We start from the raw sequence: 59392 nt of genomic DNA on the forward strand, positions 1-59392 counted from the left end.
ATGGGAAAAAGAAAACAGAAATAATAAACAGAGAGAACAAACAAAAACAAATAAAGGTTCAGGCTTAAGCCTTAATATGTCAATAATTACCTTAAGCTAAATGGTCTAAATACACTAATTAAAAGACAGAGGGGCTTCCCTGGTGGCGCAGTGGTTGGGAGTCTGCCTGCCGATGCAGGGGACACGGGTTCTTGCCCCAGTCCGGGAGGATCCCACATGCCGTGGAGCGGCTGGGCCCATGAGCCATGGCTGCTGAGCCTGCGTGTCCGGAGCCTGTGCTCTGCAATGGGAGAGGCCACAACAGTGAGAGGCCCGCATACCGCAAAAAAAAAAAAAAAAAGACAGAGATTGGCTTAGTGGAAAAAAACATAACCCAACTATATGATGTGTATAATAAACTCACTTTAAATGTAACAGTAAAGGCAGACTGAAAGTAAAAGGATGGAAAAAGATAAATCATGCAAAATTAATCAAAGGAAAGCAGGAGTGGCTAAAATAATATCAGATAAAGTAAACTTCAGAGCAAAAAATGTTATCAGAGACAATAAAATTATAAAATTACAAAGGGTCAATTCACCAAGAACACATAGCAAACATAAATGGATATGCACCAAGCAACAGAGCTGAAAAATATGTGAAGCAAAAACTGATAGAACTTAAGGGCAAAATAGGTAAGTCCACAATTATAGTTGGGAGACTTCAGTACTCATCTCTGAACAATTGGTAGAACAACTAGAGAGAAAATCAGCAAGGATATAGAACTCACCAGCACCATTGACCAACAGATTCTAATTAACATTTATAAAACACTGCACCCACCAACCACTGAATACACATTCTTTTAAAGTGCCCACAGAATATATACCAAGATAGACCACATGCTGGGCCATTAAAATTTTTTTTAAAGAATTGGAATCATACAGGGACTTCCCTAGTGGCACAGTGGATAAGACTCCACGCTCCCAATGCAGGGGATCCACTTCTATCCCTGGTCAGGGAACCAGATCCCACATGCACGCCACAACTAAAAGTTTCCATGCCACAACTGAGGATCTGGCAAGCCACAACTAAGGAGTCCTGGAGCTGCAACTAAGGAGGCTGCCTGCCACAACTAAGACCTGCTGCAACCAAATAAATAAAAAAATATTAAAAAGAAAAGAATTGGAATCATACAGAGTGTGTTCACTGTGCACAATGGAATAAAACTAGAAATCAGTAACAGAAGGATAACAGGAATACAACATACTTCAAAGTAATCCATGGGTCAAAGAGGAAATCTCAAGGGAAATTTTAAAAAATACATTGAACTGAATGAAAGTGAACATAGAACACACCAAACTTTGTTGGATACAGCTAAAGTCACAGTGAGAGGGAAAAATTTATCACTAAATTTAGCACTAAATCCATATACTAGAAAAGAGGAAAAATCTCAAATCAATTATTTAAGCTCCCATTGAGAAAACACAGGAAAAAAAGAACCAAACATATCCAAAGCAAGCAGAAGGAAGTAAATAATAAAGATAAAAACAGAAATAAATGAAACTGAAAACATAAAAATAATAGAAACAATAAAACAAAGGACTGATTCTTTGGAAAAAGTAATAAAATTAACAACCTTCTAGCAAGACTGACCAATGAGAGAGAAGATACAAATTATCAACATCAGGAATGACAAAAAGGACCTCACTATAGACCATGTAAACATAAAAAGGAAAATAAGTGAATACCACAAACAACTCTACACACATAAATTTGACAACTTAGATAAAATGGACTAATTCCTTAAAAAACACAAACTACTACAACTCACCCAATATGAAATAGATAATTTGAATATCTCTATATCATGAAGAGATTTGAATTTGTAATTTTAAAACTCCCCAAAAGAAATCTCCAGGCTCAGATGGTTTCACAGAGAATTGTACCAAATGTTTAAAGGAAATGAAGACAATCTACACAACATCTTCCAGAAAATAAAAGAGGACAGATACTTCCCAATTTATTTTATGAAGCTAGTATTACCCTAAAAACCAAAGAAGGACACACACACAAAAAAACTATAGACCAATATCTCTCATAAACTTAGTTGTAAAAATTCTCAACAAAATACTAGCAAACCAAATACAACAATGTAAAAAAAGAATTACAGCACAACCAAATAGGATTTATTCCAGCTATGCAAGGTTAGTCATCATTCAAGAGTCAGTCCAAAAAATCAATCAATGCAATCTACCACATTAACAGGCCAAAGAAGAAAAATAACAAGATCATAGCAATCATTGCAAAAAAAGCTTTTGACAAGATTCAACATCCTTCATAATAAAAACTCTCAGGAAAACAGGAATAGAGGAAAACTCCCTCAACTTGATAAAGATCATCTACAAAAAACCTACAATTAACTGTATACTTAACAGTGAAAGACTGAATGCTTTCCCCCTAAGATTAGAAAAAGGCAAGGATGTCTGCTCTTACTACTCTTATTCAACGTAGTACTGGAAGTTATATTCAGTGCAAAAAAGGCAAAACAAGGGAATTAAATGCATACCCATCAAAAAGGAAGAAAATAGAACTGTCCCTATTTGCAGATGACAAGATCGTCTAAGGAATCTACAAAAAACTCTTAGGACTAATAAGTGAATTCAGCAAGGATTGCAGGATGCAAGATAAACATACGAAAAATCACTTGCATTTCTTTATATTTGCAATGAACATATGGACACAGAAATTAAAAGTACAATACCATTTAGAATCACTCAAAAAAGGGAAATACTTAGGCAGAAATCTAACAAAACACATATAGATTTGTACGCTGAAAACTACAAAATACTGATGAAGGAATTTAAAGAAGATCTAAATAAATGGTGAGATGTACCATGTTCATGGACTGGAAGGCCCAATGTAGCAAATATGTCAATTTTCCCCAAATTGATATATAAGTTTAATGCAATTTTTATAAAAATCTCATCAAGATTGTTTTAGATATAGACCAGATTACTCTAAAATGTATATGAAAAGGCAAATAATGAAACCATTTTGCAATAACTAAAACAATTTTGGAAAGAGAAAGAATAAAGTAGGAAGAATCAGATTGATTTTAAGCCTTATTATATAGTTACAGCAATCAAGAATATGTGGTATTGGTGGAGGGAAAGACACACAAATCAATGGAAGAGAACCTTGAAATTGGCCCACAAAAGTATGCCCAACTGATTTTTGACAAAGCTGTAAAAGCAATTAAATTAGGAAACATAGCCTTTTGAACAAATAGTGCTGAAGCAATGGGACATCCATCTATAGGCAACACACACACACACACACAACCTGCAAAAAAACAAAACAAAACAAAAAACTCCAAAGTTTCAAAACTTAGGGAAAAAGAGGAGAAAATCTTCAGTACTTAGGGCTAGGCAAACACTTCTTAGACCAGTAAGATCCATAAAAGGAAAAGTGGATAAATTTGACTTTATCACAACTATAAACTTTTGCTCTGCAAAAGACCCTGTTAAGAGGATGAAAATACAGGCCATAGAGTGAGAGAAACTATTTACAAACCATGTATCTGATAAAGGACTAGTATTTAGAATATACAAAGAACTATCAAAACACAACAGTAAAAAACTGACAATCAGGGGGCTTCCCTGGTGGCGCAGTGGTTGAGAGTCCGCCTGCCGATGCAGGGGACACGGGTTCGTGCCCCTGTCCGGGAAGATCCCACATGCCACGGAGCAGCTAGGCACGTGAGCCATGGCTGCTGAGCCTGCGCGTCCGGAGCCTGTGCTCCGCAACCTGAGAGGCCCGCGTACCGCAAAAAAAAAAAAAAAAAAAAAGAATGACAATCAGTTAGAAAATGGGCATAAAGCATGAACAGATATTTCATTGAAGAGGATATACAGATGGAAAACAAGCATATAAGATGTTCGACACCAGTAGCCTTCAGGGAAATACAAATTAAAATCACAATGAAATACAACTATACACCTATCAGAATGTCTAAAATAAGAAATAGTGGTAATGCAAATGTTGGCAAGGATGCAGAGAAACTACATCATTCATATATATATTGCTGGTGGGAATGTAAAATGGTACAGCTACTCCGGAGAGCAGTTTGGGAGTTTCTTGAAAAACTAAACATGCAGCTACCATGTGATCCAGTAATTACATTCTTAGGCACTTATTCCAGAGAAATGAAAACTTATGTTCACATTAAAAACTTTTACATGAATATTTGTAGCAACTTTATTCAGAATATCTGAAAACTGGAAATAGCCTAGCTATTCTTCAATGGATGAGTGGTTAAACAAGCTATGGTATATCCATATCATGGAATACTACTCATTAATAAAAAGAAATGAATATTGATACATGCAACAACCCACGAGTCTCTAGAAAATTATGCTGAGTGGAAAAAAAAAGCCAGTTCCCAAAGTTTACATACCGTATGATGCTATTTATATAACACAGATAATTGTTTGCTGGGAGTTAAGTAGTGGTGTAGATATAAGAGAGCAACAGGAGAGATCCTTATGGTGATCGAAATGTTCTGTATCTTGACTGTATCGATTTCCATATCCCAACTGTGACATTGGCAAGACATTATCTTTGAGGGAATCTGGGTAAAGGGTACACAGGATCTCTCTGTATTATTCTTTACAATTGCATATGAATCTACCATTTTCTCAAAATAAAAAATTTAATTAAAATATTACCTGTGTGGGGCTTCCCTGGTGGCGCAGTGGTTGAGAGTCCGCCTGCCGATGCAGACGACACGGGTTTGTGCCCCAGTCCGGGAAGATACCACATGCCGCACAGTGGCTGGGCCCGTGAGCCATGGCCGCTGAGCCTGCGCGTCCGGAGCCTGTCCTCCGCAACGGGAGAGGCCACAACAGTGAGAGGCCCAAGTACCGCAAAAATAAAATAAAATAAAATAAAATATTACCTGTGTGGTTTCTCTGTCATCTAAATCCTGATTGATGTAATACACTTCATCAGATTGGAGAATTTCTCTTCTCTTCCTAGTTTGATGAGAATTTTAGAGTAGGTGTTGATTTTTACCAACTGCTTCTTATGCATTTATTGAAAATAATCTCATGGTTTTTCTCCTTTTCGGTGAAAATTATATTGTTTGATTTTAGAATGTTAAGACAATTTTGCATTCCTGGATAAACAATACTTTATTGCTGGATAAATTTGCTAATATTTGCTTAGGATTTTATGTCTACATTTATGAAATGTCTTTCAGGTACCTATGGGAGTGATCAATGTTATTAGTTTCTAAAATTAAAAAAGACCTGAGCAAAAGTAATAAAATATTAAAATTTGATAAGCCTGGATGGTGGGTAAACGGTAATTTGTTACATTATTCTCTATACTTCTCTGCTTTCTTCTTTTCAATTAAACAATCCTTGGTTGCAGCTTAGAAGACACATTCAGAGGATAGATTGAGGACATAAAAACTGGGTTCTGTGTGCTATTAGGAATACAGGGGTAGGATAGTCGTATGTAACCTCTTCACATAGCAATGGGTCAAACACATAGTTGGTACTCAGTAAAAGTTTATTAAATGAACTTAGATTTGTTTAAATCACACTCCAATACAACCTAATGGATGCTGTGATCCAGATCCATCCTCAGGATCTAATCAGTCATTCCCCCAGCTTCTGGGAGTAGGTTGCTCATGGCTCAATTTCTCTCTGGGAATTGCCCTCCTCCAAAGGAAGCAGCCTTGCCAAAAGTTACAGGACCTGTCCACATACAGCCTCCATCACTGGTCAATGCAAGGACATAAATTTCTGGCCCCCTTCTTTAATTTGGAATAATTCTGAAAGGTCATCCCAGGCTCAGAGCATTCTTTGGGATTGGCTGAGGCTTCTGCTTAGATAGTTTCACAATTCAACCTCTCCTTCTGCCTAATCCTGCTTCCATCACTCCCTTACAGGCTTGGCCTTGAAAGTACCTTCACCCCATCCCCACCCCAATAAACCTCCTGCATGTTAATCTCCCTCTTCCTCGGGGAACTCCACTCAGGACACGTATTACCCTATTTTACTGTTCTTTTCATAGCAGTTATCAGTATTTGAAATAACCTTATTTCTTTAACGCTTTAATACTTGCTTATTGCCTGCTGTAAGAATGTGAGCTTCCCAGGACAGACCTTTTTCTTTTTCCATACAATGTACACTACTGTATCAAGCACCGAGGGCAGGGCCTGCAGAACACAGGCAGGCCCTAAATACTGGTTGTTGGAATGAACGAATGAAAAGAGACACACCTTGCCCTAGGTATCGTAGTCTCTCAACAGCCAGCAACAAGCACTTGAGGGCGGAGACTCCGGACAAGTCCCCGAGTCCCCGCCCTTCCCAGCACGCCCCCAGGCCCAGGCAGGAGGCGGGGCCCCGCAGACGCCGCGGCCCCGCAGACGCCCCGGCCCGCGCAATGCGGCAACCGGCGGTACGGCTGCTGCGACTGAGTCAGGTGCCGTATGCCGAGCTGCTGGCGCTGCAGGAGCGCTGGCTGCGGCGGCTGCAGGCCGAGCCAGGGACCGAGGCGGGCGCGCTCCTGCTCTGCGAGCCCGCGGGGCCTGTGTACACCGCCGGACTGCGCGGCGGCCTGACGTCCGAGGAGGCGACGCGGCTGCGGGCCTTGGGTGCCGATGTGCGCGCCATTGGCCGCGGCGGCCTAGCCACCTTCCACGGCCCGGGCCAGCTGCTCTGCCACCCCGTACTCGACCTGCGACCCCTTGGCCTGCGCCTGCGCGCCCACGTGGCGGCGCTGGAGGCGTGCGCCGTGCGCCTGTGCGAGCTCCAGGGCCTACCAGGTGCCCGCGCGCGGCCCCCGCCCTACACCGGCGTCTGGCTGGGCGAGCGCAAGATCTGCGCAATCGGTGAGCGCCTCGGGGCGGAGCCTGGCGGGGCCGGACCAATGGTGGTGAGGGCAGAGCCCCGGCTGGGAGGAGGTGTGTCTGGCGCGGGCTTTGAATCAGAACTAGTCCTGGATGTAATGTATCTTTCTTCCTCTGAATGATTTTTTTCCCCTTTTTTAAAAAAAATTGTGGTAAAATACACATAATATAAAATGTACCATCTTAACCGTTTTAAAGTGTACAGCTCAGTAGTGTTAAGTGTTTCCAATTGTTATGCAACCAATCTCCAGAACTCTTTTCATCTCTCAAAATTCAACCTCCACTTTTTTTTGTGTGTGTGTGGTACGCGGGCCTCTCACCGCTGTGGCCCCTCCCGTTGCGGAGCACAGGCTCCGGACGCGCAGGCTTAGCGGCCATGGCTCACGGGCCCAGCCGCTCTGCGGTATGTGGGATTTTCCCAGACCGGGGCACGAATCCGTGTCGCCTGCATCGGCAGGCGGACTCTCAACCACTGCGCCACCAGGGAAGCCCTAAACTCCACTTTTAAACAACTTCCCATTTCACCTTCCCCCTAGCCCCTGACAACCTCCATTCTACTTTTATCTGTATGAATTTGACTTCTCTAGGTAACTCATTTAAGTGGAATCATACAGTAGCTGTCTTTTTGTGACTGGATTATTTCACTTAGCATAATGTCCTCAAGGTTAATCTATGTTGTAGTGTTTGTCAGGATTTTCTTCCTTTTTAAGGCTTAATAAATATCTCATTACATGTAAAAACAAATAAACAAAACAAAGTTTTTAACCCTCTTCACTGAAATATTCAGAACCAGAAGGGCCCTCAGAGGCCAACTCGTTCAACACTCATTTTTACCAATGGAGACACACGGGAAGTGAATTGCCAGGGTACTTCACAGTATCAGGACAATAAGGGTGAAATAGTTTTTTCAAACTTTTTTTTAAGCAACGGAGGAATCTCTTTGTTAAAGGACATTTTCTGTAATCTCCATAGTAAGTGCAGCTACTGTGGAGCGACACACCTCTCCTCCCATTTTGTCCCCCTCCTCTGATCTGTGCACAGCCCCTTGGGTGCTCTAGAAACAAAGTTGGAAAGTCAGTGGTCTAGTCCAGTTTCCTCATCACACTGAGGGGGATCATGAAGCCTGGGGAGGGAGGGTACCTATTCTAAGACCCATTGGTTTGTCTTGCAGGAGTCCGCTGTGGAAGGCACATTACATCTCACGGCCTGGCGCTGAACTGTTCTACGGACCTCACGTGGTTTGAGCACATTGTGCCCTGTGGGCTGGTTGGGACAGGTGTCACTTCCCTGAGTAAGGAGCTCCAGAGGCATGTCACTGTGGATGAAGTAATACCACATTTCCTTGAGGCCTTTAAAGAGACCTACAAGTGCACATTGATCTCAGAGGACAGCCCCAGCTGAAGGGCATTTATATTATCACAGCCTGGAGGTCCTGCCTTGGAAAGCACCACACCTGACTTGGAGTCACTGAAACCCAGATTCTAGATCCAGCCCTGTCATTCACACACCATGAGACTATGGGCAAATCATGAGCTCTGAGCCATTGCTTCCATATGTATCCTGGTTTATTTATATCTTCCCCACCTACCTCAGATATAGATGTGAAAATATTATGAAAAGCATGCTGTATAAATTTAAGGCATTAGCACTACCATTGACACCATTTTCTCAGCTTAGAAAAACTCAGATATCATAGAGTGTCATTTCTCAAATATTTATTATTTCCTCAATACTGTATTTAACTGCGGAAGCCTGGGCTCCAGTTCCTTTGATTTTTGTAAGAAACATTTCTCTGGATCATCCAGGTGAAGGTGATGTGATGTGGTGCTTTTTCATTCTCAGGAGACCTGAGTGCTTTCTGCAATAAAAGGGAAAGGGAAAGGCCTCTTTAAAGAATAAAATGGGATTCTGTGTTCCTGGGTTGGATTCCTCAAGCCTGATAGCTATTTTTAGTTAGGTAACCTGAGCTAGGCCAGAGGCTAGGGGAAAGAGAAGAATAATTTCTCACACTGTACAAATGCCAAAGATAGAAGTAAGTTTTTCTTATACGAGATCTCTGTTTGTAAGGTTCTATAGTAATTATCTATTGCTGTGTAACAAATCACCCCAAAACTTAATGACTTAAAAGAATAAACATTTATTATCTCGTATATTGTGGGTCAGGAATTCGGGAGAAGCTTAGTTGGGTGGTTCTGGTCAGGGTGTCTCAGGTGCAGTCAGGATGTCAGCTGGGGCAGCTCTCATCTGAAGGTCTGACTGGAGCTGGAGAATCAGCTTCCAAGATGATTCACTCACATGCTTGGTTGGTAGTAGTTGTTAAAAGGAGGCCTTAATTCCTCACCTTAGTTCCTCATCATTCCACAGGGCTGCTTAATTGTTCTCATGACCTGGCAACTGGCTTCCCCCAGAGCAAGTGATGCCAGAAAGAGACAAGGTGGAAGCCACAATGTCTTTTATGACCCAGCAATGGAAGTCACACAGTCATTTCTGCAGTCTCTTAATATGTGAGCCCTATTCAGTATGGAAGAGACTGCACGAGGGTGATAGGAGGTGAGGATCATTAAGGGCCATCTTGGAGACTGACTACCACAGGCAGTTAGAATAGAAAGAACCTTGAATGAGAAGTCAGGCAACTCTAGTTCCAGTCCTGGCTCTGTGGAACAGTAACCAACAACATTCAAGATGGCGGTTGCTTCCTGAGGGACTGCAATGAGCAGAGCTCCCTGCTGCTGATGGACATGTGGTGGAGTTCTGCCACCAAAATGTGAGGGTTGTTCATTACCACAGCATAACTAGCTTATGCTGACGGATAAAATATGTTTATATTAATTAGGACTCTTGTATTTGCAAGTGTAGAAACCCAACTCAAACTAACTTAAGCAAAAACAAACAATCAAACAAACCCCACAATGGGAGGGTTATTGGAAAAGGTACTGAGGGGGTCTCATAAAATCCAAGGGTGGGGCTGCAGCTGGGCTCCAGAACAGAACCAGAGCATGTAGCCCTTTAGGAACCCACATGGTCTTTTCTCTCCTGTTCTCTGCCGTGAGTCTTGGTGTGTTTGCTTCATTCTATCTTACTTCAGTCCAGCTTTCTTTGTTTCCCAGGCCATGTAGTGGAAGATGGCTACTGCTGCTGTTATCCATGAATGTTGCAGTAGAGTCAAGGAAAATCCCCAGGTTTCTGGCTTGAGCAAGTGGGTGGATGCTAGAGGTATTGCTGGGATAGAGAACTCTGGATAATGACCAAGTTTGGAGAGAATAATAATGAGTTCAGTTTTAGGTAAATCAGGTTTGAGATACTTGTGGAAGATGTAGGTGGAGAGGGCCAGTTGGGTGTTTGAATCTGGAGCATGGCTGTGATGAGCGATGGTTTCGGTCTGGGAGCCCAAAGAGAAGGGGAGGGCAGAGGACTGATAAATGTGAGGCACGGGCCAAGGAGGAGCAGGCCAAGGAGACTGAGAAGCAGTCTAGGCAGAGACATAGTGCGGGACCCAGAATGAGACAACACGACGATCTCATTCACTCTTCTGGCAGCACAGCAAGATAGGTAGGCTTATTTTATGGATGAAAAAACTGAGGCCTGGGAGGCTAAGTGAGTTATTTGAGGTCATGCACTTAGTTAGGGGCAGAGTCAGTCCCTGGCTCCTAATCTGGGCTCTTTTCCACTCTTCCACAGCTGCCTCTGAAGGGTGAGCAGGGCAGGTATCCTGGAGGAGACATGCCTCCAAGAACAGGTGGGTCGACAGAGCTGAGGAGGACGCAGGGCAGAAGGCCAGATTTAGGCTGAGGCCGGACGTGTGGAATTGGCTCAGGCCACTGCTGTGGGTTCCTGACTCTCCTTCCTTTCTGGACAGAGCCCACCTATGCTTTCCCACTGGGGCCCTTCCTCAAGGAAGGAAGCTGAGTGTACGAAAGAGGATAGTTAACACCCTGGCTTTTCCACCTCCAGAAAGCCTCTTCTTGTTTATGAGAAGTCTTTTCCTCATAAATAAACAAATTGTCCAAGGTCTGGTGAATGAGTGCTAAGTGTGAGGACGTGACCAACTGCAGTGACTGGCCCAGCATCTTGTTCCTTTGGCAGGAAACCAAACAGAACCTGCTCTGACAGTGTGACCAGGTGCACCTCGCTTCATGAAAAAAGCCTCTGACTGAAAACCTTCATGGAAATCAGATATTTGCAATCAAAATCTAATTTTTTCACTAAATTGTAATTTACCTTACCTATTATCATACCATATTATAATAACTATAAAGTTTTAACAAACAACAACACTTGCACTCCCACCTAAAAAAACATTCTTTTCATTTGTGTGTTTCCAGCACTTGATTATGAGCAGACATCTTTTATTATTCTATTCTATTCTGTTTTATAATTCTATTATGAATTATTATGTGGATAAAATTATGTATACTATTTTAAACCATAGTATTACAGAGATTTTCCCACATTGCTAGATAGTGTTTATATTTTTAACATTTAATCTTGTTTTTATTTCTTTTAAAACTTAGATCTTTTAAAAAAATATAGGCAATGCATACACATGGAATAAAATTTAAAAGGTACAAAATGCTACCATTGTAATGTAAGTCTTATTCCTATCCCTTTCCCCTGTAAACCCAGTCCCTTTCCTGGAGGCCTAAATGATGGTAAATGTCTTATTTATATTCTTCATAGATATTTTATATATATATATAAGCGTACATTCTTTTTCATATAGCAGCATACTATACACACATCCCTTCACTTTGTAAGATTGTTTCAGGTCAGTATATAAAGAACATCCTCATTTTTAAAAACGGCTGTGGCGTCATCCTCATTTTTCGAAACAGCTGTGGAGTATTCCATTCAGTGGATTTACCATGACTTATTTAGCTAGCCCCCTATTGAGGATGTTTAGGTTATTACTAATCTTTTTTTTTACAAATAAGGCTGCAATGAGGATCCCTGTATAAATGTGCATGTGTGTCTGTGTGTGTGTCTGCATATTGTATCACACACGGTGAGCACAGAGTTTGCGTTTCTAGAAGTGATCTTCTGAGTCAAAGGACATGTGCATTTTTATTTTAATAGATATTATCATATTGCCTTTCATAAAACATACCGATTTATATTCCCATTGGCAATGTACAATGCCTGAATTTTAAATGTTCTAGCATCTTAGATTTTTCTTCATCTTTAAAGCTTTTTATTATAAAATCTTTCAAACATACAACAAACCCCATGAACCCCATGTACGCATAACGCAGGTAAAACAATCAACTCATGGCCATTCTTAGTTTATCTAAACCAGTGCCTATTTCCTGCCTTCTCCCTGGATTGTTGTGAAGCAAATCACAGGTACCATATTATTTCATGCATAAGTATTTCAGTATGTATTCCCAAAAGATAAGGACTCTTTAAAAAAAAATAACCACAGTATGTCATTAACACATATAAAAAATACTTATTCAATATCAACAAATATTCAGTTAATATTCAGATTTCTTTCTTTCTCCCTCCTCCTCCTCCGCTCCCTCCCTCCCTCTGTCCTTCCTTCCTTCCTGTAGTTGGTTTGTTCAAACCAGGATTCAAACAAGGTCTACACACTGAATTTGGCTCATATGTCTCATAAATGTCTCTTTTCACCTACGGTTCCCCCGCCATCTTTTTTATCTTTTTCTCCTGCGTTTCCTGAAGGTTAAAAAGTAGATCCTGACAATTGGCATGATTCAGGTATGATTTTTTTTAGCACATCTGCTTTGTAGGTGATGGTGTGTTCTTACATCAAGTAGCATGTAGTATCTGTTTTGGGGGTTTTTTTTCCTCTTTTTTTTTGTGATGACTATGCCCTAGATTCATTATTTTATTAGGGGTTTGCAAGATGTGATACTCCGATTCTACCATTCCTTCTTCACTTACCAGCTGGAATACGTCTATAGACCTGGCAGGCTGAGTGCAAAAGAACTCAACATGTCCGGTAGCATTAGTGTTATTAGCATTTTATTAGATTTTTAGTTTTGTTCATTTTCATTAAAATTTGTATTGAATAAATACTATGTAAAAGATTTGCCTTTACAGTTGCATTGGAGTTTAAACTGAGTTTAAATTTGAACATATTTAGGTTATCAGCACTGAGTACCTCAATGATTTTTTTCCTTTAAAAGGGGTTCCTAAATCATTCAAGTTCATGAGACACTGGTATAAGGCTATAGTGTTACATTTTTTCAATTTACCTAAGCTGTGAGCTTTTCTAAGCCAGAGACTGTTTCTTTGTTTTGTTTGTTTGTATCCTAGCATGTGAAAGGAAACAGTGGTTCAATGACTGTTATTATGAGGAATTCCCTGTAGCTTTGGTCCTTTTGTTGACAGACATCAGTATCCAGTCTGTGAAGTGGTCATCCCAGCCCTGCTCACACAGCTCCAGACGTGGAGCATTCTTCATAATTCTGATTGTTAGAAAGTTGTTCCTCATCCCAAACTGAAACCTGCCCTCAACAGTGTCATAATTCTGCCCTCCTGTAAGTCCTCCTCTGAGAGGTCTTCCCTGGCCACACTGTGCATCCCCCTCGGGTGGCAGTGGCCCCTATAATGTAGTTACTTATTTCCATGTCTGACCCCATCCAGACTGTGAGCTCCCCAGGCAGGGACTATAGCTGTATCACCCATGGCCCTCTCGGGACCAGCCCAGGGCCTCACACAGAGGTGCCCAGAAATGGCCTGTTGAGTCAGCAAATGAATTCTATCCTAGGAGCGGGCTCTTCTTCAAGTTAAACTTTCCTGATTCTTCTGTTCTTCATAAAATATGCCTTCCAGATTCTGCCCCCACTGCCCTCATCTCAACAGGTTCCAATTGGCTAACATGGCCTTAACCTGTGTTGCTTGAAGATAACATCCCTGGTGTGGTCCGGCCAGTGTTGGGGAAGCTAGTAAAATAGTCTTGTTCAGGCTTCAGAGGCAACAATAGGCCTTTGACTAAAAAAGACCCTGGGGCTTCCCTGGTGACACAGTGGTTTAGAATCTGCCTGCTAATGCAGGGGACACGGGTTCGAGCCCTGGTCTGGGAGGATCCCACATGCCGCAGAGCAACTATGTCCATGAGCCACAATTACTGAGCCTGCGCATCTGGAGCCTGTGCTCCGCAACAAAAGAGGCCGCGATAGTGAGAGGCCCGCGCACCGCGATGAAGAGTGGTCCCCGCTTGCCACAACTAGAGAAAGCCCTCGCACAGAGATGAAGACCCAACACAGCCAAAATAAATAAATAAATTACTAAACTCCTAAAAAAAAAAAAAAAAGACCCTGAAAGATCTACATGCCGAACTGCTAGACTACATGCAGGTCAGCAGAAACGGTGCTAGCAAGTCTTGGGAATCTGGCCAGTTCCCGGGGATCAGCGAACATTCTGAGACTTACAACTAAAGTATCAAAGCATTTGCAATAACAGCCAGAGCTGCATTATCTTCACACAAGCTGATGATCCTCAGTTTGCAGCTTGGCGTTAAAAGCAGGACTCCTTTAGGCGCACTCTGCAGTCTCACCCATGGGGTGAACACACCGCCTGGGACCTTCCCAATTGGGACTCCAGGTTGCTGTGCAAGGGACTTCCCAGCTGCTGCTTGGATCTGGAAGTAGGTGTCGGCCCAATTCGGTGATGTATGCTCTGTTATATACTCTGTTAATATTCTTACTCCTTTTCCTCTAATGATTGTATATTGAAATTTATATACTCTGTTAATATTCTTATTCCTTTCCTTTTAATGGTTGTATATTGAAATTAAGTTAAATCACCTTCTATTAAAGATTTGATTGAAGCTGTTTATTTGCGTGAGACGAGTGGGTATTTTGCCAGCGAATCCAACAAACCTTAAAACCAAAAGCAGACTTTTGGCAAAACAGCCTGTGCAAGGTGTGTCAGCCTGTGCTGGGCCCTGGGGACACAGAGATGGGTCAGACTTGGTCCCTGTCTTCAGGGAGCTCACAGCTTGGTGGAGGAGACACACCAGTAAAAACTGTTCGCAGTAACCTGTTATAAGTACCATGAGAGAAGTCTGTACAGGTACTATGGGAACACAGAAGTGACAAATCTTAAAAGGGAAGAGGGGCAGAAAAGGCTCAAGTGACTTCTAAGTTGTAAGAAAGAGAAAACCTGGCTCAAACGCAATGAAAAGCAGTATCTTAGATCTCGTAACTAAGAAGTCTGGGGATAGACTTTAGGCACAGATTGATCCAGGAGCGGGCAGCATCTAAGGGTGAGTTAGCCACCCCCAGGAGGAAGGGTGTTCCAGGCAGAGAGAGCAGCATAGGCAAAGGCCTGGAGGTGAGAGAGATCAGGTGGGTATTGGAAGAACAGCAGATTTTCCTCCTACCCCTTTCTAGGGCGAACAGCCTGGCCTCACAGCCTCCTCCCACATTCCTTACTTCTACTCCTCTCTACTAGCCCTTGCCCGGAGCAGCCTGAAAATGAATGCGGAGGACCTCACCCATTTGACTGACTTGCCACTGCCTCTGCTTGATCCTCCCATTTGCCCCTCCGTATGCTCACCACCCTTCTCCACCCACCATGGGACTCCTTGCTCTTGAGCTTCCATCTGGGTTGGTACAAAGTCAGCAGTAGAAGACCATAGGGTGGCAGGGGAGGGAGTGGAGGGAAAGGAAGGGATTCATTTCCCAGCTCTGTCTCTGCTAGGTCAGCATGGGTTGGTTGCAGTCTCTACATGAAGTCACAGTCCCAGCCTGGCTGCCCTCCCTGGGCTCCAATAAACCCATCCCACCCTTGCCCTCCAAGCCTGACAATGCTTTCCCTCCTCACTGTTGCTAGCCAGACATGCTGCACCATTCCTTGTCAGTTTCCTAAACCCTCCTTCATGCTCTCTTCAAAGTATCTAGTTTCAGGGTGCCATCTGTTTTCTGCCAGAACCCTGACTGACATGGCCCTGATTTGCAGTCAGAGGCTGGACTGGGGACATGCTATGCCTTGTGAGATGCTGGGTGCCTTCAAGGAATTTTTGTTATTCAGCTCAGCTCAATTCCACCACACTCACCTCTCTCCAGCCCAACCCACATGGGCCCAGGGCTGTTCTAAGCACTTTACAAGCATTATTTAATCATCACAGCAAATAACAAACCCACAAGGTTGTATTGCTGACTGTGTTCTGAGAAGAGGAAACCGGCTCAAATGAAGATTTGCCCAAGTTCATATAGTTAGTTAGAGGCAGATCCATGATTTGAACTCAAGTCTGGACTCCAAAGGCTGTACCTTAAACAGCACTCCTGTTGACTCCCACTCTGCCCTCCACACAGGAAGGTGAAAGGACCAAAGGAGACGGTGAGTGTGAAAGTGCCTTTGAGACCCTGAAGAGCCAACACACCTGGTTGGCCTGAGAGCTGTGGTGTGTCCTGTTGCTCCCCAGGGCCAGGCTGAGTCTTTGACAGGCACTCAAGGAGGTCAGAGCTGGCAGAGGCCCCAGAGATCAGACAGCCTCACCCCTTCCTGTGCTGAGGGAGAAACAGCCCCAGAGAAGACAAGTGGTCCCCCCAAGGTCCTACACTTGCAGTAGGAGCCAGAATTAGAATTTAGAATGTCTTCAGACACCCCATAAATCTATCAGGGAGAAGGATGTAGCACTCCCCTTAGAGAGAAGTTTAGAAGAGAGAGAAGCGGGTGGGGATCAGGATTGGGGAAGCTGATGATTTCTGGACTACAGAGTTTCAGACCTGAGGGATGCAAAGGACTTCTGAGCCCATCCAGAAGGCTCCTCTGATAGCCACTCTGACAAGGAAGCTCTACTTGCTCACCTCCAAGATAAGAAGCCCATTCCCATCAGAGGCAGCCTGTCCCACACTCCCAGTGAGCAGAGATCTGGATCCTGTGACTCTCCCATCCCCAAGCCCGCTTGGTCCCAGGTCTTCTCTCTAGGACTCCACAGAACATGCCTGCTCCCTCTGCCCAGGTATGTGAGCCGTGCTCACGGCACACTTACTCCCCTCTTCTCGTTTCTCATTTCTGCTCAACTGTCAATCTCCTGTCTGCCCAAATCATATCTGTTTTCCAAGGCCTACTATAGAGGATACTTGTTGCTTCAGCCTGTACAGCCATTCAGACTACCTCTGATAGTAGCATCCAGATTTTCCTTAGGGAATCACCCCCCACCAGTGTTATGTGTGTGTATTTGTTTGTTTCTTTCTTTTAATTGAAGTATAATTGGCATGTAACATTATATTCGTTTCAGGTATACAACATAATGATTTGATATTTGTATACATTGTGGAATGATCACCACAATAAGTCTAGTTAACATCCATCCCCTTACACAGTTATAAAATTTTTTTTCTTTTTTTTTTTTTGCCGTACACGGACCTCTCACTGTTGCGGCCCCTCCTGCTGCGGAGCACAGGCTCCGGACGCGCAGGCCCAGTGGCCATGGCTCACGGGCCCAGCCGCTCCGTGGCATGTGGGATCCTCCCAGACCAGGGCACGAACCCACGTCCCCTGCATCGGCAGGCGGACTCTCAACCACTGCGCCACCAGGGAAGCCCTGTGATGAGAATTTTTAAGATTTATTCTTTTTTGTTTTTTGAAGGGAGGTTTCAGTTATTCAGTGTTTCCAGTTTTTCAATAAGGGATACAGATGGAAAAGCCAGGGCCTCTTCCCACAGAGTTTACAATCTGGGGAGAGAACAAGAGAGATATCACATAACAGAGGCAAATAATTCTAGGAGATAAATGTCCCTCAATGTGTTTTTCAAAATACAAGTTCTTGCACAAACGTGTAACTAAATACTGACTCCATGGTGCTTCAGTTATATCTGAAAGGGCTTTGAGAAAATAAGAAGTCCTGTTACTGGATAAAACTAGTGGTCCATCTCGCCTTTCCAGCAGCACTAAAGGAAGTTGTAGGGAGAGCAGAGGTTAACTGTCAAGATAGCTTTTAATTTGTAAATTTATCCAAAGTTTGAAAATATCATGGGGATTCTTAGGAATCCCACTAGTCAGTGAATGGCCTACCTATATGTCCACTACATCTACAGACTACACACACACCCACTCAGATGATTCTCAGAATGGGGGTATATGAGAAGTTAATTCTCATGTCTGGCTTTGTCATTCTTTGCCTTTCCCTCTCATATCTTCAATCACTTGTGTCACAGGACAAATATAAGTAGTTGGAAAGTGTTAAACTCTGACAGTAAAGCAAAATCAGAGTTAAAGGCAAATGTTTAATGAATCATGTTCAAACACACGCTAGTCAATGAAGAACTTTAGGTTCAAAGGGCCAGATATTCTGCATTCCCAAGAAATCGCAATCAGCTTCTCATTCTGGTTAAATATTTTCACCTTGCATTTTGCGGCCACAAAATTAGTGGTACATTTTTGAGCGTTGATCTATCATTCAAAGATTCAAATTAAGGGACTGAAAGAAAACATTTTGTATCTGTGTATTTGAAAAAATCTGTCAATGAACAAGGAGCCAGGTGTCAGTTTCCTATGGGGGGAATATTCTCATGGAGGTACTGTAAGGGTAAGTCAGTCCACTTCATTTCTTGTTCTTTAACATTCTGTGGCGCCGCCATTTTCCTGTTCAGGTTCAGGAAGCTCATTCGGTGGTATTACAACATCCTCATAAGGCAGCTTGTCTTCTCACCAAGCATCATCAATCAAATCCAAGATCCTTCCATCTCTCTGTACCTCACTGTCCATTCTCCTGCAGCTTTAATCTTGCCAGATCTGCAAGCCAAAAAGGTTATTTCCTAAACATGAAGACTGAGGAGATGATGTAATCCAGCAGTAGGATTCTCTAGGCTTTTTAGCCTGGATGTGTCTTTTGGCATGATATTACCCTGGGAAAGACTCATCTCATCTGTTTATTTATAAGATCATAGTCCCTCCCAGTTGATTTTCCCGGTCACACACAGATGCCACCTTTCTGTAAAGTTTTCTCAGATCACTCCAGCTTCAGCACACATTCTGCCCTTGATCGGTTCCTTCTCGTCCTTATGATCCACTAAACAAGTTAGGTCGGCTTTGTGACTGATTGCTCAGGCATTATTGTTTCCAATTGCTGTGTGTAAATTTTGTATCAATGACTCAGCATATCTTTCCCCAATCTGGCCTCAATCTTTTCCCATCTGTCCCTCTTCCGGACACCTCTAACCCTGTCATACTTTCCAACCTTTGCACTTAAAGGTCTCTTTGCCCCATCACTAACACCTACTTTTCCTTCCAAACTCAGAGTTGGACGTCAGCTCATCGGGGTCAATATCGCATTTCCAGAGTTAGGCGGTAAGGTGCCTTCACTCTTCAAGGGTTGGCAGAGTGGAAAGCATAAGGCGGGCAGTGACCAGGACACCTCCACCATCCCAAGCACTTTGCCACACTCGCCAGAATAAGCCATTACCACTTTCCTGAACAAAATTTTTCTTACACGCGTGACTATCCCAATGCTTATAATGTTCTATCTTGTTCCTTTTTTCCCAGCTAACTCCCAGTCAGTCTAAAAACTTGGCTCCCAGGTCACCTCCTGCAGGAACTTTCTCTAAGCGCCCAGAAGAACGCGGTCCCCGCCCCTCCGCAGGCCCCATAATTCCCTGGGCACAGTGAATGGTCCCCATCGGGAGCTTGTTGCATTGCCCGCCACAGGGTCTTCCCAGACAGGTGATGCCTATGTTCCCCGGGGCAGGGCAGTTTTATCCATCTCTGTTTTAGAGCTCTGTAAACGTGCAGTTACATTAGCAAAGGTAGAACGTCTCCCCCCCACCCCCCGCTAAAAATGACCCTCGCAGGCCACCACCGTTGGTACAGGCGTGGGAGGCCGCTCCACAGCCTAAGATTTATTCTTTTAGCAACGTCAAACATGCAATCCAGTATTATTAACTATAGTCACCATGCTGTACATTACATCTTCATGGCTTATTTCATTCATTCATTCATTCATTTATGGCCGTGCCCCACAGCTCCTGGCATCTTAATTCCCCAACCAAGGATCAAAACCGGGCCGACAGCAGGGAAAGCGCAGAGTCCGGGAATTCCCGGCTTATTTATTTTATAACTGGAAGTTTGTACCTTTTGCCCCCTCCACCCATTTCCCCCACCCAAGTGTATGTGGTTTGAATAGAGATGACACACCCCCTACCAGCTTCTGTGACTGGGATAGGCACTGAGTCCGTTTCAGGACAATAAGAGTCTGACCCAGGACTTCTGTCAGGAGGGTTGTGGGGGAAAGAAGCTCTTTCTACCGGTTTCATTCATAGAATAGAGTGTATGCGTGGAATTCAGGCAGTCATTTTGTTACCGCAATATGGGATTCTGCCTGAGCATGGAGCATCAGTGAGAAAAGCAGAGACAGCTTCCTGAAGACATCATCTGAGCTCCTGGATCCAGCCATGCCTGAAGCTAGATATGTCAGGATTTTATACTTTTATGAGCTGAGAAATTCCCTTTTCTACTTAGGTCAGTTTGAGCTGGGTTTTCTGTCTGTTGCAACTAAGATTCCTGATTGATACATCCATCATCTCTGCAAACCCTAGTCCACACTGAACCCACATTCTTCTGCATTCCCATAGCCCTTATTGTTTAAACCATAAGATTCAAAAGTCCATGTTTATACAACCATGAACACATATGCCCTTATTAATTTTTTTTCCCCACGTTGCGCTGCTTGCGTAATCTTAGTTCCCTGACTAGGGATTGAACCTGTGCCCTTGGCAGTGAAAGCACGGCGTCCTAACCACTGGACCACCAGGGAGTTCCCAATAGCTATTCTTTATGGAACACTTGCTATGTGCCAGGTATGAGGTGAAGCACTTTAAATACAATATCTTACTGTAATCCATACAACCATAAGATGTAGTTGTTTTTAATCCCCATTCTACATAAGGAAACTAAGACTCAGTGAGGTTAAATTCTCACAGCTGATAATTGCAGGGCTAGGATTCAAACCCAGCTCCATTGGACCCCAGAAGCTGGGGTCTCTTCCACCTTGCTGCCCAGGACACAGCATGTGTGAGGGTGAGGAAGAAGAGGCCACTGAGATCTTCAGTCTCCTGACACCACACCTTGCTGCACGTCTTCCAGTGTTCTTTTCACCACTCTTTGCTGCCTGCAGGGGCAGGAGAATGGTTAAGCTCAGAACAAGAAGACAAATGTCCTGTGGGCTAAACTGACAGGCCAAGAGGAGACAAGATTGCAGAAGCACAGACACAGGCTCCTGATGAGTAATGGAATAAAATTACTTGATGTGATCATTAAACTTCCTCTGTGATTCATGCTGTATTTTCCTTGGTAACCCAGGCTTCTGAGACTGTTGACGACAGACATCATCCATGCTCGTCCTACCTCCCAACGCTTCTCCCCCACCTACTAGACAGACATTGAGTTACATCCTGGGTATTCTATGGTGAAAAAGATACACCTGGCCTGTCTTCTTGCAGCGCTTACAGTCTAATGGGAAAGGCAGACCCCAAATCAGTACACAGATAAATAGAAGACTGGGTTGGGGTTGAGTCCTATGAAGGAAACAAACAGGGAATTGGGTGGATGACGGTTGCATTTACCAAGAGACAGAAAACTGAAGGGAGCAGAGAAGGAAGTCATGAGTTCCAGCCACAGCATGTTATCCAAACAGAGATGTCAAGTAGGTAGTTAGATATAGGAGTCTAGCGCTCAGAGGAGAGAGGTGTGGCCGAGAGGTTGAAAGAACATCAGGCTCTCTCAGGTTCTATCTCTTCTTGGAAGCTTTCCCTGATAACGTAATTTCTAGTGATCTTTCCTTTCATTACCTTTATTCATTCATTCATTTATTCAACAAATTCTCAGTAAGGTCTACTCTGTGCAGACTTAGTGCTGGCTTAGTGCCCTTAAGGAGCTTATGTTCTAGGTGTGGAATCAACAAATAAAATAGACAATTATAACACAGAATGGTAAGTGCTGTGTTCAAGGGAAGTGTAAGGGGCTGTAGGAGAATGGCCTTCTGCATCAGCCAGGTCCAGCAGGAAGCAGATGGTCACGTCACATCAGTAATGTGAGGAGGCTCTATTCAAAGAGGTGGGCAGAGAGTAGGGAAACCACAGGGGGTTGTGAAGTACCCTGGATCTTGAAACATTTGGGCACCATTACCTCTCCAGGCCTGAAGGGGAGAGGAAAGGGGGTGGTTACAGGAATCCAGAGAAGAAGAGAGGTCTGAGATAGGGCTGACAGACAGGAGCTGTGAGCTTCAGTTGAGGGATGCAGCAAGAACAACAGTAGCAATATATACATATATTTTAAAGTTAAGTAGATCAGATTGAAAAACAAGGCAGGGAAGGGCTTTAAGGGAGGGCAGACGAAGGGAGGGATTAGGATTTGTAAATAGGATGGTCAGGAAAGGCCTCACAAAGAAGGTGGCATCTAAGCAAAACTTGAAGGAGGTGTATCTCTAGATGAGTTTTCCCCAGACCCCTTCAATTGGCCCACTTCACTCCCCCGTCCCCCATCTCAAGGTCCAGGGCCCTGTCCCCAGCCTCTCTGGATTAGAGAGTTCCCTGAAGGTCCTTCTCAGACTACGGTTTCCCCAGGAGAGGAGTTCTGTTTCATCCTTCCTTTTCTCATCTAATAACACTAGAAGCTGCCATTTATTAAGCATGTGCATCACGCTCTTGGCATGTTACACACATTGGGCCATCTAAGCCTCATAGCAAGACTGCAAGGCACAGCTGGGGAAAATGAGGCAGTTCGGCCCACTTTCCATTGGCCCCTTGGCCAGCTGCCTTCCCTAACAGGGCTCCTGCCCCATCCTCACTCCAGAGAAGGGGAAATGGAAGATAGACCTTAAGTTTTTGAAGGACTGAAAAAGGGAACAAAGAATAGGAGTGTATTTGATGTCTCCATTGTGCACAAGGACCAAAGGGTAGAAGTCAATAGGAGGCAGTATTTATCAAAATGTGAGAACATCCTAACAATCAGAGCCTCAGATGCCTTGGAGGCAATGAGCTCCTTTTCAGTAGAGGTGTGCAAGAGAAGCTGATCAATCTGTTGTCAAAAATGAAATATAGGCCAGCCCCTAGCCAGCAGCTTCATGCTGCCCAAGGGCCAGGGGCGTGTGCGTGACTTTCCTCTGCCCTGTGAAGGGTGTGCCTCCCACCCCTATGGGCCTTGGAGCCACTGCCCTCATTTTCTCTTGCTGTCTTGAATGCCGTCCAAGGGAGGTGCCTTGCAACCAGCGTGTGGAGCGCCAAGAAGGACCAGGAGATGGAACTGGAGCCACCACATTCTACTTATGAAGGAGATGAAAAGTTTCCAGGAATTAAGTCCAGTTTCATTTCAGTTTAAGATAGGAGAAAATGGTGATCCCAAAGCCTTCTTCATAGAGATTTCCTGGACAGAAACATATCCTCAAACACCTCCAGTCATATCTATGAACGCATCTTTTAGCATCATATCATCAGCTGTAAAGCAGAGCATATCAGCCAAGTTACAGGAAGCAGTGGAAGGACCGCCATGACCCACATGTTGTTTGAATATGCGAAGGACAATAAACAACGGTTCATGGAGAATCACCATCCCTCTTAATTCTACGACAGCCACAAGAAATATCATCTTGTTTGAAATTCCTAATGCAGCCCCGTCAAGTGAGAAAAAAAGACAACTTTCAAAAGCCCAGAAGGAACTATATCCAATCTCCTGGGATAAACCGTATGGAAAAGAATATTTAAAAAAAGAATGTATATATGTGTATAACTGAGTCACTTTGCTGTACAGCAGAAATTAGCACAACATTGTAAATCAACTATACTTCAATTAAAAAAATAGAGAATTAGGGGACTTCCCTGGTGGTCCAGTGGCTAGGGCTCTGGGCTCCCAATGCAGGGGGCCCGGGTTTGATCCCTGGTCGGGGAACTAGATCCCACATGCATGCTGCAACTAAGAGTTTGCAAGCTACGATGAAGATCCTGTGTGCCACAACTAAGACCCAGTGCAACCAAATAAATAAATATTTTTTAAAAAATAGACAATTAAAAAAAAAAAAAAAGCCCAGAAGCATAAGTTGGTAGATAAAGCAGATCACAAAGGAGAACTTCCTCGAGGATGGAACTGGGTTGATGTGGTGAAGTTAAGCAAAGTTGGCTTTAAAGATGATGAATAGCACTTGGAATCTGAGACATGGGAAGAGCATCTTTTAAAAAATAAACTGGGTTCAAAATCTTTTATTACTCTTTTCTGGTATTGAAGTGACTTTTTATAAAAACAGATTTTTTGGATATATTTCTTACATAAAAAATGTTTTAAGCTGAAAGTTCATGAGGAGATCTGGCTGTATTAAATTATTTTCACAAACTTACCTTAATAAAAGGTGAAAATGTTACTGATTAGTATACTTTATGAAGCCAGTTGAGCTTTGTAAATGGACAAATATGGGGAATAATAATCAATGTTAACTCATATGATCTTATTCTAGTCGGTGTAATTTTTTTAAAGGAATATGAAGCCCTTTTCAAACTCTCATCCCAGTGGGACAGAATACTGAGTGAACAATTAGTCCACAGCATGATCCATATTAATAGGCTTCTCATCTTAGTGAAGGCTTCATCTCTTCTTTCTCTTAATTACTGAAGCATAAATTGCTTCAGAGATTTAAATACTAGTATTTGAACTTTATACATAATACTGTTTGTAGTTACTTTTTACTTTTCAAGGGTGAACTGCTTATTTTTAATAAACGAATATCTGTTTATACTTTTCCCCTGGTTTCGGTCACAATGTTCAATTATAAGAGCTTTCAATGGAATGTTGAACAGGAGAATATAAGAACAAATCTGCCAAATACATTAGAGAGCATTTGAATAGAAGTGCTGGTTCCTATTTAAAACATTTCTCTTTGCTGTACATACCAAAATAGATGGGAGTAAAAGATGCCTTAATATTTAATTTTTGTATTGTTAGAGACAATGGTTTAAAGAAATTCCTATTTATTTAATATTTAATTTTGTATTGTAAGAGAAAATGGTTTTAAGAAATTCCTATTTATGTATTTTTAGTTGTTTGTAACTGAGGTCTTCTAAATGGTTTAATATAAAATCACAATTCTAGTCTTGCTTCTTTTCAAGTATCCAAATGTATTTCTCAGCATCTTTAAAATAATAGACTTAGAAGTCTTTCAACTGCTGAACTGTAGTACATGCTTATTTTTTAAAAAAATCATTAACAGAGGAAACTATTGGTGTAGTTTTACCAGCAAGTTATTGATATGTATGTGTGATTCACAGTGATTCTGTATGTGCTCCCCAGCTATAAGAACACATAGGATGGACTTACCTGGTGGCACAGTGGTTAAGAATCCGCCTGCCAATGCAGGGGACATGGGTTCGAGCCCTGGTCGGGAAGACCCCACATGCTGCAGAGCAACTAAGCCCGTGTGCCACAACTACTGAGCCTGAACTCTAGAGCCCGCGAGCCACAACTACTGAAGCCTGTGCACCACAGCTACTGAAGCCTGCACGCCTAGAGCCCATGCTCCGCAACAAGAGAAGCCACCGCAATGAGAGGCCCGCACACCGCAACGAAGACCCAGTGCAGCCAAAAATAAATAAATTAATTTAAAAAAACACAAAAACCACATAGGACTACTGCGGTGGTATCTGGAAGGGTTGATTGTTGGTTCCTCAAGTCACAGTTATGCAGCTTGGGTCTGAGTTTTTAAAGAATAGCTAACTTTTAAAGAAGTTTCCTTAGCAAAAGAGCCGTTGAGTTGTGACCATGGTTTTTACTGGGCTAACGCTGGCTTCAGTTAAATCGTTTGAATTATGAAGTAAGTATAATTATGGTGAAGAAGTTCAGCCTCATTTTCAAATGCTGAATCACATTTTATTTCTTGAATTAATATGATATAAACATTAAAATTCAGGACCATTGGAATATGTTGATTTGTTTGCTTGTTTTTTTAAAGAAATTGAAACTGCTACATTTGCTAGTGGAAGAAAATAGTTTTGCTCTGAAGATTCTGAGATTTTCAGGCTTATCATGGTTCATAGATTACAAAGAATAATGCTAGTTAAATGCCAATGAACTATTTTTACTCTTTTTATATGAAATGTATAAATTTCGGAGGTGGGGTGATGGTGGCAGTGGTGCCTCTTACTACCTTATGTAAAACAGTTGAACATTCTCATCAATATTGCCATCATCATCAATATCTCAGCAGTACTGCCATCATCATTTTCTAAGTTTGTTTACTTAAAATTGTATGGAATGACACAATTAATAAGCAACAAAACCTCTATTACACACACACAAAGAAATATAGGGAATTCTTGGGTAAGGGATTTGACTAGATAACTCTAAGAGTCCTTCCAACTTAGGTTCTATCAATAAATGATTCTAGAACTCTAACATGGTATGATTCTAAGACTGTGATTCCAACATTTTATTAGGACAAGAGACAATCCCTAACTTCAGAGAATTCACAATCTAGTAGATGAGGTGGACAAATAGTGACTTTTCATAACTGTAATAAACACTCCTATAGATTAGATGCAAGGCTTGGCAGGATGTGGGAAGGAACGCTTACTGAGCCATGGCTGTTTCCTCAAGGCTGGTCTCAAGAACCACTTGAATCACAATCTCTCCAGAAGCTTTTTTTTTTTTTTAAAAATGCTAATTTCTGGGCTCTAGTCCAGATCTCCTGAATCAGAACCTCTGGAGTGGAACCCAAAAGTCTACTTCACTTAAAATAAAGGCCAAGGTGATTCTTAGGTAGACTGAAATTTGAGACTGCCTGCTCAGAGTCAGGATGACTCTCCTGAGAGATGATATCCAGACAGAAAAAAAAAAAAAAAAAAAAAGTAGCTGGGTCAAAATATGAAACTACAAAAGTCACACAGAAGTAACATGTTTTTTCTGTTTCTTTGTTTTTGTCTTTTTTTTACATCTTTATTGGAGTATAATTGCTTTACAATGGTGTGTTAGTTTCTGCTTTACAAAAAAGTGAATCAGTTATACATATACATATGTTCCCATATCTCTTCCCTCCTGTGTCTCCCTCCCCCCTCACCCTATCCCACCCCTGTAGGTGGTCACAAAGCACCGAGCTGATCTCCCTGTGCTATGCGGCTGCTTCCCACTAGCTATCTATTTTACGTTTGGTAGTGTATATATGTCCATGCCACTCTCTCACTTTGTCACAGCTTACCCTTCCCCCTCCTCATATCTTCAAGTCCATTCTCTAGTAGGTCTGTGTCTTTATTCCCATCTTACCCCTAGGTTCTTCATGACATTTTTTTCCCTTAAATTCCATATATATGTGTTAGCATACGGTATTTGTCTTTCTCTTTCTGACTTACTTCACTCTGTATGACAGACTCTAGGTCCATCCACCTCACTACAAATAACTCAATTTTGTTTCTTTTAATGGCTGAGTAATATTCCATTGTGTATATGTGCCACATCTTCTTTATCCATTCATCTGTCGATGGACACTTAGGTTGCTTCCATGTCCTGGCTATTGTAAATAGAGCTGCAGTGAACATTCTGGTACATGACTCTTTTTGAATTATGGTTTTCTTAGGGTATATGCCCAGTAACGGGACAGAAGTAACATGTTTTGATGAAGATTAGCAATTTTGTACAACATTCCCTCCATGTGATAGGTCTTTTTTTATTTTATTTTTATTTTTGTTTTTTGCGGTACGCGGGCCTCTCACTGTTGTGGCCTCTCCCGTTGTGCAGCACAGGCTCCGGACGCGCAGGCCCAGCGGCCACGGCTCACGGGCCCAGCCGCTCCGCGGCATGTGGGATCTCCCTGGACCGGGGCACGAACCCGTGTCCCCTGCATCGGCAGGCAGACTCCCAACCACTGTGCCACCAGGGAAGCCCAGGTCTTTTTTAAATGACAGCACTTCTTAGATATAATCTGAGATTCTGTGATTGAGGGTATATGCCTCAGATGTCCTACCTAGAACAGATTTTTTTTTAATTTAAATTTATTTTGATTCTTTTCTTTTTTAAAATTAGTTAATTAATTTTTGGCTGCGTTGGGTCTTCATTGTTGCGGGCGGGTTTTCTCTAGTTGTGGTGAGCGGGGGCTACTCTTCGCTGTGGTGCACGGGCATCTCATTGCAGGGGCTCCTCTCTTTGTGGAGCACAGGCTCTAGGCGCACGGGCTTCAGCAGTTGCGGCTCGTTGGCTCTAGAGCACAGGCTCAGTAGTTGTGGCACATGGGCTTAGCTGCTCCACGGCATGTGGGATCATCCCAGAACAGGGCTCGAACCCGTGTCCCCTGCATTGGCAGGCGGATTCTTAACCACTGCGCCACCAGGGAAGTCACCTCAGTTTGTTATTAACTATTCCAAGGCCGGAGGCTGGCAAAGAGGGCTCTGATAATGACTCCCCACAGAGTCCCTGAGAGCTATTCCCTGCCACCGTCCACTCCCTTGCCCATGGCCTCCTGCTCCTCATTTCCCAGCTGTCCCTGGATGCTTCTATTCTCTGGAACCTGCAGTGTCCCCAGCAAGGAAGAAACAGCTTGAGTGAGGGCCTGGTGGCCAGAAAGTGAAGGGTATTCAGGGACAGGGAGCAACGTGGTGTGGCTGGACACCAGTTGTCTGGGCATGTGAGTGACTGTTGAGACTTGGATGAAACATTGGCCGAGGTTAAGGGGAGAGAGTGGTCTAGTGGATTCTGAGTCTGAGCTCTGCCAGTGACTTCCTTAGTGAGCCTGAGCAAGTCTCCTTCCCTAAACTGGGCCCCTTCCCCAAACTGCATCCTGTCTGGAAAAGAGGGTTTGTGTTAGAATCAGATGATTTCTCCAATGACCATCCGGCTTTAATATTTTGGATTCTAAGATCTCATCTGACCCTAACCATCACCCTGTGAAGAATGCATGCAGGAACTGTAACCGTTTTACAGCGAGGAAGTCATGGCCCAGTGAGGAGCAGTGTCCTGCCCGCCACCATACAACCACGTAGGCGCAAGGTCTGATTCCACCAGCACCAGACGCTCTTCTGAGATCCTCCTCAGACCGGGCAAGCTGAAGCGAAGCAAGGAACATTCGGTCTCAGGTCCAGGAAGCAGGCGCTGCAGGGGACGGAAGGGTCGCAGCCCACAGCTGGGTGAGGCCAAGCAGCTGGGCGGAGGCGCCCGAAGCCAGCTCCGGGAGAAGTGGGTGTGTTAGGGGCCGGGCGGGGCCGGGTGAGGGGACGCCCTGAGGAAGGGAAAAGGCAGCTGAGCGCGGGTTGGAGCACAGAGCGGAGGGGGCGCAGACGGTGCTGGCCGCGGGCTGCGAGCAGGGGGTCTGGCGGAGCGCCTTGGGGCGCAGTGCGGGGCACCCGCGAGCCCAGGGCGAGGTGTCCAACGAACAGACGGCGCCCCTGGGAGCCTTGCCGACCGGCAGGTAAGGCGCACCCGCCGGCTCGGGAAGGCTGAGCCGGCGCCAGGGGTAGAAATGAGGGGTCTATCCGCCTCCCTGGAGGCCGCCACCCGACGCAGATACATACTGATCCTCCCCTGGACAGAGCCACAGGGATCCCGGGGCGCACGTGGGAGCGCGAAGCTGGGCTCCTGGCACGCCTTGCCCGGAAACCGTGGGGGCTTAGGTCGGCACTCACGGGCCCCGGGACGGCGGCACCCAAGCTCCTTCCACATCCACAGATATGCGAGCGCCCGATATAACAACCAACCTGCGGCTCCGCAGCGAGAGCACACGCGGAAATGGCGCTCCGGGACCCGGCGTGTCTTCTTGCTTGGCGGGAGCCGCTTGCTCAGCGTGCGAGTTGCCTTGCCCATTCGCTACTTTATTGTGCCCCTCGCCCTATGCGCCCCAGTCCTGGGAAAAGCCTAGAAGCTCCCTTAGATGTCTTCTAGTACTAGTAACATAGATCTAGGCTGGGAGTCAGGAGACTTGAGTTCTAGTTTACAGGTTGTGTAAACCTGTGCCAATCGCCCACCTGCTCTGTGCTTTGTGCGTTCTTTTCCTGGGTCACCAAATGTAAAATGAGCCTCCTGGCCCTGTTGCCCATGTACTCCGTATGGCATGTGGGGGAAGGGGACTGGGCCCGGGAGTTTCTTGTGTAGAAAGTACAGGAGTTCAGACCCCTGTGTGAGGGCCCCTTGGAGAGTGTCTCCTCCTATCCCCCTCCCCACTCCTCAGCAGTTTGCATATGGGGAATCTGAGGCCCAGGGGGGAGATGGCTTGTCCAGGGTCACACCAGGGACCAGACAGAAGTAGACCCCAATTCTCCCCACTCCTAGCCCAGGGCTGATTCCACTTCAGCTACAAAAGTGCGTTGTAAATATGTTAGCTGCTCTTTATCTCCTGGCATCCAGCCAGTTAACCGCTCTGAATGGAGGAGAGCCAAGCTGGGGGCAAGGAAACTGCTTTCAGATGTTCTTGACTCCTTAAGATGAGAACAAACAACCTTCATCCCTCACTCACTCCACACTTTGCAAAACACACTTCTATCTATAAACTGAATGGGTGGATGCTCAAAATGCCTACTAAGAGGGAGGCAGGACAAGATACCCCATCTTACTGATGGGGAGAATGAGGCCCCAGAGTGGAGAAATGACTGAACCAAGACACACAGCTAGACATGTCTACAAAATAGGGGCAGGTCTCTTGACTCCAACTCTGGTGTGTTCTCTATCACCAGCAGGACTACAGAATGGTACCCCTAAATGGAGAGAGATTACAGGGCTGATCAGAGAGGACGAGAAACAAGGAAGGCTTCTGAAGGAGGTAAGTGTGTCTGAGAATGAAGAAAAGTAATAAAGAACCTCCTGGCTTCCTCTGAGGGTAGGAGAACCTAAGATGGGGAGAGGGGACATAGGGATAGCTGTTCTTGGTAATACTGGGGGGCAGCGGAGGAGATAGGGAAACAGAAAAGGAAACAGGTGACCAGGCTGCCCAATAATTCTCTTATGTTTACATAATACTTTGCAATTTCTAAAACACCTTTCACCTTTGGTCTCCCCGAGTTGCGTGTGAGGCAAGCAGGACAGGGGTAATTATCCCCATCTCATAGATGAGATTCAGAGAACATAAATGCAGTGCTCAAGGTCACATAGCCAAGCATACAGCCAAGATTGGAACCATGAAAGGCATACCTGAAAGGCAAGATTAGAGGCTGGGAGACTGGGAGTTGGACTGTGTGTGTGCAGCAGGTGTGTGTGTGGCTGCCCCCTGGGTGGATACACAGGGAAGAGGGTTGCTAAGCTGCTGCTGGTGTTTTGGGGCCAAGAATGTTTGCCCTTTGGATTGAATGGGGTTCCGGTGCAGGGAACATCTGGGCTTCCAAAGGCGGCTTAGAATTCCTCCTCCCCTGACTCACTTGCCCGTCTGACTGAGATGGTGTCTTTTCTTTGAGCTTCCCCTTCCCCAGACCAAATGGAATCTGTTTTGGCCTGCCCTTGAAGTTGCTTTTTAAGTGCTGTAAGCTGTTTTCATGAATGCGTATGTGTGTGCACAGGGGGGAATAGTCTAATAAGAAGAGACATTTATCCACCTATTCTTGAGTGCCTGCTATAAAGAAATGTATGAGGCACAGGTCCCTACCTTCACACCTCCCAGCGCACAGTTTAGTATATCTATATCTATTTATATTTATACAGATATACACACCCAATTTCAATACAGCATAGTGCTCTAATAGGGTTTTATGCAAAGCACTTTAGGAACAGATGAGAAGAAGAGACTTAACTGGCTAGGGAGTGGGGAAGGTGGTGTCTCAGGAGAGGATCTACAGAGGTTATATTGGAGCTGGGTCTTGAAGGATGAGTAGGAGTTCACTAGGCAGATAAAAAAGAGGAAGGGTATTTTTGCCTAAGAAAACAGCATGAGCAAAGGCAAGAGGTGTGCAAGTGCAAGGAATGTTTGGGGAATGGCCTATAGCTCAGTATCATGGGACACAGGCAGTGGGGAGAGCTGTGGTGAGATGGGGCTGGAGGCAGGGTCATATCCAAAGGAGCTTGAATGATAATCGCAGGAGGTTAGATTGTCCTATAGGCAACAGAGGACTTATAGTGGAAAGATATGTGGATGAGATACCTGTTTCTGGTCCCAATTCCTAGGCTGTGAGACCTTGAGCAAGTGATTTCCTCTTGGGGTGGGGTGGTTTTTCCCACTGGTTGAATGAGGTGGTTACACCAATGACGTGATTATTAAGATCCCTTCCAGCTCAGATTTTATTTCTGTGTCTTCTTCTAACTATATGTTAAGGTTCCTCTCCCACCAGCCCATGGTGGTGATAAGACCACCAGAGGGGCCAGAGGCAAAACTGTGCATTCCCAGGAGTTATCTCTGGATCCACTTGCTTTATGTGGCCTTTTTCCCCTGCCTCTCTACAACATTTCCAAGCACTTCAGACACTCATTCTGCAAGAGAAGCTGAAACAGAGCATAGGGAAACCAAAAGAACCAATGGTGGCGTTTCACTTTTCCCCAGAGAAACCTGAAAGAAAACCTTACTAAGATATCTAGTTCATCCTCCACGTCCCAGCTTTACGCCTCCATCCCCAAGTTAGAGGCCAGGCGAGCTCAAGTCAAGAACAGTTTGGGCAAAGCTGTTAATGTGTTGGAAAGAGTGACATCAGGGTGTGGAGGAAGAGAGTGCACCTGGCTTGTATAGAAGAGCAGGAGTAGGTCTGGAGCAGAAAGGGCCATGGGGAGCAAGGCTAGAAAGGAAGGTTAACTCTTCCAAAAGTTACCAACTTCTCCCCTTACTGGATCCTCAGTTAAGATTGGCAAGAGCGACTTCCCTGGCCGTCCAGTGGTTAAGACTCCGCACTTCCAATCCAGGGGGTGCGGGTTCGATCGCTGGTCAGGGAACTAAGATCCCACATGCCAGTGGTGCGGCCAAAAAAAAAAGATTAGCAAGAATCTGTAGTGCAGGAAAAAGGAGTAGTGGTGGACTTAGAGGAGATGATGCCCCAGGACATGAGGAGCCTGTGTTTGGTGTGATATGCAGCTCAGATGCCAGAAGACATTGCCATTTGTAGCGGAAAGAGCACCTGAACAGCACCCCAAAGACCTTGGTTCTCATCAGAGCTCTACCATTTACTAGCCATGTCATTTTGGACTAGTCACTTCCCCTCTCTGACCTTCAGCTTTCTCAACTACAAAATGGAGGGGTTGGCCTAGAATCTAGATTCTAAACAATCTTCAAAATCTCTTTTCAGTCACTGTTCATCTCCCTTCCTAAATGATTATCTCTTGTTTCAAGTCAGGGACTCTCCACGGCAGGAGCTCTGTCTTCCCCATCCATAGACCTTCACAATCAGCAACTGTCTTGAAGAGGGAAGACAAGGAGCTCAGAAAGAGGAACAAAATTCCCCACATTGCCAGCTGCCAATTCCCAACTTGGGACCCAGAGGCAGGTCATAGAGAACCAAGCTGTCCCTTTATGAGCTCTCTGCCTCTCCTTGCACACAGGTCCTCCATCCCACCTCAACCCAGCTTCTAAAGATATGCAACTGTGGCTCCTTTGCACGTTCCATCAGAACTACAAATATCCATCCAGGTCTATCCAGAGAGGCACTGGAAGGAGGGTGTGAGGAATAAATGGTTTTGTGAACCTTTACTCCCCTCACTGAACTCCACCTCAGAGCCCACCCTGTCCCCGACGCTTTCCCGCTACCCCCACTTTCTAACACAGAGTCTGTCTCCCCCAGGCTAGATCACCCTGGCAGGTGAGCTATAAAGAGGAAAAATGAACAAGTCAGCAAATTTGGCCTTCAGTTTATCTAGGCTGGAATACTAAGTGTAACTCAGTCCTGGGACTCTGAAGCATCTTAACCTGTGAGGAAAGAATCTGGTCTTCTCTATCTCGTGATTTGAGGGACTCTAGAGAGCCCCCCAAATCCTCTCCCACCAGCCTACCCAATCTCCCAAATCTCATGTATTTTGTGGTATCTTCATGTTAGAGCTGATCAGGACCTTATAAGATTACATAGAAAAACCCTTTCATTTTACAGATGCAGACAGAAGCTGGGGCCCAGAAAAGGGAAGTCACATGCCCAGAGTCACACAAGTAGCAGCTGAACCAAGACAGCTCTTTGGTTTTCATTTCTTTCACTGTAAAATGAGGGAGGTTAGATTAGATGGACTCTGAAGGCCTTGCCAGCCTCTGCTCTGCACAAATAAAACCACCACCACATCTGTGGAGCGTCTAGTGCCAGGCACTGCATACTTTTCTTCTTTAATTTTCACAACAAAGCTATGGTACAGATAGTGTTGATGCCATGCCTATGTTTATACCCAGTCTATCCAAATAGGTTGATTGGTAACATCATTTGTTCCTACATAAAATAGCAACCCAATTGCTGGCTGCCATTCTGCCACTCACATCATTTCCTTGGGTCTCAGGCCCTTTCAGCCTTTTAGAGGCTCCTGCTAAGATGCCAGTACCCTGGGGAAAGGGGATGTTTTAGACTGCACTGTTAGCTGGTCCCTGAGCAGCAGCTCATGTGTTGAACTGAGGTTTCTCATGAAGTCACCCAGATGAGACATTGTGAATCTGGAGTCGGGTGACAGCAATCAGATGTCCCTTGGCCATTGCACAGCTCCTATAACTGCAACCCTAGGTTGGCCTGATCCAGCTGCTGCAGGAAGGGGAGGGGAAGCGGCAGGGTGTCAGCACCCAAAGCACAGCTATTGCACAACCCTTGGGGCTTGGCCTCGGGTGATCCACCCTCGTTCTGAAGTTTTTTCTGTGTGTCTAGTTCCTTCTTTTTCTGTCCCCTCCCCACCCAGCTCTGGGCCTTCCCAGCTCCCAAAGTCAATATTGAGACCCCAGATGTGTCCAGGGACATCCTGAAGACATGTCAGGACATCCGGAGGGGCTGAGGAGCCTTAGGGCGCCCACAGGGAGATTCCTGGAGCTGACTAGGAGCCAGTGAATTTGCTGTTGTTTGGTGAGTCTTCCAGATGGAGGTGGCCCTCCGTCTGCCTTGTCAGTTCAAACCCGCATGCAAGGCTATCGAAGAAAACTGGTGACAGTGACTGCCCTGGGAAAGAAACCTGGGCCATTGGGAACAGAGAGACTGCATTTTCATTGTATGTACTGCTTCAATTTCTTTTTTTTTGCTGTGTATATGTATTTACTTCTCAAAAATGAAAAACAGATTTTCATTTTAATGAAAACTGTGTTTTTTATTAAAATGTATTTTAAAAATCCTCTTCACTATAATAAAAGTATATGCTCAAGCAAGCCTGGGGCAGGGGGCAGAGCAGAGATAATAATCTTTTTTTTTTTCCTTTTTAATTAAAAAAATTTTTTTTTAAATTTTAATGTGGTAAAAAGCAACATAAAATTTATTGTCTTAACATTTTTAATGGTACATCTCAGTAGTGTTAACTATCTTTACATTGTTATGCAGCAGATCTCTAGAAGTTTTTCATCTTGCAAAACTGAAACTCTGTACCCATTGAACAACAACTCCTGGTGATAATCTTTTTTGATAGATGAGGAAACTGAAGTGCAAACAGGGCAAGAAACTTATTTCCCTCAAAGTGAGCTCTTCCCGCACTTATGCCATCTGTCTGTTGTCTGCTTATAAAACTGTCTGAGGCCCCTTCCTCCTGCAGCCACTGCCTTAGCCATTCCAACCCCCAAATGCCTCTCACATCCTCTATCTGTCCCCGCCCCCACCTTGTCATCCCCTCTGCCCCAGCTCAGGACTCAGCACCTTGAACCCACACTATTTCACTTATCACTGGGCTCCCTGCCTCCATCCCTGCCCTCTTTACTCCACACTCCACACAGAAGCCAGAGTGTCCTTTCCAAGCACAGATCTGATTATTTTACCCCCTTTTAAAATAGCATTCCATGGTTTTTCTCCACCTACAGGGTAAAGTTCCAACTCTGCAGCCTGGCACTCAAGGCCCTCTATGATTTGGTTTGGGCCAATGTCTCCATCCCACATCCTATCTTACCCTTTCATGCATCTTACACTCTATGCTACTTTCCATTCTTCAAAGTGTGCTTTCTAGTCCATCTGTTTGCTTCCCTTGCCTTCTCTACTTCCAAAAAATCCTTCAAGGTCCACCTCAAATTCTTCCATCACTGTGAACACTCTCTGAGCACTGGTCAGAATTCATCCCTTCTTCCTTTAAGCCCCAGTAGCTCCTACATTGTCTCCCACATTAAGAGTTGGCTTTGTGCCCCTGAGTGTAGGGACTGGCCTCCTAGAGCTCCCAGAATAAGGCTGCCCAGGAGTGGGCCTCCATAAACGATGACTGGCCAGGTGATTCACTGAGCCATTAATTTCATTGTGCTGCTCCTGCTTTCCATTAGCCCGTATGAGGAAAGAGGAAGGCACAGTTATATGCCATGTACACAGTGATGTTGTTTTCCCACTTGTTGCCTGACAAGTGGGATAGTAGATGAGAACCTATGCCTCCTCGATCTTAACTCTTCCCCTTTTCCATCCAGACAAGGTTGCCCGAGTACTAGATGGCAGGGGGCCCCAAGGCCTTGGATAAATTGTGGGACAGTCCTGGATTATTGCTGTATTATTTTGATTCTTCCCCCCAAATTCTGCATTCATAGAGTTCTTCATGAATATTTATCATGGTCATAACTAACTGTCATCTTTTCCGGGGAAGAGACCTGATGGTTAATAGTCAAGTTAAACAGCTCTACCTAGATAAAGGAGGGCTTTGGAACCAGTCAGTGAACACTGAGTGCCTGGCCTATAGAGAAATCCAAAGTGGCCATCTTTACTGGAGACCACTGAGGGAAGGAGAACTAGGGTAGTCCCCTAGACTTGGAGGAGAGACACAGCCTTTCTGACCAGGAGCATGTGGTCTGCTGATAACCCTTATCAATAGCAAGAGGACAGCCACAAATTGCCTTATATGTAAGTGCTGGGGCAAAGGGAAGGCTGCGATGATAAAGCTTGGGGAGTATGTTGGGAGCACACAAAGGCTTCCTGAAGGAAGTGAGCATGGAGCCTTGTTTAAAGGAATGACATATGTTTTTCCAGAGACTAGGATACAAGGCTGCCTTTGGCTATTTTTCTACATTGTAGACTAAGGATCTCTGAGAGGAAGGAAAAGGAACATCTGCTATCACCAGTTATATGCCATGTACACAGTGACATTGTTTTGGAAGGCAGGATAGTTGAGGTGCTAGTGTCTTTTCTCTCTGGGGTGGGTATAACCCCAAACTGGACTGAGTATTCCTTTCACTCCAAAGCCCTCAGGCCCAGTGCCTGCAGTGGTTATCAGCCTTTGCCTGCTCCCCCAGCCACCTCCTTTCCAACAGAATTTCTCCTCAATAGCTAGGAATACCTAGAGTGGGACCTAGGATGCTTTAGAGGTCAAATGACCCAGCCTCTGGCCTCCAGGTAGGGGGGAATCTAAGCCATCCCCAAACATCTTCTACATGGTGTCTGTGGAGCATAAGAAAGAACTGTGCTGAGGGAGAGTTCTGAGGAATGTCTTCTAACTGTGCCACACAGTCCTCCCCAGAGCTGGTGTGGAGGCCAGAGGAGCTCTGAGCTGGCCATCGAAGAGCAGGGCTGTACCTCGGCTCTACCTCCAGTATTCTCTGTGATCATGGACAAGCCAACTATTCTCTCTGGGCCTGTGTGTAAAATGGAAGAAATTACATTAAATAATCCCTAAGGCCCTTCTAGCCTAAAGCTCAGTGACTTTTAGAACCCAAAGAAAGGACAGATCAACATGCTTACAATGGTCAAGGAAGACTTCCTTCCACAAGTATTTATTGAGCACCTACTGAGTGCTGTCATAAGTGCTCATACATAGCAGTGAATAAAACAGACACATTCCCTGCCTTCCTTGGGCTGGCAGTCTAGTGGAGAAGACAAACAAGCAAACAAGTAGTTAGAATAAATTGTGATGTTGGGATTTTAGCTGGGGTCTGAAGGAGTGGGAAGGTCATTCAATCTACAAGTAACAGAAGCCATCCTCTCTCTTTTCTGTCACTACCAGAGCATCCTCCGATTCTTCCCCCACCTGAATCCCTGTTGCTATGGAGACCACCAATGGGACTGAGACCTGGTATGAGAGCCTGCACACTGTGTTGAAGGCTCTAAATGCTACTCTTCACAGCAACTTGCTCTGCCGGCCAGGGTCAGACAACCTGACTGAGGAGAGGCGGGCCAGCCTACCCGGTCGCGATGACAACTCCTACATGTACATTCTCTTCGTCATGTTCCTATTTGCTGCCACTGTGGGCAGCCTCATCCTGGGATACACCCGCTCCCGCAAAGTGGATAAGCGCAGTGACCCCTATCATGTATACATCAAGAACCGTGTGTCTATGCTCTAATGCTAAGAGGCCGGGGATGGCAGAAGATCAAGATTCCTGAGGATTATCTTGTGGGGCCTCCAGAGCTCAGCTATGTGTTACATCAGGCCTCAGTGTTCTAATCTGTAAGATCAACAAGAAACAGTACTAAGGGAGGTCATCATTGGGGAAGGAGGAGAGGATCTAGCAGACCTAGGCCTTGTGAATAAGGATTTTTTCCAGCAAAGATAGACGTTATAGACAGTAGGAGCCCTTTGAACAAATACATAAAAGTGGCAGGAATTCCCTGGTGGTCCAGTGGTTAGGACTCCATGCTCTCACTGCCAAGGGCCTCGGTTCAATCCCTGGTCGGGAAACTGAAATCCCACAAGCCGTTCAGTGTGGCCAAATAAATAAATAATAATAAAAAATATATATATATATATATAATACACAAACACACACACACACACACATATATGTGTGTATATATATATATATATATATAAGTGGCAACATATAATGACAAATGAGTGTTCTAGTGGCCAGAGTGTTGGGGGCTAGGGGCTAGAGGAAGGAAAAGAGGAAGTTGTAGCAGAGGGAAATGAGACAGGAAAATGCCCTGAGGACACATTTTTTGATGTGTTATCTTCAATGACCATGAGAAGCAGCAATGATTATCTCATATCACAGACAGGAAATCTAAGTTATGTTACTTACTTATATTTTTTCACATTTTATGTTTTTCAGCCCATTTAACATTTGTGATCTTACCCCCCGTGAGGGAAGCAGAGCAAGTGCCATTCTGCCCATTTGGGCCAAAGCAGTACCATGACTGGAACCCAGGTTCTCTGGTCACCTTGCCTAGTGCTTTGCAAAACTGTGTGCTACCTAGGAGTGGATCTAGGCCTGAAACTTAGATAATTCTGGGGGGCCCTCCTTAAGAAAAAGAATTTTAAAATATCTTATTTTTGCAAGTATTACAGAAACATATCACCATGTTAATACATTGTTGGGGCCCCTCCTAAGATCTTAAGAAGGAGCCATGCAAGTACAGAGCCCTGACTGTTAAGCCTCATTAGCTCCATGGTCCCTGTGCCCTTCCACCAATGTCCCAGTGCCTTTCCCAGCCCCATCTCCAGTCCTGGGGACTTCACTACCTCTAAGGCAGCCTCTAACATTTTGAATGAATTCTGTGAGTAATTTTCTGATATCAAGTTGAAATCTGCTTCTAGAAGATTATTATCACACCTAGAAGATTACCATATTAAAAGAGGCAGGCACCTGATTCAGTGGAAAGAGAACCAGCCCTGATTCTACTACCAGTGTGGTATATAAACTGGCTAGACACTTCCCTCTCTGACTCTTGTCCTTCTTCAGCACCGTGAAATAGAAAGTTGAAATAGTTGAAAGTCTCTAAGGGCTCTACCAGATCTGATATTCTAGGCTTCACGTACATTGATTTGAACCACATAAAACTGCTGTGCTGGACTTCCCTGGTGGTGCAGTGGTTGAGAATCTGCCTGCTAATGCAGGGGACACGGGTTCAATCCCTGGTCCGGGAAGATCCCACATGCCGCGGAGCAACTAAGCCCGTGCACCTAGAGCCCACATGCTCTGCAACAAGGGAAGCCACTGCAATGAGAAGCCCGCACACCGAAACAACGACCCAATACAGCCAAAAGTAAAAACAAATTTATTTTAAAAAAAAGTCAGGAAGTTCCAATGAATCCAAGAGTCACACACACACACACACACACAAAACTGCTGTGCTTGTAGGTCAAAAACAGCTGAATATCAGTAGTTTCACATGCTTCAGCTGAATACATGAAATGTGGCCAGCTACAAATCCCAGGCTGGAACCTCCCACTGTTCTGTTTAATTTCTGTTATTAAGGAATCTCCATGGGGTCTCCAGAAAGCCCTATCAAAACATACATATTTGTGTATATCAAAAACTTTGAAAGCATATTTTGAGAGCACTTATCTCTGAAGAGAAGGATTATGGGTGATTTTCCCTTTCTACTTTAAAAATTTATGTAATATTTGATTTATTTGACCGTAAGTATGTTTCTTATATAATAAGGGGGGGGGAGCTACTTTTACTTTGAAAAAATGAAAATAAACACCTGTGTGTTACTTGAATGGAGGATCACAGAACACATTTGCTCCCATGAGCATTTAGTCATGTTGATTCCAGTTAGGAATGTTGATTCCATGCAAATCAGTGCTGAGCCCCACGTGTGCTCTCAAGCCTTTCCTCATATCTTCTTGAGAGAGAAGGTGGAGACCTGCTTAAGAAGACGTGACATATAGGTGGACAGCGGACTCGGAAGTCTACAGCTGGATGGGACTTTGGAGACCGCCCAGCCCAAACACCCAAATAAAATATGGAATCCCAACAAGAATAAGAATGAATGTCAGGTAATGGATGCTATCAGGATTTTGAGAAATGAGATTGAGTGGATGCAGAGGAGCCAGAGAAAGGTAGAATTTGAACTGGGCTTTGAGAGATAGGACAGATCTACGTGGGCAGAGAGAATGAACGGAACAAGACAAGGGAAGCTTGGAGGCAGAAATGTGGCAAGACCACCCTCCTGAAGAGAGCAGGTCGGCGGCTGGATGGAGCAGGAAGCAGCCCAGAGTGGCTGCGCTGGGAGTTCAGTGTCCCCATCTATGGGGGAGACTCCCCTTCACACCGTCCTTATACTCACAGGGCTTAAAAATAGAGTAATACAAATTCTTTTGCTTGTAAGTTACAGAAATCCAGTGTGTATTAGCATAAGCACAAAAGGGGATTTATTGAGAGGAGTATGGGGTAGTTCAAAAGAGGAGCTACCGGGGCTTCCCTGGTGGCGCAGTGGTTGGAAGAGCCCACATGCCGCGGAGCGGCTGGGCCCGTGAGCCGTGCCTGCGCGTCCGGAGCCTGTGCTCCGCAAGGGGCTCAATATACCTCATTATGTACACTCAACGTTGGGCTAAATAAAAATATAAGATTTTAAGGTATAATTTAAACATTCTAATATTTTATGATGTAGGTATTCCCCTTGGGTCTCCCCCCAGCTCTATCCCACTGCCTCCTTCAGCCCATAGGCTCTTTTGGCTGCACTGGTTCTGCCCTCTGCTGGCCAGATCCCAGCACATCACCTTGGGCCCTCAAAGCAAAACTTCAATAATCACTCATTCAGACGCTGAGTGCCTACTATGTGCCATGCACTCATCTAGGCACACTTGGAATACATAAACAAATGAAAAAGATCAAAGAAATCCCTGCCTTAATACTTAAAAGCACTTAATACTTAAGATACTACATGTCAGGCTATGGCCTAAGCATTTTACAGACATTAACTCATTTAGATTTTAAAACCTTCATAACATCCCTATGTAGCAGGTATTCCTTACAACTACTTCAGTAGAGCCCACTTGTTCTTCACGTAGCTCCTTCCTCACTCTCAGCCCAATTTCAGCACCATGGCATACCCAGCCCAGACCATGAGTTTGAACGGTCCCCGGAGATGATTTGGGAAGATGACGGCAGAGTATTGACATCAGTAGACTGAAGTTGGGTTCCCTAGAAGCAAAGTCTGAGACAGGCATTTATTGAGGGAGCACTTTTTGGGGGAAACATGCAAAGGAAAGAGTGAAGTAGATAGGAAAGGGAACAAGACAAACAAGGTACATGTCAGGTCACATCTAGCCCTGGCCTGATCCACAGGGAACTGGGGCATAAACCACAAGGCAGACTTACACCCCCTTGACGCAAAGGGGCCGGGCTTTTATGCCGCATATCAGTCAGTCATTGCTTGTGGGCCACCCTGGTGGGGAGGGGGAAGAGAGGAGGGTTGTGAGGAGGTGTCCATCAGCTGAGGGCAGGTCTCTGGAGAAGGGTGGCACCTGTGAGCAATTGCAGCCTAGACCAGTTGTCTTGGTTGGAGATCTGCAACAGCCTAGTTCCTCAGGAAGGTTCTGAAGCTCAATTTTCATCACAGGATCAGCCCCATCTTTAGTGACTATCCTTTTCTACCCTGTGTCAGTCACCATTGACTGCTGGCTGCTAGAAGGGGGGCATGTAACCTCCCACGGGTGCTCACGTTTGGCTGAGCTGGAGAAGGCAGCAGCTCTGAGGTGACAGCAGCCAACACTCACAGCAGCTGGGGAAGGGGCCACACGGGGGCTCCGTCAGCATCCACAACAGCTGTGCTATTGCGGAAATGGGAGCAGAAGAAGAGTGTCACATCTTGTGATCTCCTTCTAGCTTAAGAGCCAAGAAGCACACACTAAATAAAGAACAAAACAAGATTACACCAAAAAGAACCCAATAGGAAACAATACACTTAAGTACAGAAATGTGGGGAACCAATATTAAATGTGATGGTCAAGAAGAGGGAGAGGGATGTATTCATGGATGTTTCCTGGAGATGTGAGGTAGGATTTGATTAGGTGGTCCAGTGTAGTATGGTCCAAGGCAGCATTCCAAGTAGGTGGATGGCTCTGCTCTACTCAGTCATTCAGGGACCTGGGATTATGACAGCCATCCTCAACGTATAGCTTCCAAGTTTACTCTGGTTAAAGCATTTCTAGTTAGTGAGGAGAGAGAAAGAACAGAATTCCAGAGCCTGAGATTTGCTCTTAAGCAAGCAAGGCAAAAGCTGCATACATCCCATCTTCTCACATCTATTGACAAGGGTTCAGTAACATGGCCACAGCTGGCTGCAAGCAGCCAAACCTCAATTACTAAGGAAGAAAGAATGGATTTTGTGGACAGCTAGTGGTCTTCACTCTACCCTCCTCACTTTCCCCAGGACGGGTCATGATAAAAAAAATGTAGAGTCCTGGGAATTCCCTGGTGGTCCAGAGGTTAGGACTCCGTGCTTTTACTGCTGAGGGCGTGGGTTCAATCCCTGGTCAGGGAACTAAGATCCCACAAGCCGTGTAGTATGGTCAAAAAAAAAAAAGTACAGTCCTGCCAAGAGGAAGAAGTGCTATTATTCTGATTCAGTCATGTTTTCTGAGGGGTGCAGGCGGGAGCCTTGCAGGTCTAACTAAGCCTGTCCTGGGAATGTGACTTTTGCTCTTTTATTTATTTTTTTTCTGGCTCTGGTGAGTCTGTTCTCTCCTCTCATTGGAGTGGTAATATCCAAGATATTTGTTTAGGCAAAGGGGAATAGACAAAACAAGTCTTTCAGCCAGCTTTGTGTAGGAAAAAGAATCCTCTTTCACGTGCCACTAGGAAACCAAGAACATGATCTGCCTGGATGAAATCAGAGAACCCATCTATGGTTAAACAGTGACAGAATGAGGTCTAGGAGCAGGAGCGAAGGAAATTAGTGAACAGGAAAGAAAGGGAAGAAAAATTACTATTTGATGACCAACCAATCTCTGCCAGGCACTGTGCTGGGAAGCTCTAGAGGTAATTATTTTTTTAACCTCATTTCATAGATGAAGTAACAGAAGCTCAGAGGTGAAATAGCTTGTTTAACATTCACTTAATATGTAGCACTGTCTAGATTTTAACACAGACTCACCTAAATTCAAAGCCCATATTCTCCCCACTATAGCTGGTCCCTTTGAGAGTCACATTAGTTCCTTTCTTGAAACTAAACACTCTTAATCTCCTAGCACACTCTGTGGCTGGCCTCTCTGCTCCCCTTCATGGATCAAGTAGAGCAGTCACAATCTTGTCCACGCCCAGCTCCTTTTACCCCCAAGCAAGATGCCTCAAAGAGAAGAGAGGTCATTGTCACAGTGCTTATGGGAATAATAAGTCAATTGGGACAGCTCTTGGGTAAGAGTCCCTACAGCACTAACTCAAAACTGGGAATAAGAGAAACATATAGAGACCAGCCACAGAATCTGCTGGGAGATTAGACGGGTTAAATCTCAAGAAAAGATCTAATGTGAATCATTGATGCACCTCCCTCAGTTGGAGAGAGGATGAGATTATTTAAATACATTTCAAAAGATCTCTGTGGGACAGCTACAGGCTTACAGTTCTGCTCTTGGATTACCATTCATTCATTCAAGAAATAATTATTAAGTACAACCAAGATATTTGGCAATGTGTTTGACAAAAGAATATAGCAGCAAACAAGAAAGGCACAGTCCCTGTCTTCATGGGGGCAAGGATTAGCTCACCCACTTGTTTTTCTACCTAGAAAACTGTTCCATTTCTATGAAGCTCTACTTTGAACTACCCTCCTCTTCACAGGTGGAGGCTTCTTTCACTCATGTTATTGTCCTGCTTATAATTCTCTGATAATTTTTACCACAATGTACTCTCCAGGCATGTCTTTTCCCCTCCTAGAAACACTGCAAAGGTGCAAGCAGGGACCATGTCTAATGCATCTCTATGCCCTCATCAACTAGAATAAGGCTTGGCACAAAGTGTATGCTCCATAAGTATTGGTGAAATGAATCAACATTATTATGAGTATTGTGGTACATAATCTCTCACATGTGTTTGTGTATGGTGCTTTCAAGACATTTCCATCTCCATTTTCTCATTTGGTTTAGAGAGTTTGGTCTGGTGGATTCAGTTAAAAGTGGATGTGAGAACACTTTGTAAAATATGAATGGTAAGGACTGTTACTGAACCTTATTGACTATTGCTAGTCTTGAGGCCAGGATAATTTAGGTAACATACTTAAGATCATGCAGCAGTAGTCTGTACTAGAATCTATGTCTCCTGACTTCTGTTTCTGGACTTTTCCTCCCTGCATCAGGGGTAACTGACAAAAGAAAGGTACAGACAAAGTGCTCGGGGAGCCCCTAAATATGACTGCTAACTCCCAGGACTGGATACAGTGACACTCTGCCCGGATCCTTGGGGTCAACGCACCCATCACCCAACTGCTGCAAACATGGGCTGCTGGCAGCTCACAGCCGCACCCCTCACTGTGCATTTTCCTGGGCCAGAGGGAACTATTTCAGCCAAGGCTATAACCCCTACTGGGGGGCAGCTCATGACCAATGACAGACTGATACAGGGATACAAAGGGCTGGTTCCATCGCATCTATTTGGGACAACTGAGGAGCCATCTCAGCTCCAGAACTCCTGGTAGGATCAGCTGAGGTTTCGGTTGCAACCAAATCGTGAGTTAGCTTCTCCCTCTGCCCACTCCTGCTTCCTCACTTCCTTACTGATGTAGCTCCCAAGAGCGCTCTCCAAAAGACCTGCATGCCACTCTCCACCTCAGTCTGTTTCCAAGGGAATCAATCTCTCCCTCAAGAACTGTTCCCTAGCACTGAGCCTGTTCCTAAGTAGTTGTCAGTAATGACAGAGGAATGGGGTGATACAATATAGATGGAGACAGTTAGTGGTTCTAGCAAAACCAAAATGAAGACAAGGCAGTAATAGAGACTGGCGGTGTAGAAAAACAGCGAGTTATGGTCACTGAATGAAAACTGGCCACTAGAGGGCCCAGCACTACTCATCTATAGTTCTGCAGCTGCCTTAGAGCAAAATTCTAATTTTGCCCTTGACTTGGCAGACACCAGTATAATTGTCTACACGAGGGGGAAAACTGCTGGTCTAATGCTTCCTTCTCTTTTACCTATGCCATGAACATCAGTGTCCTAGCCTGTTCCAATACCCTGTCACCAAGCACTCTGTGCCATTACATCTAAACATATTCCCATAAATCAAAGCTTCCAAAGCCTGTGTTTTTTCCACCCACTGCTCTCATTGTTCCCAAGGAGTTCCAAAGATCAGAAATGTGGAACTCCAAACAGTTGGTTGTGACGATTTTCACCCCAAAATGGAGAGAATCAGCAACATAATCTGTTTAGTCCTGTCACTTCCCCTTCCCCGCCCACTTCCCCAGTTGGCAGTAAAGATAAGACATACAGGATTACATATGAACTATAGTGGCCAAGGAAGAAAGGGGTCATGGGAATCTTCACAGAAGATGAAAAAGTTTGAGAACATTGTGTATGAATTAATGATTGATTAATTAAATCAATTTATTTTTTTTTCTGCTGTGGACTCAGTAAAAAGACTTAAAGAAAATTTTCCTCTGCATCCTTTTCAGAAACACAGTTAGTCCTTTGTAGGTTGGGAGGCTTTCTTTGAGGGATAGGGAGGGAAGGTTTGGACCATTTAGAGGTCTCTGTTTCCAACATATACATTCTTTTATTTTTTTTTAATGTTGTATTCTTTTTTTTTAATTGAATGAAAAATTCTTTAAATTCTATAGTGCTTTACAATTTTCAAAGGTTTCACACACATGATTTCATGTAATCCCATAATAACCCTTTTTTCCCACTACTCCTATATTGCCCTTTCCCCTTCTCCCCACTGGTAACCACTAGTTTGTTCTCTAAATCTGTGAGTCTGCTTCTTTTTTGTTTTATTCACTAGTTTCCAGCATATACATTCTTTTTTCTTAAATAAATTTATTTATTTTATTTATTTTACTTTTGGCTGCGTTGGGTCTTCGTTGCTGCATGCGGGCTTTCTCTAGTTGCGGTGAGCGGGGTTTACTCTTCATTGCGATGCAAGGGCTTCTCATGGTGGTGGCTTCTCTTGTTGCTGAGCATGGGCTCTAGGTACACAGGCTTCAGTAGTTGCGGATCGCGGGTTCTAGAACGCAGCCTCAGTAGTTGCAGCACACGGGTTTAGTTGCTCTGCGGCATGTGGGATCTTCCCGGACCAGGGCTCGAACCCATGTCCCCTGCATCGGCAGGCGGATTCTTAACCACTGTGCCACCAGGGAAGCCCTCCAACATACACATTCTCAAAGGGACAGAGCTGGATTGTTTGGGAGGGGGGAAAACTCTGAAGATTAATAGAGAGCAGAGTTGGAGTCTACACAGCCAGGAGGGGACCTGAACTTGGCTCTCTCCCAGTATCTCTGGCAGTGGTGCCTATAAGCACACCTGGGGAATGAACACCAAGCCATGGCTTTGGGAGCCATAGGGGAGTTCTTGGTGGCCTGGTTTAGAATAGAAGGAGCGGATGCCTTGAGCAACCGGGTCAGATACATCTGACTGCAATACTCCTGCTTGGACAATGAGCTACAACTTCAATGGACTGAAGACACTTCTCCAGGTTTTCTAGATTGGGTAAGCCCTGAGGTTGTTTTATCCCCACAGAAGTTCTGATATCGAATGTCCCACCAACATGGTAGATGAGGCTGAAGCTAAATTTAATTTGAATTAGAAAAATTAAAATTTAATTTGATTCAGAAAAAAAGTAAAGACATCTAATGTTTTTGCGCTTGTTATTAAACAAGTCAAATGGGTTCCAATAGTTGGAGCTCTGATATCACAATAGTAAATCTAGCCTGGCTAGGTAAATAAAAGAATAGTAATAATATTTTGAGGGATTATCAGGCGTTAGGCAATACACTATTTCATTTAACCCTCACAATGTACCTAGGAGGTATACTGAGACCTAGAAAAGTCAAGTGGGTCACCGCAGGTCACATGGTTAGTAAATGGCAGAACCAGGTTTTCTGGACTCCACGTCTGTCTAACTTTCTATTGTCATCTAGCCTTGCATTCACTGACATCTAGTCCATTGCTCACTAATTCATTTAGCCAGATATTCACTTAGACAGTGAGTGGTAGCAATACAGTTATTCTGTTACTTGAACAGTGAGATAGATCTAGTAATAGCTTGAAGAACAAAAGTATCTTAGAATTATAGAATGTTTGCACTGGCAGCTGGCCTAGTGGAAAGAGCAAAACTTTAGAGCCCAGTGGATTCACTTGGAATCCTGGCTCTGCTATTCACTCCCTATGTGACCTTGAGCAATTTATATCACCTCATTCATTTTCAGTTTCCATATCTGTATATCATAAATAATAATACACATACTTGAGGCTGATATAAAGATTAGAGATAATATTAGAGATAATCTCTCTCTCTCTTTCTCTCTCTCATACACATACATACACACACATAGGACCAGCTACATTATTTGCCACATAATTTATGGGGCTCAGTGCAAAGTGAAAATGCAAAGCCTCTTGTTTAAAAATTATTAAGAATTTCAAGATGGTGACAGCAGATTAAACCAAGCATGGGGCCCCTCTAAGGGTCCTGATGGCATGTCAGTGCCTGGCACAGAGTAAGTGTGCAATAAATGGTAGTTCTTTTTTCTCTCTAGATCATTGATTCCAACCCTCTCCTTTTGCAGCTGAGGAAACTAAAGTCCAAAGAAGATGAAAAATGTGAGTTAATGGCAGAGCCAGGACCACAACCCAGACCTCCTCTGTTCATTCAGTAGTCTTCACCTCAGTGCTTCTCAAATGTTTTCTGTATAATGGCAATAGATATTCCATGAATAAAAGTTTCCATCAACAAGCAAGTTTGCAAAACACTGGATTAAGGTTAAATAGACATCTTTTGCGAGCTCTTCAAGAGACTTTTCTATGAGCAACATGAATCTCCAAGACAAGGATATTAAATGGAACATTCCCCCAAGTATTGATATGGAATCCTTTCTCAGGAGCCTATTAAATAGCCCTAAGAATGCTTTCTTATACACTGCTGCAGGGCAGTGGAAGTTTCCATGGATTTTGATCTGCAGGGTGTGGTTGTTCTTATTCTAAATTAGAAGCAAACATATCCCTTCCATTAGGCCTTTCCGTCCACATCTCTGCCCTGGCTGACTTGTGAGCCTGAGGATATAAAAATAATGAAAACCAGACTCCAGAAAGAGCATACTTGTTTAGAGTCACCTAATTGCATCCAAAAGACAGATCTGCTCTGCCCCTCTCCCAGGAGTAGGAATATAGAGGAAAAAACATACACCATGACCCCGAAATTCTTTCCATTCTGAGCAATTTGCTCACAGCCACCACATCATAAAAGTAACAGCTAAAGTCCCTTACAAAAGCACACAGGAGGCCAGGAAATCATGATTCTCATGTTAGCTCTTCCTCTATTAGCCACTGGACCTAGACTAGTTCATTCATCTGCTCATCCTCTTACTTTCATTGAAAACCATCTTGCATCAAATTAGTCTCTCCCTTCTTTGGCTACCATACACTTATATTTTGTCTGTAGCACTCTTCCTCCCAGGCCTGTGAAAATCTCTTTGGAACATAGTTTGAGAACCAGTAGATTAAATGATCTCTACAGTTCCTTTCAGTTCTGATAATCTGTAATTCATATTTGTACGTAGTTTTGCAAGCTATTGCCTCCACCTGTTAATAAAGGACCCTAGCTCCTTGAGAAATGCATCTCTTAATTTCTGGGAGGCCCAAAGAGTGATTCTCACTCACTGGGTTGTTGAGATACCAGGTGACGCTGACCCTTCTGGAGTCCCCAGTCCACAGAATCCATTATATGGGTTGTGCAGAGGAGAGAAGAATACTTTTCTCCTGCCATTGTGCTATATTTTGTCACATGAGCTTCCAATAGGTGTTATTTATGCCCTTTTGACTCATGGAGTTTTTAGTAAAGAAGGTCTTCTATATTTTGCTGATTCCTCCTCACCCCCATTCCCCTCCACAAATTACTAAGCATGAACCAATGGTGGGGTAGGGGTAGGGGTAGGGCTGCAGTGAGGCCAGGAAACAAATCTGCATGATAAACCTAATATTGATTGAACTTTGACTCACTTCTCGTTGATTTTGAAGATTCGGTTGCTGGACCCGATTGCCTATCTCCTTGCTTTCCTTAGGATGAGTTCCTCCCCGGAGAGACCCAAGACCTTCATGAAAAACAGACTTTGTGAGTTGGGCCCACTAAGGTGGAAGCATCTGTTTGGGTCCTCTGGGAAGCAGATGCCAAGATGGCGTAAGAAATACAAGAGACTTACTAGGGGAAACACCTGGGAAGGATAAAAGGGAGAGGGAAGGGCTTCCCTGGTGGCGCAGTGGTTGAGAGTACGCCTGCCAATGCAGGCGACACGGGTTCGTGTCCTGGTCCGGGAGGATCCCACATGCCGTGGAGTGGCTGGGCCCGTGAGCCGTGGCCGCTGAGCCTGTGCGTCCGGAGCCTGTGCTCCACAACGGGAGAGGCCACAACAGTGAGAGGCCCGCGTACCACAAAAAAAAAAAAAAAAAAAAAAGGAGAGGGAAGAGGAGCAGGTTGGAGAGCTGCAGGCTGCAATGCAGGTCTGACACCTGTGAAACGAAAGGGAGAAGGAAGGAGCCTTGGGCAGGAGAAGCCTCAGACTTCGATGCAGCTCTGAGAAAGTCTCAGCCAGGCTAATCGGAAGCCACAGAACAAGACTGCCCGTTAGAGGAACGCTGTATTAGGCAGGAGTGGCTTGGCTCTAGCATGTCTGCAGTGCTCAGCCACTGACAGGGAGAAGGAGAGGGAGAGCATGACTGTGGTGTAAACACAGCAGTAGATTTCAGAGGTGCTACAGCCAGAGGCCGTCAGACAGCAACACTCCTCCCAGCAAGCTCTCCATGTGGGGGATCTGAGCAGTGTACTCCCCATGCCTGCCACGCCAGACATGCACACACCTTTGTGAATTCAAAAAGTGGATATAATTTAAGCTCAAGCTAACACATATTTATTACAAACATTTATCGAGCCTCTAAAAGGTATTACACTCAGCACTACAGGTATTACACTCAGCACTACAGCAGCCCCACCCTCTCCTGTGGAATGAGTGAGTCTGGGAAGGTTTCAGATAATCAGGTAAGTTTTTTATTACCATTATTGCCAACACTAGGCATGTTTTACTAGCCTCCATTGTATACTAGTACTGTGTCAAGCTTGATACAAAAAAGAAAAATCCTTAGGGAGCTCAAGATAAGGTTGCAATAAAATATCCCTCCCCTTTGGGGAGCTCAGAGGAGACTTTTGAAGACTTCTCTCATGCCACTCACCAGATGTGCCAAGGAGGAAGGAGACTTTTAGTAGAATCGGCCTTGCAGGTTACCAGAGAGACCTTGAAACAAGATCTGGCAGCCAACTGGGTGGCACAAGGGCATGCTCCACCCCCCAGGACCGTGCCAGCCAAGATTCAGGATTTGCTGAAAGGCAGGCCCAACACCTGTTGTAGCTCCTGGATCAGAGTCAAAGTTTGGGAGGGAGAAAGGAGAGAAGAGGAAGGACCTGGGAAAGAGGGATTTATAGTGGGAAGAAAGAAGACAGAGGGCTTTTCAGAACCATGCCAAAATTCATCTCAGCCTCATCACCTGGCAAAAGAGATAGTGTCCGTGGCAGAAAGAACGCTGGGCATGACACCCAAGCTCTGCCTCTAACTCCCTGGCTGACCTTTGTCACTCAGTGCCCTTGTGAGCCTGTGCTCCTTGGCTATAATCTGCAGAGCTAGGCCAGACCCTCTTTAAAGTTCTTCCCATTTGAACAGTCTAACATTCTAACAGCTTCCATGAAACAACCCTGGAAGAGCCTGCAGAGAGGCATGAAAAAGAGGGGGTGTAAGATGAAAAGAATTTCCAGTGAACTCAGAAATAATATAACATAATGTAACATAACATAACAAAACATAACAATCATTATGATAAGTAGTAGAGTGTAGGAATGGGGACCAGTAAAATCTCTAAAGTGGAGCTTATTTCATGATCAAGACATTCAGGACATCAAAACGTGACTCTTCCTATCTTTATATAGAGGTACAGATGATCGGGGGAGGAAAATAGTTCCACCTGTCAGCTGGTTCTAAAAGATCTGAGATTCATAAACATTCCACCAACACATGAACCCCCAATATTATCAACACAGCACTGTCCTTGTCCTTTATGAACCCTCCTCCAGTTTTCTCTTATACAAACAATTTCTACTCCCCTTTAAGTCTGCATTTGCTGCTTATTTTCACCTAGATAAGAACGCTTGGAGGGGAAAGCATACTGTGGGATTTTCCCCAGGCCTAATATTTTAGGATACTAAGAACAGGATTCTGGGGCTTCCCTGGTGGCACAGTGATTAAGAATCCGCCTGCCAACACAGGGGACAAGGGTTCGAGCCCTGGTCCGGGAAGATCTCACATGCCACGGAGCAACTAAGCCCGTGCACCACAACTACTAAGCCTGCACTCATGAGCCACAGCTACTGAGCCCGCATGCCATAACTACTGAAGCCCGTGCTCCTAGAGCCGGTGCTCCGCAACAAGAGAAGCCACTGCAATGAGAAGCCCACGCACCACAACCAAGAGTAGCCCCCGCTTGCCGCAATTAGAGAAAGCCCGCGGGCAGCAACCAAGACACAATGCAGCCAAAAATAAAAAAAAATAAAAAAAAAGAACAGGATTCCATGCTCCCTTCTCATTTATTTCTCTTATTAAGCTAAGAAAACACCACAGTGAAAAACAAAAAACAAAAAACTGCAGTCAAGGGAATGGCATAATTAGCAGCCAATCGGGAGAAGGCTCCAGGCCTTCAGATATTGTACCTTGCAGGCTAGTGCGTCCCAGAGAGGATCAGGTTTTCTCTTGGGATTTCTTCCCTTTTGAATTAAGCACCACTGAGGGCTATGGTCCAGAAACACAAACCCTAAACCTAGTCTCTGGTAGACAAACAGGTCTGGGGAGATTGTATGACCCGCAGGGACAGAGTGCTCTGGGCTCCCTGGGAGACCAGGCTGAAGTGAAGGGGAAAGGGTGTGGTGTCCATGAGGACATAAGAGTAGCCACAGGAGGACTGTGCTGCCTAAATAAATAATGGCGTGTTTGGCAGCAAACCCAATTCATGCCTGGGGCCTACAGGTAGAGAGTCAGCTAACTCACCCTCACCCTTTGGATCTCAGCTTAAATAGTATTTCCTCTGGGAAGTAGGGTGCCTCACACAGTTAGTGCAGGCTGCACACTGCACACACCTAGGGTGTGTCACAGTATAGATATTACAGATTTATATATTTTTTTAACAATTTTTTGGCAGTTGGTTGTCAAGTGTTTTGAGGAAACGGTATCAGTTTTGCGCTGGCAGTGATCCTACTGAGAAGCCTCTCCTAAATCAGATCAGGTTTGTGCCCCTCTTATCTGCTTCAGAAGGACCCTGTACTCCCCCTACCATCACATCTACCACACTTTATTCTAAATGCCTGTTTACTGGTCTATATCCACTCCGGGTTATCAGCTTTGTGAAGGTAGAGTCTGTGTCTTCTTCGACACCGTACCCTGGGCCAAGAAAGGTGCTTGGCCCTAGCGCAGGCTCAGTGGTATCTGCTGAACGAATGAGCAACATATTCGGAGCCAGCCCGATGCTCTTGCCCAAGTGGACGGAGAGCCTGCCATAGTAGGAAGAGTCCTAGCCACATCTTGGATTCAAGACCTTGCTCTCCCTCTCACAAACTGTGTGACTTGATTTTGATGCAAAATAGGAATAACCCTGCCTTGCCCTGTCCATCTCAAAGGGTCGTCGTGAGGAACGATTTAAAACTACCACTTGGTAAACTGTAAAAATATGAAACAACATGAGAAGTAAGTGGCTGTTCCAGGGAAGCTGGACCTATGAGAGCCCCAGGACCAGCAGTAGCCTTGTATCTGAACAGTGAGTAGTGACTTCCAACAGAAAACTAAAGATTTCTGGGTCGGGTAGTACTTTTTTGGTTGCTCGGTACAGAAACCCCAAAATGCTAAAAGGCAAATATATTTCTTCGCATAACAAGGGGAAAGTTGTAGCTGGGGCTCCAAGACAATGGAAATAGGCACAATAATGCCACAAGGTAGACAGCCTTCTAATTCTCCTCCCCCTTCTCATCTCCCCCTACCCCCAACCCTGCCCCCACACCTGCCTCCCTCTCTTTTCGGCCTACCTACTACAGATGGGCTCCCTCAACACAGCAAGGGACGTGGCTACCACTAGTTTCAGGTTCCACCTCACAGTTTTGCCAGCTGAGAGGCACTGAGCCCCTTCTCTTAATTCCAATTTGCAAAATATCCCTTTGTCCTGGCTTGAGTGACATATCCAACTCCGTGCCAAGGGTGGGGGACACTGTGATTTCTAGCCCTTCCTGGAACCACATGACTACAGTGGGGCAATCAGTGTTCAAACAGAAGGGAGGTTACTGTTCCAAGAAGAAAGGGTGGGTGCCAGGCAGACAAAACAATACTGTAAATGTGGTCCATCACCGTTTTCTAAAGACAGTTCCCACACTGAGACCTGAAGTGCCACCATTTGCAATTAATTAGCTTTGGTTTGGGTTCTGCTCCCCTAGGCTCATTTTATCATATACCTTCTCTGAGTTCCCTGTAACAGAAGGAGAGCAGAAGGGTGACACGAGCAGGGAGTAGGATGGGCAACAAAGTAAAATCACAGTCCACTTTCCTCTGCAAACCTTCAGTAAATAATCAGAGGGGCCAACCACAAACCTAGAAAGGTTAGCTCTCTTTCTAGAACTGGTAGCTTCCTTTCTAGAACTGGTAGCTACCGACTTAACCTGCTCAACATTCAATCCCAAAATCCTCTGGGCTTTGGCCTGGTTGTGGCTCAAGTGACAATGTTACTGAAACAAAATACTACTCAGCTAGTCTGACCACTTTCACTTTCTTTTTTGTAACAGACCAGAGACAAGGCCACTCTCTTGAGATGGTCACAGATGAAGAAATCAGTCTCCCAGAATACTTCTTATCCAACATCATATTAAAAGGGAGTTAATGGCCATACCAAGAGCAGACTCCATGTCATCTGACACTTGTTTTCCCATTGTGGCACCCTTTGTTTTTCTGCACACTTATGACCTAAAAGATGAGCTACCCCTTCATCTCACCTTCTTCCCATTCTTTTGTATCTCTGGGTCACCTATTGAGATACCTTCTCTAGGTCAGTTTTACTATATTACTGTTTAGTCACCTCCAGGTCCCAGTCAACTAGCTGTTGTCTTATTCTCTGCTGTCAGGAATGAGAGATTCCCCCACCAATTATGCAATATTCTCTTCATTACTCTTCAACATGAACCCACTATTTAAGCAAACTAGTCTTGACTTGTGGCAGAATTTCAGGCATCAACTTGCTAGCTCCAACTTATCTCTCCATTTAGATCACTTCATTTTGGGAAGTGAAATATATTTTATTTGGTCTGTTTCCCCTGGCTGGGTCAGGAATACCTCCTATAAGCACAATTAGTATCTCATACTTCCTCCAACAAAATATTTATCACCCTGGACAGTAATTGCCTGCTTACTTTATCTCTATTCTCTACTATAACTTCTGTGAGCACAGAGACTATTCATTTTTGTTTCCCTGTACCATGGTTTCCCCCAGGACCCAGCAAAAAGCCCAGCACATGGCAAATGCTGCATAAATATCTATTGAATGAATGACCAGAACTCTGACTCCATGGTTCCTAATTATTTGCATAGTAGTGATCAAATAACAAAAGGATGTGAATACTTTATAGCTGAACACATTATGTGAAGGACTTATTATGTCAACTCATTAAATCGGTTATTACTATAAAAAAAAACCTCTGCTTCTGATATGGAGATACCAAAAAAAAAAAAAAAAATTCAGCATTCCATCCACAAAAGTTTCCAAGACTCTTAAATGCTTAGAAGGGCCCTGCTACTGCCATCAGCAAACATCATCACCAGAGTCAAGCACTGCCTTTATGACATTATCCTCACCTCAAGGGCAGGCTGGACTCCCTGCCTCTGGTATCTTCCTCAATCTATTGTACTTGGTGTCCCTGTATTGAGTGCCCACTGCGAGTTAGTTCCTGTTCTAAGTTTTCACATGCAATACTTACAACAACAGCTCTAGGAAGAAGGTTCTATTTTTATTTCCTTTTAACGATGGGAATACCAAGACACGGGGAGGTTATAAGACTTGGGCGAAGTCACAGAGCTATCAGCTGATGGAGCTAGGATTCAAACCCAGCTCTTGCTCTTAATCACTATGCTATAAGACCCTTCTTTCTACTACTTCATGGACAACAACTTTCCACCTTACTTAGAATGGCCTCCTCCTGTTATCCAAACACATCTTGGACTTTTCCAACTCTGTGCATCTAGAATATAATTCTCTTAAGAATTCGAAGGAGCCTGATAATCTTCCTGAATAATCCTATGTTATCACTGACAAAGAGTAGTATGTGTCATGGAAAGAATACCAGCTTTGCAACAAGGAAGACCTAAAGTCAAAACTTGGCTGTTTTTGTTACCTATGGCTGTGGAACAAACCACTCCATAACTTAGCAGTTAGAACAACAGCAATTTATTATTTCTCACAATTATGTGAATCAGCTGGGCCATTCCTCTGCTGGTTTCACTTGAGCTCACTCATGGGGTGGCAATTAGTGGGATGGTCTGCAGGGTGGAAGGTTCATCGTGGCCTCACTTACATGTCTGGCTTTGCTGGGGTGCCTTCCATGTGGCTATTCATCCTCCAGAAGGCTAAACCAGGTTCCTTATATGGTGGTGCTGGTGAGAAGAGCTGAAAAGAATTTGTGGCCATATGTAATCTACCTCAATTCCTAGCTGGTTGACCTTGGGCAATTTATTTCTCCTGAGATCAGTTTCCTTATCTGGGAAATTGTGAAAGTAATCCCAATTGTCTTGGGTTCTTGTAAATATTAAATAAGATAATATATAAGTACCTAACAAACTCCCTACCATATAACGACCATTTATGCCATGTTATTTTCACTTGCTGTAAGTCTTACAGTTACTTGACACTTTTAGGGTCTGGAGTGAATCCTTCCTCCCACTCTCCATTGTCTCTCTGCAATCTGCTTAAATCCTATACTTCAATTAAAATGCAGTTCTAGGGCTTCCCTGGTGGCGCAGTGGTTGAGAGTCCGCCTGCCGATGCAGCAGACGTGGGTTCGTGCCCCAGTCCGGGAGGATCCCACATGCCGCGGAGCGGCTGGGCCCGTGAGCCATGGCCGCTGAGCCTGCGCGTCCGGAGCCTGTGCTCTGCAACGGGAGAGGCCACAACAGTGAGAGGCCCGCATGCCGCAAAAAAAAAAAAAAAAAAAAAAAAAATGCAGTTCTAGTCTCATCTTCTTTACAAAAATTTCCAAAATCACTAGCCTTCAATAATTGGCTATATTAGGGAATTCCAAAGTTCTGTGTATAAATTAACTGTTCTCAGCCTTTTCCCCATCCCTACAGAAAAACTTAATAGATTAAGTTACATGTGAAATGATTTATTGTTATGAACAATTTGTAACTTCTGGCTAGTTGGATATAATTCAACCCCTTTCTCCCCAGTTTAAGAAAGTATACTGAAATGTAAAGAAAAATGTCTTTATTTTCCTAATTTATTTTATAAAGGTAAATCATTTGCAAAATTTGCTTCATTATCAGCAATAAATTATTTGTGATGTTTCACTGGTCTCAATCACTCATTTGGCAGGACTTCCCTGGTGGTCCAGTGGTAAAGAATCCGCGTCCCATTGCAGGGGATGTGGGTTGGATCCCTGGTCAGGGAACTAAGATCCCACGTGCCACAGGGCAACTAAGCCTGCGCGCCACAGCTACTGAGCTCACGCACCTCAACCAGAGAGCCCACGTGCCACAAACTACAGAGCCCACATGCCCTGGAGTCCCCGCGCCACAACTGGAGAGAGAAAACCCACATGCCACAACTAGAGAGAAGCCCATGTGCCCCAACGAAGAGCCCGTGCCACAACGAAAGATCCTGCATGCCTGAAAGAAGATCACGCATGCCACACCTGAGACCCGACGCAGCCGAAAATAAAATTTTTAAAAATTTTTTTAAAAATCACTCATTTGGCACTAAGCACACACCCCTCTTTTAAAAATCTTTTAAAGGATATGTCCTATGTTCCTAACTAGGTTAAAAACACTAATAAAAGCAAAAACCTTGATATATATACATATGCATATAAAAATATGTGCATATATATATTTATCTTGTAGTGCTATCAAAGTGCACTAAACATACTAGAAGGGCAATACATATCTCCCAAAACCTCCCTGTTGAGGATTGTGTTGACAATGAGCATGAAACAGCTTGGAACAGTGGGAAAGAAAATTGGATTTAGAAGCACAGGCTCCAAGCTTATGTGCTGGCTCTGGGATTCTGGACCAAGAAGTACTTATTTATACCTTAAATCTATGGTACAATGGGAGAAAATATTGGATGAAGAGAGCAGGGGCCCTTGGGTACTCAAAGCTCATTATCTTAGGCCAATGGGTCTCAAAGATTGGGGTGGGGTGGTCACTTTTTATCACAATACACAGACTTGATCCTTCCCTTCTCTTGCTCATTGATGTACTCTGGGATGGGAAGGGAACAGAGAGAGATGTATTTGGGAAATGTTCTCCTGCTGAGAACCACTACAGTATTAGACTCTGAGATTATTCAGTGTAGTTACTTCTAACAGCTTTGTGCAGTTGCAGGGAGAAAGCATCTTTCTCCATATCTCATGATTATTCTGATTACTGAGAGCTATTTTTATTCAATAGAACCCAGTAACTGTTTTCTCAAAGTAGAGTTATCAACTCCAGGGGACTGAAGAGATTCATAAGTGTCCCAAGCTCTCTACAGTCTACTTACAAAACCCACCTGGCCAAATTCTAACCATATAGTCTTTACCGTCAATGCTTTCCTCCTTATTACGGTCAAATCCTAAAAGTCCTTACATTGACAGGAGTTTGCATAATGCCTAGAAGATAGCACAGTAAACGTTTTCTGCTTCTCCAGTTGTGTAGGGGACTGCTCTCTCTGTGATAACTCACGCTAACAATTTGTTATGGTTATATTTATATCTAGCACAGTAGGAGATACCAGAAGGTGCTTAATAAATGTTTTTGGATTGACTAGAATGACTTGTACATCTTGGTTCTTTTCTAGAACAGGGGAGAAAACCTTCTAATTTAATCCAACTCTGGCTCTTAGTAGCTCAGAGAAAAGTCTCTAATGAAAAGGGAAGAAGATAAAACCTTAGTGAGGTTGTTAACAATTTAGCATTACTGAGTCAGGTGGGAACTTTTAATTTGCTCACTGAAGAGAGCAACATGATCTCCAGGGTATGGAAGAACAAAGCTACTGCTAATAAAAAACCCTCACGTTTGTTTAGCCCTTTATAGGTTACAGAGTGCTTTCATATCTCTCATCTCACTTGAGCCCCCAGCAACCTTGTCAGGCAGATGTAATTTATCTTAATTTTTTAGAAGCAGAAACTAAGGCTTCGATGGCTTATACAACATGCCCCAAGTCACACAACTAGGAAATGGCAGAGCTAAGACTAATACCAAGGTATTCCTTGTGGAATTAATTAGGGCTTTTTCAAGATAAGAAAGAAACTTAACATACAATAGTTTAAGCAGGAAACAAACTTCTGGCTTAGGTAGCTGGCAAGGTATAAAAGATATTGTGGTTATCTCCTCAATATCTGTTCTCTTTTCTCTTGGAATCTCCCCTATTTGTTGTTCATTCTCTTCTCTCCCCTTCCATCCCTACTGT

At 44.3% G+C, this 59392-nt stretch overlaps 2 protein-coding genes and 2 pseudogenes across 6 annotated transcripts; 3 read left to right on the plus strand and 1 right to left on the minus strand.

Moving 5' to 3' along the window:
• Positions 1-6432: 6432 nt before the first annotated feature.
• LIPT2 (lipoyl(octanoyl) transferase 2) lies at positions 6433-9066 on the plus strand (the record flags this gene model as incomplete). 2 transcript variants are annotated; one of them, XM_082844219.1, is made up of 2 exons in its annotated part: positions 6433-6880; positions 8070-9066. In XM_082844219.1, the coding sequence occupies 2 exons, from the start codon at positions 6433-6435 to the stop codon at positions 8297-8299; spliced, it is 678 nt and encodes a 225-aa protein (XP_082700345.1). The 2 variants fall into 2 exon arrangements, with proteins under 2 accessions (XP_082700345.1, XP_082700346.1); XM_082844220.1 differs by having other exon boundaries at positions 6433-6924; positions 8070-8114.
• Positions 9067-18354: 9288 nt separating this feature from the next.
• On the minus strand, positions 18355-18577 carry LOC309965238 (anaphase-promoting complex subunit 13-like; annotated as a pseudogene). The gene has a single exon. The product of its transcript is annotated as an anaphase-promoting complex subunit 13-like (transcript).
• Positions 18578-23267: 4690 nt separating this feature from the next.
• Positions 23268-23996, plus strand: LOC309965560 (RWD domain-containing protein 4-like; annotated as a pseudogene). The gene is made up of 2 exons: positions 23268-23513; positions 23889-23996. The product of its transcript is annotated as an RWD domain-containing protein 4-like (transcript).
• Positions 23997-29173: 5177 nt separating this feature from the next.
• On the plus strand, positions 29174-38476 carry KCNE3 (potassium voltage-gated channel subfamily E regulatory subunit 3). 2 transcript variants are annotated; one of them, XM_082843920.1, is made up of 4 exons: positions 29174-29237; positions 30499-30581; positions 34592-34752; positions 37796-38476. In XM_082843920.1, exon 4 carries the CDS (start codon positions 37836-37838, stop codon positions 38133-38135), a length of 300 nt encoding a protein of 99 aa, XP_082700046.1. In that variant the 5' UTR covers positions 29174-29237; positions 30499-30581; positions 34592-34752; positions 37796-37835; the 3' UTR covers positions 38136-38476. The 2 variants fall into 2 exon arrangements, with proteins under 2 accessions (XP_082700046.1, XP_082700047.1); XM_082843921.1 differs by lacking the exon at positions 34592-34752.
• The last annotated feature ends 20916 nt before the right edge of the window (positions 38477-59392 follow it).

Source organism: Leucopleurus acutus (genome assembly GCF_964270905.1).
Source record: "Leucopleurus acutus genome assembly, chromosome: 8".
NCBI lineage: Eukaryota > Metazoa > Chordata > Mammalia > Artiodactyla > Delphinidae > Leucopleurus > Leucopleurus acutus.

Coding starts and splice junctions, on each gene's coding strand:
- KCNE3 (XM_082843920.1), top strand. CDS start 37,836: ATGGAGACCACCAATGGGACTGAGACCTGGTATGAGAGCCTGCACACT.